The following is a 69000-nucleotide window of genomic DNA, read 5'->3' as shown; positions in this document are numbered from 1 at the left end:
TCCCACTGAACACGAGTATTCTCCTTTCAAAAAACACCAAACAAACAAAGAGACAAAGAAATGAAACCAAAGATCCCTCTATGTTTTCTTGTTATGGCTGTAGGGACGAAACAGGCACTGTTCTTCGCTCCAAACGGGCACCTGACAAGTGCTGAGCGCTGCCTAGATGGTTTACGCGGCAAGTGTTTGGAACTCAGAATTCAGGTTGCCAAATTGAAACTAGAACCCACAAAGTTAGGGCACATGTCCTCACCGCCTGAACGTTGCCCTCACTTCTCAAACCAGCTACCAGAAATAAGCTAGAAGAGCTCCAGCAGCAACACGCGTTGCTTGCTTTTTGGAGCCCTCTGCTGCTGCTCCACATTTATTTGGCAGGCAACCATTGCCTGAGCTGCTCCATTGCCATGGCCATGTGGCAAAACTCTGGAGGGGGAAAAAGAGACAGAAAAGAGCCAACCAGCCAAGGGATGTTTCTGTTCCACTGAGGAGGTCAAAGCCCGAAGTTAGGCGCTTGGAGTTCATCTGTAGACAGAAAGACCTTCTCTCTATCGCCTGTTCGAGAGTATGCATCTCTTCTGCAAACAGCCTACAGAATCAACACCCTGAAGCTGAAGGATTCTTCAGAGCCTGCAACGTTTCCTTCTAGTCAGGCAAAATAAAGCTTTGGACAACTGCTACGTGTGAGTTTACAGGAGACAAACGCTCATCACGCTTGTCAAGGAGGTACCACTGATGCCAAACCTCACAGTCCCCACCTTGAGTCTGTCGTTACTCAGTGTTACATATACAAACGGCAACGCCTGTGCACGGTAATAGAAATACAACCACATTCTTTGACAAAGTTGTGTCCTAAGAGTCCAAAAGGCCTGTGCAAATACAGAAGCTGAACGCTCTGGGGAGAGCCAGTACCCCCCAGCACACCTCCTGCTCCTGCAGGATACCCACTGCACTGTGCTGTTTCTTCTTGGCAATGCGCTGTCTGTGTGTATGGCATGAAGGCTGCTCAGACGGTCTTGTGAAACCCCTTTGGCTAGCAATGCCTTTGTCTAACACTCGAACCACAATTCCTGGGTGTAAAAACTAGGAGGAGGAAGGAGGACTGTAGTTCATTACCTTCGCCAGCCAGAACCCACATTTCATGAGCGATGAGCTAAACCCCTCCATTCCTGGGCACATTTACCTCCCTTTAGCCCTTACCTGCTCTCCACCGAACAGTCCTTCCAGAACAAAGAGTTCAGGCAGTTGAGCTGGGCACTGATCCACCCGTTCTCTCCCTTCTTCGGGGGCTTCCTGTGTGGCCACAGGTTCTAGTGCCATTTCAGCAGCAGCGGCACGTTCTACGGATGCAGTGTCGTAGGGAACAAAAAGAAGTTCTCCGTCACAGCCTTCTGCAGCAGCTAATGCTTGAGCTGCTTCCATCAGAAACGATGCGTCCGGCGCTGCAGGAGTCAGAGGTGCCAGCTCACTGTCCTCAGCGGCAGAAGGGGTGTCGCTGTTCCCGCTATTAACCAGGAGAGGCTGACTTCTGACAGACTGAGGGGCTGACATCTCGCTCCCCACAGGTTCCACTGTCACTAATTCAGCGTCGGGTGGTGAAAGCATCTTATCCAGAGCCTCAAGTGTGGCTTCAAAACTTAATTCCTCCATCACCTTCTCTTCACCAGATGCCCCGCCAGAGGGCAGGCATTCAGCTGCAGAAGGTGGCTGCGCTGGTGGACTCTGGGAGGAACAAAAGACAGGGAACGTTTATACCGAAACCGCAGCGATGGATCAGTCAGGGCTGATGGTATTGCTGTTTCTAAGGACTGTGCAGGTGGTTTCTGATGATCAACACACAAGCAGGGCAGGATGAGCAATGCTGGAGCTGCCTGCATCCCTCGACAGAACCCTGGGGAAGTGCCAGCCCCAGAGCGCACACAAGGTAACCTGACTATTGGCCAGAGCTCAGTGAGATCCACAGGCAAAGCTCCGTCTTCTATACCAACTGCTGCAAGCTGTTTGGGACTGAAAAGTGGAGCTGGTTCCGTGATTTCTATAACACTAAAGAATCACCTTTAGAGCAGGCAAAGCCATTCTTCAGATAAATGGAGACTCATGAAATAAAGCAAATTCTGGTGCAGCCACACATAACCCTTTGACAGGAAAAGCCTCTCCAGCGATGAGGACACCCACGATGCTGCTTGCCCTGACACCTCACCCGTGTGACAGCACTGCCCCTACCACGTTCAGTGCTGCTTTGAGATGGGCATTGGGAAACCCCGTGACTTGCCCTTTCTCCAGGAGATCCATCCCCAAACTTCTCTGCTTCCTGCCACAAGCCCACAACCCTGCGGTCCAGGGGCTCCTCTGCTTCCCCCTGCTCTTCCTGCCCTGCACTCACCTGCACAAAGCCGCAGTCGGTGCACGCCGCAGCCGCAGCCCTGGCGCTGACAGCGAGAGGCTCTTCCTGGGCAGGGGGTGAAGGACGCTGCAGCGCCGCTGGAGAATTCAAACACAGAGATCAGACTGCCAGAACCGGTGTCCGGTGTGCACAGTTCTATTGCTTACTTGGACTAAACACTGCACCGACCACAGAGTAAACTCAGGGCCCGAAATGGGTCATGACCTCCCCAGTGGTTGGAAGACTGATTTTTTTTCACCCTAAAACACATGGATTCTGACACCTGTGCATGCGGATTACAAATATATATTGTGAAATTGATCTACACACTCAGAGAAACTTCATGGTCACGGTCTTCCAGATCTTAAGAACACCTTTTTGATTTGGCCGCTTGACTCTGTCATCACAACATACCACGGGAAGTGGATCCACACAGGAAGGGCCTGCATGTTCACACTCACGATTAAACATTGGTCTTATTCCAAAGAGCAGCTTTGTAGCTGAAGCTGAATTCTACAGGTATTATTTTTTGGTGACTGGCAAAGATATCCTCAGAGTAAAGGCATTCTTTGCAGGGCAGATAATCTTTACTGATGTTAGCTGATGTTGGCCAAGGCAAAGGTGTCAGTTTATTTGGAGCACTTCAAGCCTACCAATTGAATCAAGATTCCACAAACATACCTGCTGCACTCACACACTTCTCTGCTACCCTGTGAAGTGCAGAGAAGACATTTCTAAGCTCTTCTGTCTCTGCTATAGTTAATCTCGCCAGAGCCAGAAGAAATGAGCAGCTAAAGCACATTCTGTCCCCAGCTGTTGTCAGGTAGCGCACAGGGAACAGCGATCTCATCTGAACACTAACGAGAGGGGGGCGAATGGCAGCTTATGAAATAAATCATCATTTACTGAACAAATGGAGGGAAAGATACAGCCCCTCCCATCAAACAAGATGGCTTGGCCTCAATGGAGACTTGGGGTTTGCCAAAAAGAGACACGCTTCTGCCCATACGAGCTACGGATGGAAAACTTCACCCCCTCTGTAGAACACAGCACGGGAGAAGTGAAAAACCCCACGCAAGTTAGCCTAACACTGACTGCCTGTGGCCAATTGGCCTTCTCCTCGCCCTGGAGCTTCCAAAGAGAGGATCGCTGGAAAATCACCAGCGGGCCCTCAAAAGCTGGGCCAAGGACAGGAAGACAAACCAGAACATCTTTGCCCTTTCGCGGTCTCTCTTCTTTTCTAGACTTTACGCTTGCTGTCTCATTTTCCCCTCAGATACACACATGGGGACAGGCACTGCAGAAAAGCATTTCCAGCATCACTTGTCAGTAACTCCTTTAGCAGCAAGTGCGGAACTTTGGCCGTACCCGTTGGATCGGGGGCTTGCGAGCACTGCCCTGGAGACGCGCAGCCGCTGTCTTGCGGGAGGGAAGCGGCCCCAGCTGGAGCCCCTCGCTGCAGCGGCAGGAGCGAGAACACGGTCTGCAGAGTGTACGTGACCTCTGTGGGACACTTGTGCAGGACGGGAAAGGGAGCCCCTGGGCCTGGAAAAGCTGGGGAAGCCCAGTGCCCTGGCACCAGCCCAAAGGAACCCGGCCATGTTCTCAGAGGGATTGGAGTCTGCTGGAAAGGCTCTGTCACGAAAGTGCCTGGGTTCTGGCCCAAGGCCGCTTTGTCCGAGTAACCAAAGAAGCTCTCTGGACCACCAGGTTGAGGAACCTCTCCTCCAGTCACCAGTCCTGCAAAACAGAGGGAAACAAGGGCTAAGGAAAGCAGTTTTCACTGGCACTGCAAGGCAGGACGAGGAGCCAAGGCTCCACGATGTTCTTTGGGAAGACCACCTTTGCTCCAGTGGTCTTCATCCACAAACAGACTTTATTCTTACACCTGAACGTACAGTTTCTTAACAGGCACGTCAGTGCTGTGCCAACGCATGGTCACCTGTGACCATTCAGTCTCCTGAAACCTCCAGTAACAAGTGATCAGGAGTTAGAAATGTGCTATAAATCAAAATGGGTGGCACCTGACTGAACCAAGCATGGGGAATTCGGAAAGGGCTGTGAGCTACAGCAGACAGTACGGTGCAACAAAAGGGCAATCATGAAGCACCGCTTTACCGAACTGCAGCTTTGCCACCACTAACAGTAATGTTTGATTACGGTAATAACCCTGACACTTGAAGGTTAGGGATAGCATTAGGGTTATGAGCCATTAGGGATAGCATTTGAGGCCATCAGAGTTAGGTTTAGGGGTAAGGTTTGTGTCGGGTGTTAGTGATAGAGTTAGGGTTTAGGGTTAGGATTAGGGCACATTAGGGTAAGGGTTAGGTTTAGGAGTTAGGGTTGGGATTCAGGTTAGATTTAGTATTAGGGTCAAGACTGGGGTTAGTGTTATGGTTTAGGTTTCAGGTAAGGGTTACTGTAGGCCTAGGAGTTAGGGGTTACCATTACGGTCTGGGTTATAATCAGAACCCATTAGCTCATGGAGACACCTGACAGAAATCTCGGTGCCGCATCTTTTCTCTTTTGCACAGAGCTGACGGGATGCCCTGGTTGTCACTGCACAGCGGCCGTAGCCTCACGCCCTTTTAAGGGCAGCTGAGGCAGCACCCATCCCTCCTGCCGTGCAGGGAGGAGCAACGTTCTTCGGGTTCCCCTCGCACCCCCCGGCACCCAGCGCTTCTCCCCACCGCGCCGGGGCCCACCCCAGCTCACCGGGCCTGGCAGCCCCGCCGAGCGCCGAGGGCGGCAGCAGCGGGTCCCAGTGCAGCGCCGTGCCGGGCAGGCGCTGGGAGCACTGGGGCGGGCGGTTGGGCACCTGCAGGCCGGCCGCCAGCTTGGCCTTGTTGGCGCTCGTCAGGCGCTTCAGGTGGACGAGGAGGTCGGGGCGGTCGCGGCGGAAATGGGGGTTGTGGAAGTGGAGCAAGGGCTCGCCCGAGCCGCCGGCATCGGCCCCCGGCCGGCGCTGCAGGGGCCCCGGCCGCAGCTTGCGGAACCCGTACAGGTTGAGCTGCCGGACGAAGCTGGCGAAGTTCCCGGTCTTGAAGAAGCCGGCGCCCAGCGCCGCGCCCCCGCCGGCCGGCCCCGCGCCCAGCAGCTCCCGCTCGAAGAGCCGCCGGTCGATGAGCAGCCCCTCGCCGCGGGCGTCCCAGCGCACGGAGCCGCAGCTCGGGCTGCTCGCCAGCTGCCACAGCCGGCCCGGGAAGCGGCTGGGGTCGGCAGCGCCGGGCAGCCGCTGCCCCTCCATGGCTCTCCCCGCCAACGGGCGCTCGGGCCGCTCGCCCCGCACCGGCCGCCCCGCGAGGGCCGGCCCCGACGGGGTCCCGCGAGCCGCCGGGCACGGGAGCGGCTTCAGCCGGCGCTGCCCGCCGGGGCCAGTCCCGGCCGCTCCCCGCGTCCCTCAGCTCCGCCGGTGCCTTCAGCGGCCCCAGGTCCCGACCGCCCCTGGGCGCTGCCGTCCCTTCAGCCGCTTCCCGTGCCCGCAGCCCCGACGTCGCCTCAAGCCCCTTTGTTGCATAGGCACCAGCGTCACGCTGATCGCGCCCCGTGAGCTCCATCCCTCTGCCCCGGGAAACCGGGAAGGCCAGACCCTGCTGCTGCTGCTGCCACCGGCACAAACCACGGCAGGACCGCAGAGCGGCCACCGCCTGCAGCGCCTCACGCCACGGAAACGAACTGCGGCGGCAACGTGAATCCTCCCTGCTCCTCTCTCCAGCGCTTTGCTCAGCGCAAGGTTCTAAACCAGCAAATAGCTGCTCGTGACAGATACCGTCAGACTGAAAGGGAATTATTCCAGCTCCGCACTGATGTAAAAGATGTGCGGCTGTCCCGTGCCACGGGAGCGGCTGCCGAGGCGGGAGCTGGTGTAGGCAGGCGTCCTCTGGGCTGTCTGGGACAGAGAAGGGGAAAAGAAATGCCGGGTTGGCCATTCCGCCGGCACCGACCTGGTTCATAGGTCGGTGCCCACCCGGCGGAGCAGGCGGCCCGAGCCCCAAGGGCGGCTCCTGGGGTTTCAACCCCTCCGGTTCCTCCCGACGAGGTGCCAAAGGGGCGGCCGCCTTCGCGTCTGTCTGGGCTCGTCAGGGTTTCCCCACCCGTTCCCGGCTGTGCTCGGTGGGTCTGTCCCTAGCAAAGCTGCGGCCTCGGCTTTTCGTCACCCGCACTCCATCGGAAGGGGCCGCGGCGCCGTCGGCGTTTTCAGCGGCCAGACAGGGCAACTGTCGGGAGAAGGGGCGCGGGTGATCGCCACCAGCCCGTCAGTTCCCCGCTGTGCGGCAGCCGGCGAGGGGAATTGCCCCGCGTTAGTGACCTGCGAGGCTGGCACAAGGATGGACACTTCTGATAATGGAACCGGGTTTGGTCCCGGTTCCCGAGTCCCCTCTACAGTTGCAGTCAGCATCGATAAGGGCCATTCTGCATCCCCTGTCGTGGTTTAAACCCAACCACAAAAGCTCGTTCACTCACTCCCCCCCTTCTTGCCCTCCCTCTACACCCAGGGGTCGGAGAGGAGAATCGAAAAGAATGCAACTCCCACGGGTTGAGATAAGAACAGTTCAGTAACTAAGGTATAACACAAATCACTGCTGCTACCACCAATGATAATAATGATAAAGGAAATAACAAGGGAAGAGAATACAACTGCTCACCACCAGCCGACCAATAACTTGCCCCACTCCCCCCAGCCGAGCACCCACCGATCCCTCGTCCAACCGTGCAGTCCTTGCCCTTCTGGGGTAACTCCCCGTTACCTCCTGGCCATGCCGTGCTGTGCTATGGATACCTCTTTGGTCAGTTGGGGTCAGGTGTCCTGTCTCTGCTTCCTCCCGGCCTCCCCTCCTCCCTGGCAGAGCATGAGGCTCACAAAGTCCTCGGCCAGACCAAACATTCGAGCAGCAACTGAAAACATCGGCGTTATCAGCGCTGCTCCCAGGCCAAAAATCAGAACACAGCACTGCACCAGCCACTAAGAAGGAGAAAACAACCCTGCTACTCCTGAACCCGGGCCACCCCTCGTCCAGCAAAACTCCAAAGTGTTCCACCGGGGACTTCCCACGCCCCTGCGTCATTCAGGAAGTTTGCAGGTGATCTCCTGGGTCCTGTCTTCCGCGCGGAAGAGAAGCAAGTCCCAGCACTCACAAGCTATTCCTTTACCTTTCCCCTTTTACCTTTTCGCTGACTCTGAAATCGCTGTATCCGCTTCGCCGCTTTATCGCCATCTCTCCAACATTTTGGGGCCCCTCCTATCCCCGTGCCAGCAGCCTGGGGAACACCGTGAGAAGCACTCAGGGCAAACAAAAGAATGGGTCCCAAACACAGCAGCACTAACAGAGAGATTTTATTTTGACTGTGTTGAGTTGTACAGCACAGTTTGTTTGTCACAATGCTACGGAACTGATTTTAGAGGGTTTTGGCCAGCACATTGTGACGCTGAACTCACGAGAGATAAAAGCAGTTTGGACTAACGGCCTGAACGGAAGGTTGAGTGAAGAGCAGTCCAGTAACTAAGCTATAACACAGATCACTACTGCTACTGATGCAGAGCGTTAACCAACATACAAGGGGGGTTTGAGGAATTCACTTGCTTAAACAAAAGTATTGTCTGTTGTAAACACCTATCGTGCCTACTAAGCAGAACAAAGGCACAGACTACTGATAAGGGGAGAAGCAGAGGCCTGGCTCTATTGATAAGCAACTATTGATAAGGAAAAGCAGATGCCTGAGTCTATTGATAAGGGGGAAAAGCAGATGGTTTAGGGCTGGGATACCGACCAAACCCTAAGGCCATGCATGAAGATCAAAAGGTGAAAAGTTTAAGAAGAGGAAGACTCATTTACTTCATCTTGAGACCCTTGCCCATGACCAGAGGGGGCACTGCACAGGCGCAAAGGACCTTCTAGCTCACTAGAACACGAAGCGGGGATAGATACTGAATATGTATAGCTGTATCAGTAATCTAATGCATATGTATGCCTTAAGGGAATAAATGTAAAGGGAAAAATGAACCTGGGTGTGCATGCTTTGGAGGAACGATCCCCATGCACCTCAGCGCTGAATAAAGCATACCTACTTTACAACTTTAACGAGTTGTGGAGTCAATCCACGTATCACTACCACCAATAATAATAGCGATAAGGGAAATAACAAGGGAAGAGAATACAACCGCTCACCACCCGCCACCTGATACCCAGCCCGACCCTAGCAGTGATCCCCCCCTTCCGGGTAACTGCCCCCACTTCATACACTGGGCATGCCGTGCTGTGGTATGGATACCTCTTTGGCTAGTCTGGGTCAGGTGTCCTGTCTCTGCTTCCTCCCGGCTTCCCCTCCTCCCTGGCAGAGCATGAGGCTCACAAAGGCCTTGGTCAGACTAAACACAGCTTAGCAACAACTGAAAACATCGGTGTTAGCACTGCACCAGCTACGGAGGAGGAGAAAAATCACTGCTACTGCTGAGCCCAGGACACTGACACATCAAAGTGCAGGAAAGGGTCGTTATTGCACTCCCTCCCACAGAGATGACAAACCATTAGCAAAGAACTGGGGAGATCACAACAGCATAAAGTACTTTGCCTTGTTAGTAGAACCAAACCTCCTCACAGCTCCTCCACACACACACAAAGTCTCAGCTCTTGAGGTGCAGGATTTATCGGACATTTTCACTTAGCTGGAAAACCCCGCTGCGTTTCTGCAGAGAAATCCCCACTTTGAAACTCTTCTTCCTCATCAACACCACAGATCCCTTAGAAAGGAGGTGGGACGGGTGCTGCCCGAGGGATCGAGGGATTAAAAGCCCACCCAAAGCCCACCTTCTTCCTAAACCTTTTTTCTTTCTGAACCCAGTTCCTTTTCCTCAGAGTGAGCTGGGGTTCCTGCTCTCTGGTTTAAAGAAGCAGAGAGGCAGTCACAAGTTGGCAACTCCGAACATTGACCACTGTACAGGAAACAAGTCAAATTCAAGAGGCATTCTAGGTAGCACTGGGGTAAGTCGGAGAGAGAGTTTCCACCACTGAACAGATGCACGGGTCCTGTTGGTCACTGCAGCTTGGCTGTACCTGCTGAAGGGAAAAGCACAGAGCACGGTGTCTGTGTGAGCCAGTGTCTGTGGGCACTGGGAGAGACAAAGTGGATTTATCAGCGCTCCGGTGTCACTGGAACGTGGTGGGGTTGTGCTGGATGAGGGCAAACAGGAATCCCCAGGGCCACGGTTCCAGAGAAGGGCAATTGTGGCGTTTCCCCACAGGGACTCGAGTTGATGCAGGCTCAAATCCTCCTTTATTACCACCAAGCCCTTTTTATCCCCTTGCTCAGTGCTTTCCCGACCAGCACATCCATACAACGCTCAACCTCATCGGCCGCTGTGAAACTCTCCAGGTAAACAGTCCCATCACAGTGCTGCAGCCCCCCGCACAGCCCCCACATCCTCCGGCCTTCAGGGCCCCAGTTCCTTGCCCTGGGGCTTGTCCAAGCCCCAAGGCCTCAGAGCTCATTCCCAAACTCTTTTTCTTGCAGGTCTGATCGCTTTCACTCCCCACAGGCAATGGAGCTGGTGCAGGGCTGGAAGCACAGGCATGATGGGGAATGGCTGAGGGACCTGGAGGGGGTTTAGTCTGGAGAAGAGAAGGCTCCGGGGGGACCTTATCGCTCCCTACAGGACCTCACAGGAGGGGTTGATCTCTGCCCCCAAGAAACAAGTGCTAGGACAAGAGGAAATGCCTTCAAGCAGGAGGTTTAGATGGAGCTGAGGAACAATTCCTGCCCCAGAGGGTGCTCAGGCATTGGAACAGGCTGCCCAGGGCAGGGCTGCAGGCACCGGCCCTGCAAGGGTTCACACAGTGTGGAGACGAGGCCTCAGTGCCATGGGGCAGGGGTGGCCTTGGCAGGGCTTGGGTAAGGTTGGACCGGATGAGCTTAAAGGGCTTTCCCGACCGGGTTGATTCCAGGGCTCTATGGTTCTATGTGGCACTGACACCATTCAGCTCCTGTCATCCCCAGAGGTGCTGCATCTGCCGCCAGCCGGGCGCCTCGGTCACCTGCAGAGCCCGGCGCTGTCCCCGCACCTTCCACTACCCCTGCGGCAGCGAGTTCTTTGGGGAGTTCAAGTGAGTGTCCCCGCCCCGGGGTACCAGAGCCAGGGCCGCGATGGAAGAGAGCTGGCGCTGAAGCATCACCTCCGTCCGCAAGTCCTTCTGCTGGAAGCACCGGCCGGTGCAGCGGGTGCGGGCGGTGCAGCAGGACCAGACCCTGTGCCTCATCTGCCAGGAGGCGGTGGCGGAGCGGCCGTGCTTTGACACCCTGGTCTGTCCCACCTGCACCAGCGCCTGGTTCCACCGCCGCTGTATTCAGGTAGGCGGCAGCCCCCGCGGTCCCCGACATCATCACCCCTGCGCTCACCCCGGCACCAAGCTGCGGGGGGTGAACGGGACCCCAGCACCCCCTGGTGCTGACGCTGTGTCTGCCCCAGGGCCAGGCGCTGCGCTCTGCCCTGCACCACTTCCGCTGCCCGCTCTGCCAGGACACGGTCACCTTCCGAGAAGAGATGTTCCGCCTGGGCATCAAAATCCCGGACAGGTGGGTGCCCTCCCGCTGCCTCCTTCCCCTCCGGGATGCTCCAGCCGATCCCCTGCTGCCTCCCCACATCCCCAGGGCTGAGCCCTCCTCTGCTCCCACAGGGATGCTGCCTGGGAGGAGGATGGAGCCTTTGCCGACCATTATCGGCGGCACAGCTCCTGTGACAGCAGCCGGTGCCTGTGCCCCCTGGGACGGGAAGCGGCAGAGGAGAACGGGTGAGTGCGGGTGGTCCCCGAGGTCACCCCCTTTGGCTGGGGATGGAGGTACCAGGCTGGCACCCCCCATCCATCTCAGGGGCCTTTGGTGGCAATGTGTCCCATTGCCCCCCCAGGCCCTGGCGACTGCTGCTCTGCCAGTCCTGTGGCTCCCGCGGGACCCACCAGCGCTGCTCCAACCTGGGAGGAGAGGTGCATTCCTGGGAATGCTGTGACTGCAGCGGCACGGGCACTGGTGAGGGCTGCAGCTGGGGGTGGGACACAAGGTCCCAAGAGCCATGTGGCCACCACTGCTGCTTGGGACGCGGGGACAGGCTCGGGGCCGTGATCCAGGGCTGGAGGGAGGGAGCGTGGCACGGGCTGGCTGTGCTCATCATCCCCCTGCCCCTCGCAGCGCCCGCCTTGCAGCCAGCCCAGGCGCTGGACCCAGCGGCACAGGGACCCTCGCACAGTGGCCCAGCTCCGGACACCTCCCCTGAGGACGAAGAGGCCGGCATCCCTGCAGGACACCCCGACACCAACCTGCCCTCGCAGGCCCTGCCCTAGGCATGGGCAGGTTCCCTCTAATAAAACTTGGACCCTCACCAACGCGGCTTTGCTGCTTGTGCCTGAGCGCTGCGCGGCAAGAGGCGCTGCCGCGGCCCCAGCCTCCTCCTGGCATCACAGGGGATGCCGGGCTGCTTCCCAAAGAGGAGCTGGCGCTGGCATCGAAGCTCCAGACTGTTCATTAACAAGCAAATTGATACGGTTTAAATTATTTTCAGTTTAAATTATGACTGATATAATTTATTTTTGGGTTTTTTTCCCTTTTTTTAGCAAAACATACTTTGTTTAAATAAGTTAAATAGAATAAGCTTTCCCATTGAAGAAGGCTGCCATCCAAGTGCTCTCTTGCGTACCCGGGTCGGGGGAAGCACCAGGGGCATCAGGGGTGGCAGTGGGGAAGGATCAGTTCTTCAGGCTCTGGAAGTGCTGCAGATGTGCCTGCACCCAGGCCGCCCGGGGGTCTGTGCACAGCTCCTTCTTCTTAGTGACCATGCTGCCAGGACAAGTCCCACGTTAGAGTGCTCGGCCGGGGCAGCGGGCTGCCTGCAATAGGTCCCCAGGCATGTCCCCATCCCTCTGCCCCAGCCATCGCCCCCTTAGCCCCCAGTGGTACTCACATCACTCCCGGCTGGCTGCAGCTGCTGCTGGTGATATAGGCAGAGGTGATGAGGCGCCGCGGGATGGGGCGCTGGTGGTAGGTGAAGCAGCACGTGGTGGGGACAGCATCTGTGAGGGCAGAGACGGAGAGCCCTGGTGAGACCCCAGGCACAGGGGTTCCCGGGGGATTTGCTGTCTCCCCTCTTGTGTCCTGTTCCCCTGGTGCCAGCATTGGCCTCCTGGTCCCAGGCCTCCCCCTGCTGATGGGGATGGAGCTCTCAGTCTGCCCCGGCAGCTCCTATGGAGCAATGGCACAGTGAGCCCCAGGGAGGATGCAGTGCTGCCGGACTCACCGAGATGGGCCTCAGATGGGGAGCAGGCGGCCACGAGGAGGAGAGCGACCAGAGCGGCTGCGGAGACCTTCATGGTGCTGTGGAGCCGAGGGATCTGCGTGCAGGGCTGGAGCTGGGCTCTGCAGGGCTCTGCACAATGCTCGGCCCTGTGGCCATGCCCTGCTTTTATCCCCAGCCGCGGGGCGGGCACAGGGTTTCAAGGAAAGAAAATGAGTGCATGCTACCAGGGAAATCCTGTCAGAGCACGCGGATTTGCTGAGCTGCAGAAGGAAGCCACAGAGAGGGAAGCGCTGGCCATGGGGCTGCAACTTTCAGATTCTCTTTGGGTGCCCCAAACCCCCCAGCACCAACGCTGCCACTGCCGCAAGGATCCCCCAGCAGCCATGAGCCAGGCTGGGGCACAAAGCTCCATGGCCAGAGCCCCAGGGGCAGTCCCAAGCAGGCAGCGAGCTCCAGGCAGGGATTTGCTTTGCAGCATCGCTGTGCTGGGGTCTGAGGAGCTGCTCTGTGGATGGACACCGCCAGGCTCTGCTGCTATTGCTGGCAGAAAACCACTGCCAGGAGAAAGCTCCCAGCTTAGCCCATTTTGGCAGAAACAGCCCTTCTCACCCTGCTCCCCTGCTCACAGCAGGGATACAGTTAGCTCCATAGTGATGCATTGCACATACAGTTACTTCCCCTGAAAGCCCTCATTCTTGGTTGGACACATTTGCAAGGGAAGATCATGTTGGACTGAGGTTGTGTTGAGCTGGAAGTCATTGGAGGCAGGGGGTGTCTCACTTTTATCCCCCTTTTGCTGGTAATATGGTCAAAAGCTTTATCGTCAGGCTGCAGAGGTTGCAGAGACACAGAGGATGAGATGACCTGCAGGCACTGGACTCTTGCCCCACTCCAGGGCTGGAGCAGTGGGCTCAGGCCACAGCCCAGCCTGCCACCCTCTGTCCCCAGAGTGAACAGAGGATTTACTCCTCCCTAAGAATCTCAGTTTTGGGCTGCAGTCTGCAACTGCCTGACAGTCAAGTTACTGCAGTTACTGCTTGCCCACTTCCTCCCATGCAGGAGAATTTCCTCCAATTTAAGCTCTCTCTACTGGCTTAGCCCCCCAAAAAGTAGAAACGTGTGTGTCAGGAGACAGAGAGTTAAAACCAGGAGCTGGAGGAGGGGATTCTGGTGGTGCCCCCTGAGATCAGCTCATTGCAGCCTTGCAGATAAAACCTCCAGGAGATCGCAGCATGACTGAAAAGGGGCAGCATTTGCAATCCCAGAGGATAATTCCCAAGCATCCCACTGGTGCACATCCAGAAAGAGCTGTTCAACTTGTTCCTTCCTCCCTTTTTTTCCCCCCTTCTACTGGCTTTGCCCTGATGCTGCTCTGTGGTGCCACAAAGGGTTTGCTGCCCAGCTCCCAGGCAAACCTCTGCCTCCTGACCCTTGCTCTGGCATGATTAATTCTTGATGCCCTGACTCAGTGGAAAAGTCTAACTCATGGAGATGCTGAGCAATAGTTGTACCCATCCTCTCATCCTCACCCCATGGCAGGGGCAATGCTCCCTGTTCATGCACAGCGATAAACCTCCTGCTGTCAGAGGGTCTCTGTCTGAAGGGTGCATCCCTCTGAGCATCTCTTGCATGAGAGGAGGTGTAGGATTAGGTTTTCTCCTAATCATGATTGTTTCTTTCAGGCAAGATGAGACAGAGATGAGAACGGGTATAAATCATCTCACTGGAGACCTTCAGGAGGAGGTGGGCAGTGGAAGGAACAAAAACAAGCCCTCCAGCTCCCTTCTCCAACTGGCCATGTTTCAACTCTTCCTGCTTAAGCCACCCTGTACCTAGGGCTAGAAATAAATAAATCCTTTGGTGACCTGTGTCTTCACCTGAGGCATTTGGGAAGGGCATGCAGGAGAGGTAGTATCTGCTGCAAATGCGTCTGCTTGTCAAATGCCGCTGGATACACAAGAGCAGAAGGAAAAGGCTCAGTTTCTCAGAGGGCTGAAGATTTGCATGAGTTTTTCTGGTTTATTGCCACTGCATTAAATTAAGGCCCTTGTGTCTCCCACAGAGACCTGCCCCAGACCTCTACCCTCCAGCCACCCCATTCCAGCAGCAATCCTGCACTCACCAGAGCCAGCCTTGCTTTGTTTAACAAGGAGAAGAGTGAGGGAGAACAGCAGCACACAGTAGGCTGTTATAATGAAGGCAACCAGCAATTGCTCTCTGGGTCCACTGTAGGAGCAAGGTGCTGAGCTACCAGAACCCCAGGGTGGGATACTACTGGGGATAGTGGCCCTGAGGCAGGGGTGAGCTGGGCATGGGCAGGAGAACAGAGTGACACGGTCACAGGCAGGGATGAGCTATGACAGTGGGTAATGCTTGGTGGGAGCCCCTTTGCCTGCCCAAGCAGAGAGAAAGGGCTGGGATGGGATAGGCAAGAGAGTAGCAACGGGAAACAACAAATGCCAGGATGTAAGGAATATCTCACACCCTGAGATCACCGCAATGACAAGGAGAAGCGTGATGACCTGTGGGCATCGGCTTTAGCAGTTACCAGAGGAAAGTTTGTCATCCGGTAGGAATCACATACGAAACCTCACAACTGCAGATTATTTCTGCTGGAAATGACGGAAATATTTCCTTTTTGGTGCAGAAGTGGTTGGTCAAGCTTTCAGTTCTCCATTTAGATGAGAGCCGGATAGGACTTCTTCCTAGATGCTGATGAAATACTTTTCATTCTAACTGGAATCCAGGATATTTCAACAAAATCTTCAAAATTGCAGTTCAGCAAAAGCAGACGGTTTGCATTTAAGCGTGTTTAAGGAATTAAATATAAGGAACTGATGTAAAGGGAGAGTGAAGAAACGACTTACGGTTTTTATTTCTCCTGCCATGGAAGATCTCTGTAAGGAGGTGACTTTCTAATCCAGCAGAGAACCACAAGAGAGGAGGAAATACAGGAGACCAGAAACCCCAGCTTTGAAAACCAGAAGAAAGTAAAAGCCCAGTAGCTAGGAAGGGGAGCAAGCAGTCAAAGATGCTAACTCTTTTTGGCTTGTCTTTGAATAAACAAAACAACAGATTATGGTCAAGTACTCAACACAATAAAGTGTGCACACAGGTGAGAAAAGGGAAAAGAACAAATAAGTAAGGAAGGGGTAGGTGAGGCAGGGGTAGTCAAGCATGCAGACCTCAAAGATTCCCCTAACTTCCTCCCAAGCCAGGCTGGGGCCATCTCTGAATCACTGGTGATTAGCAGGGCAAACTCATATGGAGTGGGAGAGGTACCAGACAGCTGGTGATAATCGAACATGGCACTAGACTTCCATTATCAGATGCTTTTGGCACTGCCTTACATGGGTCTCCTTAAGATGAGGGAATTAAAGTCTAAAAACCACATCACGTCAGGGGCTGTGAGCATGATTAAAAGAGCAGAGTGATCACTGACCTGCTGGCAAGGCAGAGGGGGACAAGTCGAGGCATGGTAACATGTGAAGGGCCGCACTGAGAGCACAGCCGGGAGCAGCATGGACAGTGTGTGGTCAGACACCCAGATTTGCTCAGTCCTGGGGTGGGGAACTTGCCTCTTAGGGCCTCTCATTTCAAGAAGTAAGTGATACAAGAGTGAGAAGAGAGCAGCAAGAAAGCCTCGTGTCCAGACAGGGCAGCCAGCCAAAGTCACAAGATTCATTTAGACCAGAGGAGAAGATGAAGGCCAATCTCTGCCATTGGAAGAGGGCAGCATTGCTTCTGGCCCCCAAGCCTAAGGAAAGCTGAGACAACTGCCTCAGTCTGCAGCCTCCCTTCGGAAAGCCTCCCCAGCTCTGCAGAGGGTTTACCCTCAGGACAAACCCCTGTTAGCTGGCAGAAGCAGGCTGATTTCTGCCCTTGGGTCAGGGCAGAGGGATGTTGTCTGCACCTCTTCAGGAGAGGCTGCCAGACACGTGGGGCCCTGCGCTCTGCAGCACTAAAAGGATCATAGCAGCCCTTCTGCCTTCACCATGCACCAGCAGGAAGGAAACCACAGGCAGAAAGAAGCTGCCAACACCACAGTCCTAAGCAAGGGTAGAGAAAACCACAGGGCATTATGCAACCTCAGTCTGGGAAGTGACACTCACCATTGATAAAAATTATGCAAAGGGATCCCGTGGCTAAAGGTTACAGGGAAAGCACAGATGAGCCACCAGCCTCACCTTGCAGTGCGCTGGCACTGACCCTTGTTTTATGAGAGTAACTCCGCACTCAAAGTGGAATTCCTAAATCAGCCCCTGCTGATAGTTTTTAATTCAAATTCCTGAACGTCCCTTGCCCTTCAGAGGATCCTGCACAAAGACCCACAACCTGGGACAGGGATGTTTCTATGGCACTGGATCAAAGACAGAGCTCTTCTTCCCCCAGCTTGATTGGCTTCTACCCTAGGAAAGAGAGTGGCAGGTGCAAAACTAGATGATCTTTAAGGTCCCTTCCAACTCAAACCATCGTGTGGAAAAGAATCTCTCCCCAAGAAAGAGGTTGCAGAAAAACATCAGGGAATTAGTGAGGTCCAACAAAGGGAGGGCAACTTGACACCGCAGGTCCTGCAGCCACCCAGCACAGCTCTACCAAACCTCAGGGACCCTCAGCTCTTAGAGACCAGCCCAGGGGATGTATTTCACCCAGCAATGGCTGCAGCCTCTGCTTCTCTCACCTTCTCCACACTCCCCATATTAACTCCAAGTCCTCTAGCACCCCTTGCTCCTTAAGGCAAGATTTTCCGGATTTCTGTGAAGAAAACCAGGGAAGAGAAATGCTGTATGAGCTGAGCAGGATTCAGGGCTCAAGGTTAATTCTCACTAGGGCTGGGTTTGGTTTTGCAAGAGCACATGGACTCATCTCCAGATGTACTGACCTACAGCGCAGCTGTGCAATCTGGTAGAGCCAGTGGTTCTACCTCTGCGGAGATCTACGCCTGCCCGCATGAACACATTGATGGGGCTTTAAAAAGATGTTGTGTGACTGCAAGAAGTGATTTCAGTTTTGAGTCTGCAGACATCAGCTCTCATTACCTCCTGCACCCAGACAGCAGATTGCATAAGACCTATTTCCATGAAAACAGGCTAAAAATAAAAGAATTATCTAAACTCACGTATCTAGGGTTATCTCATAGCAATTGCTTCTTTCTTCTCCACTTTTTGCCCTTGATGAGACCTTCTGGCAGAGAGTTTCACATGTTGATTATGCCTCTTGTCAAAACATTGCTCTCTATTAATATTTCTCTTTAAATGGAGATGTGCCTTTCTTCTTCTGCATGAAAGGGTAAACAATCAACATTGAGTGCTTATTTTTAAGTTCCCTTCATCTATTTGCCCCATTCTTATCAATCTTTCACCTCCACATCACTTAATGCTTTCATCATCTTGCTCGAAGCCTTCTGTGTCAGTTCTATCCACTTCTGACTCAGAATTAGCAGAGCTGACTGTGGCATTTCAGATCATCCTGATGGTTTCTACAGCATTTAGGCATTTAGAGAATTAACTTCCATTCCATCCTTCATGCACTCCAATACTCTGCTTAATCCCTGGACTTGCAGCACCAAAGATCAGCTCTAGAACATAAGATGTTAAGTCTCATTTTCTGAAGAAAATGACACTGGGGGACCTGAATGTGATTGAAAAGGAATAGAACAGAGACTTCTCATCACATAGGCAAAATACTCGGGACCCAAGTACCTTTAAAATCTGGCCATAAACTCAGAAACATTAGCACAGGTCTTCTTCTATCCCAAGTAGCTGCAGTTTCTTTGATCTTAGAAACAGAAATGGGTATTTCACATTACTCCTGAAGGAATATCATCCGCTAGCATGTTGCTCCATCAACCCACGCTGTTAAACCCGTCTCCTCCAACCCCATTAATGTAAATAACCTCGTGTTTCGCAGAGACATGCCTCCCACTGATGTCCCCTCTCCTCATCCTCAGGTATCACACAAGATACAACATCACATAATGGTCCTGACACACACCAACACAAACCTAATAGCTTCCTTTCATAAGTACACAGATATTTGCAGTGAAGGAAATGTAGTAGTTCTCACTCATCTGGGCTTCAGTAAGACATTTGAAATGGTGCCACATAGTAAATTATTAGCTAAGATAGAGAAGATGTGAAGATGTGCCTCCATATGAAATGTAAAGTGGGTGAAGAGCTGCCTGAAAGGGGCAGGGTAATTGCTTCAGCTGAAGGGGAGTGTGTTAGACTGAAGGGGTTTTACCAGTCCAGTTCTTGAGTTTCTGCCTCAAAAACTATCCTGCTTAACATTTGCATTAATGATCTTGGCACCAGAAGCAGGAGAATGCGAAGGGAATTTGCTGATGAGGAAAAACGAGATGCTATCATCAATCTAGAAGAGGCCAGGATATCCCACAGAAGAATTACAATGACCTTGAGGAGTGGAGTAATGAAGAAGGGATTTGATTCAGCAGTGCAGACTGTGCTATCATGCTGCTGGGGACAAGTGAAAACAGGAGCAGCCATTCCAGTTTGGGAGGCTGTCAGCTGGAAACGGCTGGGGCAGGGAAAGACCCATGCAACAGAACACAAGACTGTGACAAGACCTTGATGTTATACAACATGAGAAGAGTCAAAAGCAAAAAGTTTAGGTTGAAGGGTTAGGAAAATGAAGGACTGATGTGTGCGAATGTATCAGAGCCAACACCAAGGGTGGAAAAGAGTGGACTCTGCTGGTATAACGGCTAGAAACCAGCTGGGAATACAAGTAAAATGGGAAATTACATTTCTGCATGAAAGGAAAGATTCTTGTGCAGGTTTCTGACCCAAGCAGGGTAGATAAAACACAACCACCACTCAGATGGGTCTCAGTCCTCTTGTGCAAACAGCATATTTAAGAAGTCAAATGAGAGGTGTGAGCTTCCTTCTGAATTTGAACTGGTTTGTCTTTACAGGAGCCAATTCACAGAGGCATTTCAGTCCAGTTTAAAAGGTGCCACTAACCACAATGTTGTTTTGGAATCTAATGCTCTACAAGGCTGGACAAACACCTTCAGCCCGGGTGGGTGGCAGCTGTCTGCTCTCTTATTCCCAGGACAAATCCTGGATTCACTTGGTCCCCTCTAGGACTGAAGGTGATCTCAGCAGTTGTGGGGTTTGGTACATGATTAACTGCTTCACTCTGAACCCTTCAGCCTACTCAGCTCAAACATTCAGTCTGCAATCACTGAGTAATAGCACTGCTTACCAATTTCCTTGAGCATCCTTTTTGGATGTGTCCTTGCTGCCACAACCCAGGAACATGGTCACCTTAAGCACAATATTTAAGCACATAGAATCATAGAATAGTTCGGGTTGGAAAGGACCTCAAGATCATCCAGTTCCAACCCCCCTGCCATGGGCAGGGACACCTCACACTAAACCATCCCACCCAAGGCTTCATCCAACCTGGCCTTGAACACCGCCAGGCTGGAAAAGAGCTTTAAGCTCATCCAGTCTAACCATTCCCCAGCACTGCCAAGGCTGGGCATCCTGACTAACCCATGTCAAGAACAGTTTCTCTTGCCCTGTATTCACTCCCTGGCTGTTGTTCAGTGCTTTGAGAGGTAGCAGCAAAAGCAACCCCAGACCAGAGCCATCCGTTAGCAATTTGTTACTCAAATCCTAACATGGTCACCTTAAGCACAGTATTTAAGCACATCCAATCTCCTTTGGGATTATCATGAGTTTCCATTTCTTTTTTCAGTTTCCTCCGTGTCCTGGGCTCTGATCACCGCTTCCTGGGCTGCCTCTGCTGAGTCAAAAGATCTTTATAATGCTATTTTAAGTTTCCAGGCTTTTTCTATTAACTTCCTCTTTCTCTGGAATCTCCCTTTCGAATTTACTGGCACCAGCCTATTTCTGGGATAAGCTTGTACCCCCTTCCCCTTGCTCCTTTCAGCTACAGGACATAGGACTGAATCATAGAATAGTTAAGAGTTTGAAAGGACCTTAAAATCATTTGGTTCCAACCCCCCTGCCATGGGCAGGGATGCCTCAGGTCTTGAACAGTGCCAGGGATGCAGCATTTACCACTTCTCTGGGCAATCTGTTCCAGGGCCTCAGCACCCTCACAGTAAAGAACTTATATCCAACCTGAACTTCCCCTGTTTAAGTTTAAACCCATTACCCTTTATCCTGGCACTACAGTCCCTGATGAAGAGGAATCACACTCTAGGCAGGATTTTGAAGGGTCCCTCCAGGCCTATCACTTCTATTGTGTTGTATTGTATCTTGGCTTTGCTTTTAGGACCAAGCCTGAAGTAATGGCAACCATTAATTAGCCCTTTACTATCCTTCTAAAAGATGGGTCCTTCCTGCAGACTCCACACATGACAAAGCCGCCTCCCCCCAGGAGAGGTATCACTCCTGATTCAAAGAGCTCTTTGGTGTGAAAGCTACTTTCTACCCCATTCTAAACGCCTCAGTGCAATCCCAAGGGTGGGCTCCCTTGTGTGCCCAGAGCCTCTCCACAAAACTGACCCTGCTAGCCCTGAAAATGCCTTGCAGGAAGGTGGAAAGAAGTTCAAAGAGTGCAGAGAACCAGAAATAACAACCCAGAGCCAAGTCTTGCATCTGGGTCTGTCTTTTGCTTATAATGCTGTGTAAAACAGTTTGACCTGTGATGTTTGCCACCAAGGATTTACCAAAGCTATCCCTATACTAGGACTCTGTCCCATCACCATGAGCAGCAGGCTGGGAGCACATGTGACAGTTCCTCGCCCCCCCCAAGGTTTGAGCACAAGTGCCAGGGATGCTCTGGGAAGGACACAGGAAGCTGGCAGCTGCCTTCAGCAGCACAGAACAAGTATCTTGGCACAAGAGACAACAGCAGACCTTGCTGGTTCAGAGTACATGAGGCTACAGAGAAGTGAGGCAGTGACACAGTGAGATGCAGGGATGACACCCTGCTTCCAAAGAAGAAGCAGCTTGCTTGTGGGTAATTCTGCAACAGCAGTCCATGAAGGCGAGATGTGAACCCATCATGCTGCTGGTGACTGGACTTCTTAACAGCAGCAGTGCAGGGAGGAACAGGTCAAGAGCAGTTGTCTTGGGGATTAACCACATGCACTGTGGTGCCTACCTTCCAGGGCCAGGTTAACCCTAGACCCAGGCTGGGTGAATATCAACTGGCTGGTCTTTAAGAGACAGGTCCCTGGAGAGGACATGCTGCCCCCAAGGCCTCAACAGCATCTGCCCTCTCCCACGGCTCAGCTCAGGAGCACCTTGCTGAGCAAGGTTTGTATGAGGACAAAAAGAGCCCCTTGCGGCAAGTAGGTTTTCAGAGAAACAGAAAATAGGGCTGGGGAGAGTCACCAACTTCCACATGGAAGATCAGCACTCACTGTGTCACTCCAGGAACTTATTTCCTTGCTCTCCAGGTGATCTATTAGCACTTCTTCACTCCTGAAGTATTCTTCTTTCCATTCCTTGCTGTAGTTTGAGACCAGAAGAGCGTGTCTTACCCAGCATTAAAACAAAGGATTAATTTGTTCTTTCCTCCTTGCAATGACCCTTGCAGACTGTTTCAGGCCTCTCCCACCCTCTTTACACTTACACACCACAATTCTTCCACGCTCTGCAAATTTAACAAGCCTATGCTTGTTTCAAATAGCATTAAGTAAAATATCCCATAGCACTGGACCTGTGGGGTCCCACATGCTTTTGGCAGTCATGGATGAAACCCACTCAAGCAGCCATTGGCCATTTTCACAGTCTGATGGTGACAATGACGTGTCAGAACTATTACAGGATTGTTGTAATATGGGGAGCTAGTTCATTCCCATGGGATTAAGCTGTTCATGCAGTAATCACTTCCCAAAGCATAATGCTTGCGCATTTTGAATCCCCCATCAAAATCTTGTCAGTTTAAACTCCAGGAAGAGAATACAAGCTAGTGTGGGAACATACAAATTGGCAGAGATTCCCAAGGAGTGATGCAGGGTTTCCAAGCCAGGTCTTTCCGAGCTGTGGTAGAGCCAGTTCAAACTGCGGCAGAACGGCATTGCAGCACCATCTGCTGACTGCTGGTCCACAGCTCTTCACCGCAGTCAGCTCTCTGTTTGGCTTCAAAAGTTCTATGTGCTAACAGCATCATCAGGTAAATAAATCGTTCTTTAGGGTGACAAATCTTGCAGTTACTGATTAGAACAAGGTACCTGTGTTCTCTTCCCTGCTTGGGGGCAACCAGGGTTCATGCTTCTCATACTTGGTTCAAGTGAAAGACAATCTCACATCCTTCTCAGCACATCTGTAGCTGCCTGTTGTAAGTGGTCAACTCTGCAACTGAGTACAAGCATCAGAAGCACTAAGATATAAAGTTTAATTGTGGCAAATATTTCTTTAGGTTTCAAGCAAACTAATGCCCAGGTGGCACTTCTCTTTGCCTCCCAGCAACAGCCCAGTACATCTGACTTCACCTGTGGCTGTAACAAGCATTCTTCCAGCAGGTACTAGCTCTTCTTTCAAACATGCATACAAGTGTGCAGGAACATGGTGCTGCACATGAGCAATGCGCAGCAAGAAGAGCTGGGAGTCAGCAGGCTGAGAACAGCTTGTGCACATAGACTTTATTTTTAAGCTTACAGTGTGACCTTGTGCTTTCTTTCATTGTGGTATACTGGACCAAGTCCACAGAAATAAATCATCCTGCTTGTGGAGCAGTTCTCTTTCTCTATGCCCGATACCATGACGCAGCTCAGATACAATAGCAAAAGAAAGCCCCAGCCTACACAGCTGAAGTTTAGTTTACGTACAAGTTCAGTTACCTGTGGCAAGACACACACACACACAAAAAGGAAACAGGAAAATAAGAACCAGGGAAATTCCAGCACTCCTCCCCAACCGCAAATCTAAGAATGCCACATTCAGAGTTGGTTTGTACTGGTTTTCTCTAGGACCATTTCCTATCTCATCACTTTCCAGATTCTGGCTAATGTTACCTACCCAACCATGGGACCTCGACCAGATCTGCCTCTTCAGCCTGACACCACTGGCAACTTCTCCACCTCACACACGAGGCTTTTCCCAGACGGATCTGAAGATGTATATGTAATAGCCAATAGTCTGCAAACATCCCACATCAGACAGAGCTGTAAAGAGAATGAACACACTCCACACCCCACCAGCCAAAGGCAGCAACTACTCTCAGGGCTGAGAAAATTGACAACAGGACACCACTGCAGTTGGCTGTTATGTGCATCCTGCTATTTAACTGTCACAACTGGCAGAGGTCTGAGAACAGAGCAGGCTACAGGTACTATCCTCCACTGTGCTCTCAGTCTGTTGCAGATGTGTACATGGGAGATATGTGTGTTTGTTCTTGGAACTTGCCTTGTTAATTCTGTTGCAATAGTGACACAACATTCAGCTCAAAGCTCTTACTAGCAAGTGGAAATGAGAGCTTTTTATTGGATGTATTTTTTTAATCTTAGCTTTTAGAACAAATATTTAACAACATCACCATTCATTTTTATAACACATGCTCAACAGTGCTACTACTTCAGCTACAGCTGTTTACTGTCTGCTTCCCCAGGCTGAAGATTTATGGTGAAACAGACAAACACACACAAAACCAGAAAATGCATGTAGGTTTTACTAATGAGGCAGACATTTTGCTGCATGCACCTCTCCATCAGAGACAAGTCCAACTTTAGCAGACACCAAGAGCATCTTTTGTCTTTGTCTAATTTGCAAGCTGCATTACACAGAACTGGGAAACAAGTTAATGTATGCAAAGTTTGCTGGAGCAGCAAAAGCAACAGCAAGTGCTTGATGGAGTCAGAAACCGTAGAGAGAAGAGAAACTTTGCATTTCAACCAAAGGATTCCCCCAGGAATGAGAGGTATTTGAAGATGTCCACCTCTACATCTGGAACTGAAAGCTGAGATTTCTCACAAAGAAATGCAAATGAATTAAGCGAACCAAGAAGTGTTTGGGGAGGAAAAGAAAGGATTTGGCAGGCAGACACTAACATGCTGAGCAGCTCTGTGGGACTCCTGACCCATGGACCTGACTGAAAACATAATTAGTCTATTGTGTAGGTAAACACCAAGCTCATGGACAATTTTCTTCTCATCCCAAACATCTCCTGGCCACTTGCTGCCTAGCATCCTTTCTACATAAGTACAGTACCATACTGGTAAGTCAGGGTGTAAAAACACCTGGGGGAGGGTGGGTTAGTGAAGTATAAAGTGTTTCTTCAAAGTGCATAAGTAGTAAACAACACTCCTCTGGGTTTGTATGTTTACCATTGTACCCAAAGACACCATGTTACACTGGCAGTTTCAGTGCTCCCAGCTTACATTACCTGCTTGGAAGCTGAATGGCACCTCTCTAGCTATAGTACCATGTCTCTTAAGCTGCTGCCTGTCAGCAGGCAGAGCTGTACAAGTGTCCTCATATAGGTGCAATTTGCAGCAGCCAAAAAAGGTGGCCACAACGTCCTACCAGTCTGGTAAAGAAATGAGAGGCTTCAAATGTAGATCACATCCGAGTCATGCTGCTGAACCTACAGACGAATCAAATAGGAAGCATTAGTTCCATCTTGAACTCCTGCTTAAAACAAAGTAATTCCCTTCAGTCCTGTTCTTCCTTTACCTCCAACTGAAGCCTTTTGCAAGATGCCCTGCAATACCTTTTTCTTCTTTCTTAAAACAAACACCCCTCCTATTTGGATAGGTTAGTCTTAAAATGTTGCTTGTTACTTGCATTAGAAAGAGCTGCTTCCTTATCTGTTGCTACGCTCAGCTACTCCTAGTTCCAAGCACACAACCCTGAAGATTCAGGTCTTGAATGTTATACACTAGAGCCTCTAAATAATCCTAAAACCCTTCAGTTTTGTTAATATAAAACAGCAACAAAATACATCAAGCTTTCTTTAGTGCCAACACCTTGCACAATTAGCATTGCCAAGAGAAAGGTGACTTCCTTCCCACTGTTCAAGACTGCATGTCCTTACAGTTCTTTTCACTCATTAGTGCTTCAGGACTTTTTGACAGGGAACACATTGGAAGAGAACTGAACTTTCAGAAGTCAAGGCACTTACTGGTATCTTATTCCCTGTGCTTAAAAGAGGGATTACCTGGTTTAAGATACCAATAAACCTGAGATACAGGCACAGTTATGTTTTAAGCTCTCTGTACCTGGGAGTATATTCTCATTTCCAAGCCCGGATGATACAAATAAAATTTAACACAGATCTTCGTACTATGGAGTAGGGCATTTCTGGTTCATTTACCAACACCTACAGCTTTGCATTCCAGCTTAGATCATGCAAAAAACAAGATGGCCTTAAGTTATGAACAGTCCCAAATGGTGCACACCAGTGCAGGGTCTCCAAACTCACGCAACAGCCATGCCTTGTCATCATTCAGAGGCTGTGACAAAACAGGTCCCTAAAGGCAGGCATTATTGACCTCTCAGAACAATACACTTTCAGTGAGCATTTGGGAATTTACTTACAAATCTGATTACCTTTATAATCTGTTTCCTAGTTCCTGTGCCCACACTGCTGGCAACCAAGGAATTGGCTTGAAAAGAGGACTTTTCCACTGGCACCGTGTGCTGAATTTTGTTGGTACAAGGCCAGCTGCTTGTAGTATTTAACAAGTAAGCAGGGAAAGGTCTTCGAAGATTTATATCCAATGAATCTCCAGTTTCAAAGGTTTTCATCCACGATGGGGTCTTTAAAAGAGCACACGGAAATTTAATACCCTATCTCAACTCTTATGAAGCCCAAAAGAACATCAGATAGAGAGACAGAAAAGCCATCTTCCCTCATCAGTTTTCCAAGCCTCCATTCTCTCTCTAAAAGCATTGACTTGGAGCCATTTTTGCTACATGTGGAACAACCTGGAAAGACAAATCCAGCCCTATTCTTGCACTGGCTCAGGAAGAGGCCAGAATGTTCATATAAATAACAAGAAACTTCCAACAGAAATCTGGGTTTAGTTCCTCACTGCCTTGAGAAAAAAAACCCACACCAAGACTCATGACTTTCAGCAACCACAAAGCACGTGAATGAGAATGTGATGCAAACAATGAGGAACCATATCGAAATGTGTTATTAAGTTACAACAATTTAGGTTGCTCCAAGACCTTAAGCCCTTACTGTGATTCCATAATCTGTAAAATAAGGTATTTTTTGCTTATGGTACTGGTATCCCGCCCAGGAAAAAATTCTTGGATATTCTGACATGAAATTTTCCTTGTCTGTGTTCACCCTTTTAGTATTTTACTATCAAGGGTACTACAGCCTGTGCCTTGAACTGAAACATGGCAATCATATTTGGCACACACATACTATTCTCTTTAATGGCTCATGCTGAAAAGGTGGCAGGTATTTGGGGTACCTACATTTCCTAAGGAGCGATCCAAGGATCCCAGGACTTCCTTCCAGTGAGAGTAAAGCCCAGACTGTTTTTCTTCTAGTTTCAAAGCATGAATTTCAGATTTCAGTTCTTTCAGTCGATCTTCAAACTTTCTGCTCTTTTCTAAGTAGTCTAGCCTGCAGTCCACATGTTAGAGACAAAAAGCTTATTGGCATGACATAGCTCAAGAACTGGTGTGTGTGGAAGGAGGACAGAGGAAGATCTTAGTTACATTTTGGGGCTTTGACAGGCAGCCCCCTGACCCAGTGAGAAGGGGATTCACTTCCACCCTTCAGCATTCACACACTAACTTTTTATCATGCATGTCCTTCCAGCCAAAGGAGGGAAAACCTCTCCATTAGATCAACGCAATACCATATTTTAACACTAGAGGGAAACTTCTGTCCTCTAACGTGCTGTTAAACGAACAAAGTTTGCCCCTGACATAAAGCTCTCCAAGACGGAAGGGTTCCGGACTTATGGCTTGATGCCACCAGAACACTCTTTGTCTGTGTAAATAGCTAGTCTTACACAGACATAATCCACACTAGCCCAGTAAAAGGCTCCAGACTTATATGCAAGTAGGAGGCCATCCTGAAATGTCAAAAAGATGAAGTGTGATTCCCAGATACTACTTTTTTTTCCTTTCTGTACTTTTCATGGTGAACATACTTCCTTTATTTACACCATAAGCATAATGATACCTCTCTCTCTCTATCTCAAAGGATAGTCTCTTGAGGTCAATGTCCTTCAAATCCAGCTTTATGGATCCTTTGTCAAAGTTGGCATCTCTGGTGTCAGCTGGCGAGTATTGTGGGTACTTGACCATGTGCTGAAAGAGGTGACACAAGCACTGTCAATGAAATCTGATTGTTCAATTTGTGGTTTATCTCCCCAGTTTCTGCAAGAATGCCATGCTGAACCATTCCATAAGCTACCTATGGATTCTGAGACACACGGATGCTCCTGCAGCCCTTCCCCTCTACCTGAGTAGCCTCAGATGAACTCCTGAAGTCCATAACACACAGATAGAAGGGATGAGAAGTACCCTGGCTGCAATGTTCTTATGTACTTCAGCAGACAATGGAAACCCATTTTCAGCAACACTGGAGCAGAGGAGGGAGTTGGGGCACACAGCTGCCTTCTTGCTGGTGACAGCTTCATCTGCTTTGCCTAAAGACACTCATGGGCTATGTACGTATCAGGTCCACACAGCTGGCTCACAACAACAACCTCCACATGGTATTGCCCAACTGAGATGGCACAAAGCCATCTGGGTATGAATGAAGGCAAGACAATCTCTGCTCCCTGAGTCCCAACAGCAGTCCTGCATCTAACTTTTGTCTTGCCTTTCTTATCATCCTGACTCACTGCCCTGAAGAAATACAATTTCCATCCTAGCTACACTGTATTTAAGCACCACTTGGTCCCTAGGTCTTTGTCTCCCAGCCGGATGCAGACATGCCACTACTCAGCTTGATGGAGGCTATAAAAATGCAATCAACTACTGACTATCTCTGAAGATGAAGTGGTGCCCAATAGAGCAGGAACTTACAGGATAATTAAGCCTGGTTATGTCTAAGAGTTTCTGCTTTGCTTTCCGTTCAGCCTCTCTGGCTTCATGCAGATCTTGTTTCAGATGCTCTGCTTCCTTGGCTCTGTAAGACAAATATCCTGTCATGAATGGTTGATGATTTCCAGTATAAAGCAAGACATGGATTTCAGAGCTACGCATCTCACTAGCTTCCAGAGAACAAGATCCATTACTGTGAGTTATTCCTTTGCCCAAAGATACTTGCAGTGGGTTGCTCAGATGGAGAACTAAGCAGACACAGCAGGACTGCTTTCAAAGACAATCCTGCTCAAACTGGCTGAAAGAACATGTTTTTCCTACTCCTAATTTCCATGGGCTCAGTTATGACCTGCTGATACAGATGCTCCAGGCTGTCAGAGATCCTTCCCAAGGTGGGGAGAGGTGCAACATAATCTGCTCTTTATTTTGGCAAGCTTTTTGGCAGTATCCTAAAAACAAGCAGAAGGCCCTTAATAGCAAGTTAAACATCCTCTGTCAACAGTAGTCTGCTCTGAATCGTCAGGCATTATATGGAACATGCAAACTTCAAGTGGTTTATGTTCCACAGGAGTTTACCTGATTTACAGTTCTCAGAGATCTTAAAGGGATGTAAGAGACCACCAGTTGGTACTAATAAATGAGAACAGCCTCCTAACTCACAGGGTATACAAACTGGTAAAAGTAGATAGCTAGGTAGCCAGTGCTCTTTTGTTAACACTCCACAGCAAATGCATCTGAATTCTGGATCTGTAATACTAAACATCTCTGAAGCTTTGTATCTGATCCTCTGGAAACTTCTTGACCTGCATCACAACCACCCTGTACCAGGTGAAACAAGTAAGATGCAGGAAGGCTTAGTCACTCTTCCTCCCAGGCTTAGCTGAGAAAAGCAGCACATTCTCCACCCAGGCATCCCTGTAGAGCCACACAACCTTGCTCAAGCAAACCTAACCTCCGGTCAGACTCCTTCACCAGCTTCACTGCTATCAGCTCTGCCTCCCGCATCTTTTGCTCCATCAGGCGTTTCTCCTCCTTGGTTTTCAGAGCTGTGATCTCCAGCCTCTGTCGTTCTTGCTCAGCTTCTGCAGCATTCTGGGCCAGCAATTTTGCCTCTTCTTCTGCAATCTGAGCTTTCTCAGCCAGCAACTCTGCTGCCTCCTGGGATCGGAGCTAAGAAGAAACCATTTTTCTTAGTCATCCTGTCTAGCTGCTACAAAACCACCCCTGCAAACAGTCAGAAGAGGACATCTTTTCCCAAAAGATCAAGTGATAAAAATATTATTCCTTAAAATAAAAAGTATAGTAAACGTAACTATAGGGTCTGGTGTTCCTCCTCTCATCCAGAATTGCCTAACTTTCTTCCTGCTGCTCACCTCTACAAAGCAAGGAGCTGGACAAAGACATCAACCAAAAACTGAAGTTAGCCCCCTCAGTTGCCAGTGCACCATGCCCCTTTCTCCCAACTTCAGCTCCAAGGTTGCTTCCTTTCTTCCCTCTTTACATGCAGCAAGCACTCTGAACCAAATACAGGGAGCAAATGGCTCCCAGCAAACAGACATTATGGCAGATCAAGATCTCCCAGGAATTCCAGCATGCCTTCTCCACCAGCGGTCAGAAACTCTCCAGCCTTGTCTGAGCCATAATTCCTGGTGTCTCACAGGAACTGTAAGAAAAAAAAGCTCCTAAACCAAGAAAGGCTGTCAAGCATGAGAATATTCAGACTAATGTGCTACTCACCAGGGCCTCATTGGCCTGCCTGGCTTCATCTTCCAGCTGGAAAAGACGCCTTTCCAGCTCTTCTTTGGCTCGCTCAGCTTCTTCTCGGAGCTGCTTCTCCCTGGCCAGCCTTTGATTCTCCATCTGGAAACAGAATGAGCAATACCACGTTTGTGGGTTCACAGCAGAATCTCATCTTGGCCTGAGGCAGCACAGCAAATGAATCTAACGAAGAAAGGGCTGCTCTCTAGCTGGTGGACTGATACTCACCGGAGATACAGTGCTGAAGCTGCTTTCACTTCGCAGCACTGAACGCCTCTAACAGGTAATACTGGTTATTTCAGACCTCTGGAAGAGCACTTGGATCAATCTGTTACATACCCCAAATCTTTGTGATCACTGATTTGGTTTCATAAACATCACTTACAGCCTTAGATGCTGTATACACACCAGAGCTGTTCCCACATCCAATCCTGCTGCACTTTCTCACCTCCCACACATATTGATGCAGTGCATGGACAGCAAGGGCACCAGCTGGAATAATAATCAGTATTTTCAACAACAGAGGAGGAGAAAGAACCTACCTTTTTCCTAGCTTTTTCTTCCCTGGCTTGTGCTTTCATTTGCTGGATCTCTATTGAGTCCACTTTTCTTCTCCTCATAAATAGGTCATGGTTTCCAATGCACAACTGCAAAATCTGAATAGGAAAAGCAAAGCAAATGTGATTTTGATGTATTTGTGCCCAAGCCAGAGATATGAAGAGCCCCACACTGGCCTCACAGGACAGCAGCTCACTATTCTGACTTCAGCATTAGTACTGGCAGTTGCTTCCCTTCCAAGCAAATGAGCACCCAGGGCAGGCATACCCAGGTACATAACAGCTCAGAAAAGTTCATAACAGCAGGAAGGGTTCCTTCTGTCCTTCTTCCATTTCCCGAATAAGAACAGGCAATAGATCTAGGCCATGAGTGAAAAAGATGTAGCTGTGGGAACAGTCACCTGCAATGGCCCCTCCACAAGCTCACTTAGAAGTGCCCCAGCCCCTGTGGTTGTGCTAGGAAGCAATCAGAGCTGATGCAATTAGCCAGCTGATTAGGTCCCTTCCTTGGTGCAGCAAAGAAGCAGTAGCAGATTAAGAACCCACAGCAGCCAGATAGGCAGATGCTGCAGTGGCTTTGCACCTTTCCATATCCTACACCCTCTGCTTCCAGTATCTGGATTTCCTTTTGCAATTTGGGCCTTCTTCCGCATCTTGCTTTCCACCCACCATGCCCCCTTCCCAGAGGAGAGGAATGTATGCACCCTGACTTCCTGGACAAAACAATCCTCAGGAAAACACATGCTGAAGCTCAATATATTTTACAAACACTATTTCTTGCTCAGTATTGCTATCAGTCAGTATTACCAGAGTCAGTTTTAAAGAAGGAAAGCAGGACACTTACCAATTTGTTTACTTTGAGTTGAGAGGAAAAGAACTTGAAGACTTCTGCTTTTTTATCAAGCGGTTTAATAGTTAACTATACAGGCAAAAGAGAAAAAGAAAACACAGTGAGAAGGAAGAAAAACAAAGCTGAAACTATTAATACTAAAGCAAACTTTAGCCCATCTCCACTTCTCTCCAGGGAAGCAGTGATTTATGGCACAAGTGTGGAGAGAGTGATGCAGAAATGTTTTTGCTCAAAAGAATCAGAACCTGGGCTGCTGTTACCCAGGTTCCTTATCTGCTCCCGCAGCTGGCTATGTTAGAAGATAAAGCCTCCCACGGACCCACCCTGGTGCCAGTCTGGATGGTGGTTTTCATAATAAACCCACCTGCGCACTTGCACACTATACTGAGAACATTGGAACAACCTCAGGTTATCAGGAAAACAGAATACATTAATCTGCAGAAGCAGTCACATACTTAAAAGTCAGGGAGAAATCAAACATCTCTGAATAGCAATCACTGCAGGTGTAAACAAATATATCAAGGCCTGAAGGATGACTTCTTCTGACCATAACAGTCCTGGAGTTCCTGCTTCCTCACATTTCAGTCCTATCTCCCTAGCTGTTTCCAGAGGACATGAAGAGCTTTCATGCTGCCAGGTCAGCACACACTGTTTCACTTCTTACAGATGTGCAAAGTTTGGCTGCATAACAAATACAGCTCCATTCTTTAAGATCCTGTTTGCTGTGACTCATGGGTTAGCTAGCACTCGATTCCTACAATTCATTTACAATGCAATGTATAATTTCAGGCCAGCTGAGTCACCAAGATCATAATGTCCTACAGCTTGTTTCACCTTGTAGGTAACAACTGATTAAATATGTTGCCTGGTGATGAACAGGCTGTGAATGTGTCACTGAATATAGTGGAGCTTTGATATAGGGCTGCCCAACTTCCCAGCACTAGGGAGCTAAAGCAGTTCATTTAAAGACCAGAGGGGAAGTTTAATGTCATGCATGGATCAAACCTTTTGGAGGCAGAACTCCTGCCTGATCTAACGTGTGCACACCTAACTCCAGACAGCAAACCTCATCCTCACTGTTTTTCAAAAGGCGTGCAGAAAATGGAACAGGCTGTGCTGTCCTTTGGCTGATGAATTCCAGTACCAGTGTAGTTTTCCTGGCTTTGTTTTTCTGATTATAGCCTTCCATGTAGCCACATGATTTATAATGAGACTAAATTTCACCCACTCCCCACAGTACTTCCTACAAGTAAAAGATCAGCTCTGAAATTACAGTGGAACTGCAATGGTAGGGTTGTGCTGACGACTGAAATCATTCACTGACAATCTGACAGAATTCAGGCAGGAAATCATGTGGATCTCCCTGCACGTCTCCTCTTGCCACTGTGCTTCAAAAACCTCATGTACAAGGACAGCTTCTGCATGGGAAAACAGCATTAAGTTTTATCAGATCATCTCATTCCTGCTGAGATAACTGAAGAAGGTGGCATTCATAACATCTATCTTTCTTTTAGACAGCAACATACTTGTTTTCAAAGGACAAGCAGCAGGGAGGGAACCACAACAGAGTGCTCTGAAAGTTTGGAGAGCTCAGAGCAGCCTCTGTCTCCTGGGGGAACAGAGGATACACAGCACATCTGAAAGGCAGGTCTGTTATTTCTAGTGTTGTAACAAAGCTCCCCAGGATTTCCCCCTTCTCTCCCAGTTTCTTTAAACAGAGACAGCTTTCAGCCTGTTCCAAGAATCCCAATCCACACCCATGCCCATATAAAAAGAATAATATACGAAAGCCATCATACCTCTTTCTCACTATAGGAAATATTTCTGATAGCGCTCCACTCAAACGACTTATTTGGAGAGAACCTGTTATTAATGCTGTAGATATGAATACCTTTGGCGTCAACACCAAGTAGGAGATCTGTGTGGTTTTTATTTTGCTAAAAAAAGCAACAGATACCAGTAAATACCATTTACAGTGACATTAAACAACCACAGACAAGAACCACACTCTAATACACTGATATTTATCTGGATTTTTAGGAAATTGATGTTTGCACAGAATATTGTGAATAATGTCACTGCTAACTAATAAACCCCATCTTCCGGGTAGCCTAAAGCAGCTCAAACTTTTAGACTGCTTCTCCTTCTTCCCATTTACATACCCAGAGCTACTCAAGACATTTGTCAGATTGAAAAACATTAACTGGTTTATTCACCTCCTCACTTAGCAGGCAAGTCAACCAAGTCAGGACAATCAGTAGAAAACCCACTATCACCACAGAAAACCAGAAGTCAGAATCCCAGATCCAAACTCACTGGAGGGTTTTCACAGGACAGTACCATCATCTACAGCAATTGAAAACTGCAAAAATAAAGCACTTACAGCAATTGGGAAATAATTGACCCCATACATTTCCAAGTCCTGGGCAATTTTCAGGTAGTTCATCTCAGCTTCATCCCTAGCGAATAAGGTCATGGTTATACTTGGAGATTCCTTTCCAACCTTCCTCTTCTAGCTGACTCTACATTTCCCATTTAGAAAAGGCAATCTGCTCCTTCGTACTTTCTTTAGTTTTCCCATTTTATTTTCAATAATACAAAAAGGATAATAAAACCAGCATTGTTAAGGAATACAGTCAAGCTGTACCTATTTTGAATATATATATATATAGTGTAATCTTTATTAAAATGCAAGTCCAGTTTTATGTTAATGTTGCCACTCCATCATTATTATATCTTGGAAACCTACCCTACCATTGTTTTCCATGATGTGAGGGTTTTTCTTTCAGGAAATAGAGTTCATTGAGAAATGAGTCTTGAACAAACTCTAAACAGAGCTTTGGCCAGAGGCCAAAGAAGGGTGAGAACCTCTCTACCCACCATTCTTCTCCCTTCGAGGTGAGGCATCAATAAGTCTTGAGAAAAATATTCAGTGAAAACAGTGCTAAGACGTACCTAGAGCAGCCAAAAAGAAATTGAACCAAAATACTAGGAAAGGCTGCCTCTAGGAGCCAGCAGCTCCTACTTGTTTAATTGAATTTCCAGACATGCTGAATGTCTCAAAGTAGTTGTATGTCCACATGGACTAGCACTAAAACTCAGTCCTGGAACTATGATGCTGTGTCTTTACTGTTTTGATTCCCTGCTAAGTACAATTTTCACAAGGTATAAAATATATCAGGTTCATTCTTTTTATTCTAGGGGAAGACTGGTGTGAGAAGGCTCCAGAAAGGCAGCTGCTGCATAGGAGAGACACACCAGCAGCTCCAGGTAGCTAATGGCCTTAAATGAAACTCTTAGGGCTAATTGCAGATTCAACACAACTCAGACCTTCTGCAGGAACTTCCCTCTGCTGGCATACATGGACTTTGATGAGACAGGACTCCCGGTTTAGGCATGTTAGGTTATGAAGCTCTGCAAGAGCCCCCAGCTTCTTTGTTCACTTCAAAGCAAACCCAGTTTACAAGCATTTGGAGACCTATACAAGACACTTTTTACACCACATGATGTAAAGATGCTTTTTACCCCAGAATGGTGAGTGTTTTCACCCATAGTTACAAGTTAACCTGTTAACAGCATAGCTTTGAAACCAAAATGCTTTAGCTCATTCTGCAAAAGCCAAACTTCACTGAAGATAGCAAGTAACCAGTTACTGAAATGCATGGGATTTACAAAGAGTGCAATAATTTCAGTACCTGGCAATACCCCTGTGCTCAGCATACCAAGCAGTAATCTTTTCTTCCCACATCTCTGCCGTCAGCTGATACTGCCTGAGGACCTACAGAGAAAAGGAGGAGTTTGGTTTCCTTTGAAGATATATATACATGTGGTGCCTCTCCGAAGTGACAGGAATGCAGCAATGCAGTTCACAGCTTGGTCATTTTGCCAAGCTCAGGGCAGATGCAAACAGTTTCTAATTCTCTGGTTAATTCCACAACAATATCTGTTTTACAAAGAGTAGACTTAAAGATTTGGCTTTAAAGAATAAAGACTTACCCTTTTGGGTAAAAGCTCATCATGGGCTAGAAAGCCTGGCTCATGAAAATTTGGGTCGTAGTCACCATACTGTCCCAAGAAAAGAAAAGATACTTTAGTTTGTTAGATTCAGGATGGTGCAGAACTTGACACTTGCACAGTTTAATGCGATTGCTTGAGACAAATTTTGATTTCACTCTTTTGTAGACAGGGTAACACCTAATAAACAGGTCCATAGAAGTTCCTTCCAGTCTTTGCGTTGTGCATGTGGCTCCATGCATAGGTGGTCTGTAACCTTAGACTTCACCCTTAGCCTGCTGCTCTTGGTAACTGCAGATATGAAGGAATCTTCCATGACTTCATACCCTCCTCTGAACTGCAGGCTGCTTTCAGGAGCGTAAGCTCCCCTACTCACCCTTGCAGCTACTCTACATAGACTGGGCTGCTGCAGGGGGCCAGCCCTGCTAAGAACTTGTGTTCATCTCCTGCCACTGTGCAAGTTTGGCTCCTGGTGGCACAAAGTGAACTATGCACTGAGAGATGCTAAATCCTTCTATTTTAAGCTCTCATGTCAGCACCTGCTGTATCCATGGACAGTTTTTAAACCAACAGGAAATAATTCTAGCTGGGAGAAAGATTATTTCACATCATTAGGTCCAAAGAAATCCCTTAAGTTGCAAAAGCATAGTATATAATACCAAAATCCTTGTAGTGGCATCTAATGCTTATTTTTCTAGCTGTGCCTGTACCTCCCAGGATGACCAACTTCTTTAACAGCAGATTTTAGCACTGTTGTGTTTTACACACCACCATGTAAATGTGCTGATTAAAAAAGGACAAAAAAATCTATTTAAAAAAAGAGCACTTTTATGCACAAACCTTGGCCTGAACAGCATAAGAAGCCAGTAAAACTGTTGCTTCTGGAGAACAATAGATTTCCTCATCCAGTATTTGTTTCTTAACCTGAATAAAGAGTAAAAGGGAGCAAGTTAAAGAAGCTCAAAGTTGAAACTTAATGTCAGGCTTGAAATGAAACTAGACATGCCCAGACTATAACTTGGCAAGCATCACCATTATGAATTCATAACAGTAACAAAATGGCATTCAGAAACACAGGAAGCTTTTACTTAGCATTGCATTTAACAGGGGGGGAAAAGAAAAGCCAACTTTTGAAAAGAATGTATTATAAAATTGTTAATTATTAATTCCTTTCAACAATTCTTCCTGCTTTGAAAAAGTTACCTGTACAACATATAAAACATCAACTTTTAGATTGGAAGGGACCGCCTAGTCAAAGCAGGTCCAAATAGACCAGATTATCCAGGGCTGTCCACCTGACTAATGCTGCCAAGGCCAGAGATGTACTGAAAACCATAATCATAGAATGGTTTGGGCTGGAAAGGGCCTTAAGATCATCAGCTCCAACCTGCCTGCCATGGACAGGGATACCTCACCCTAGATCATGTCACCCAAGCTCTGTCCAGCCTGGTCTTGAAGACTGCCAGGGATGGAGCATCTACCACCTCTTTGGGCAAGCTGTTGCAGCACCTCAGCACCCTCACAGTAAAAAACTTCTCCCTTATCTCCAATCTGAACTTCCCCTGTTTAAGTTTAAACCCATTCCCCCTTGTCGTATCACTACAGTTTTCAATATGGCCTGTGTTCTCAAGCTTTTCAGAATGAGAGAATAAAGGAGACCCCACAACAGACCACCTAATTTCTTCAGTTACAGTAGCCTAAGCACAACAAAAACATAGGGGCTTAAAACCAAAAGCCCAGTATAAACAGTAGAGTCTATTAACATTCATTTTAATACTCCATGGTGCTATCAAGATCAGAGGTGTAATAGTTTGGAAGATCCTGCTTGATTTTAAATCAGCTGTGTAATTTTTACTTGAAAACCTAGAGGGAAGGGGAAATTAATCTTCACAAGTCCTCCTCTCAGGTGTGATGTATTCAGCCTACTAACAAGCACAAGACAAGGAAATTCTACATAATGCACAGTCTTAAACATTTCCAAGAAGAAAAAAATCACTTGCAACAGCACGGAGCTCTCTTTATAAATACACTTTGGTGCTGTAGGTATTGTGAACCGAAATGAACCATCAAGAAAGCTTTTCTTTTAAATGCAATCTCTTGTGAGCACAGTATATGAACCTGAGTAATAGTACAGGGAAAATTCTTTGTAAGCTGTTAAAATGGAAAGAATGAAAAGATTGAAACGACTTTTCTTCCAAATTGGAAAGCTCCAACTTTCATACTCCATGGTGCAGATCATACATTTGTGAATTCAGAACAACTTCAGGTAAATCAGTTCTTACAAGGGCATTTTGTTACGCTTCTTTATGAAGAAGCAAATTACCTGATGTAGAGACAATGTTTAGCTTTAGTCATTTACATTTATTCACACCTTTCTGCAAAAAGCTGTTATGCCACATTAATTTGTAAAGGTCTGAATAGTCAGGAAGAGCTGAAATGTGGAGGCATCCAGATGTCTGTACATGTTTTTCCTATTAGCATCCAGGTGTGATCTGAAGTTCTTATAGTCAGGAAACTCTGCAAGTTCAAATTTGTTTCGGTCTTGTTTTTCTCCTTTGGAATGACAAGAATTTGCTAATTGCATATCTGCTAGTCAAGGCAGGTTTGAGGAGAAGAAAGTGAACAAAATCAGGATTAAAAGACTAGGAAAAGAGTTCTGCCCCTTATTCTTTTCCAAAATTAGCTTCAGAAGCAAACTGCCAAGTGGTTAAGGGCTCTGGACGAAGTTCTAGTTAGTATATTAACCCTCAGAACAACGGCATTTTCCCATTACTTCATTAACACATCTTCCTCAGGGAAGAAGCGTGTTTACTGTGTTTATTTACAGATGCAGACTGACTTTAAACGTAACCTACTTGCACAAGCACATACTGCTGAAAGCTACCAGAATAAAGCAACACACCAGGAGGCTGTGACTAGCAGAGGGACTCCACAGCAACTCAGCGGAGAAACTGGATGTCACAGACATGGGAACAAACAGCTAACCAACCAAAACTCAGTGCCTGATTATCTATTGCTACAGCCTCTTTCTGCAGCTACAGAGCCACAGGATGGCTTTTCTTCATTGATGCATCTTAATTTTGATGACAGCACTGCACACCAAGAATTTGCTTCTTCATCTGGTTTTTAAATGAAGACCCCTAACAATTTCTGGGACAAAAGAAAACAAGTGGCAAATAAAAAAGCTGCCTCTGCAAAGCTACTACCATCAATGCATGTGTGGGATTAATTACTGGCTTTACTGGGTTTCATCTTGTGGGAATTTGTAAGAACCACCACAATCTACAGACCAAGCTGTGTTCACACAGCAACAGCTCTGCTCTTGAGAACAGTACTGTTGTCCTGCAGCTCCTCAGTAGATAACCCTATGGCAGAGCTGAAATGGGTTTTGTTATCTGTAATGAGGATTTCTCAGAGCTAGGCATTTATCTTGCTAGCATGAGTAGCATGCATACAGCTCAATGGGGCAGGGAGGACAACTCAAACTGGCTAACGCCACTGACACAACTCGGTGTGTGCAAGTCTGGTTGCTCAGAATACCAAGCCTATACCAAGGGAAGAGTATTTCTCATCCAGGGGCTATCAGACAATATGACGATGCCTCCAGACTTTGTCTTTCAAAGGATCACACACTGTGGTCAGTCTTCTGTTTGAGTCCTAGCTGTCTGTGCTGCTCCACTCCTTTTGAAACTTGCTACATGAACAAACCTGCATTTCAGAATGGCTATCAAATTCTATGAACCTTTTTCCCCACAGTCCTAAAGGAAAGTTGGAGGGCAGGTGAGGAGTTCTTGTTTTCTAGTGATTGTGTCTTCTACAATCATACACAAGATCTCCCAGTAATCCCCTGCACTATTTTTAGGAACTGGCAAGTTTTATTTTCAGGGATAGGCTGTAGTCACAGGTCTTGTTCTATCTGCAGCTGTTATGGGAGAAAGAGTTTCTCCCTCCCAACAGCTTACCACTATTCCTTCCCCCTTCTCCACCTTCACATCTGCCACCATGAATGCTAGTGTAGTCACTCCCACACACTGCGTACATCTAATAACAGGTCTCTTCTAATCCTGCTCATTTTGAAAGAACTAGGTTAGGGAATGGTTTCATGAGAGGTTACACCAGCAGGGCTAAGGCAACAATGACAAGGAGCTGTTGAGACTCTCTTCATCCAATTTAGCTGGAGCCAGAGCAGACCAGATGACACAGTCTTCAAGATAATTTCTGGAGCTGATAAAAATGATGGTTTCATCCTTTTCCAGCACTGACCAGTTAGTGCAGAAGCCACATAGTTCTTCAAGCAGAGCCAACCTTGCATGGATTTTCTTTTTAAATACATACTACAGGAGCAAAGCAAGTCTGGAATGTCCATATGGGGAATTATCACCCAAAAAGTGATGTGTAAAAGTCATTTTACATGAAGCCACAGGTCTCAGCAATTTACCTCCCATTCCTAGTACAAACAGTAAGAGAAGCCATTAAGAGAACAAAAACCTGAAGAAGGCAAACAACATTCAGCTTTACCAGGACACAAAAGCACAGCAGTCAGGAGAGATGTTTGTATTCATAAAAATAAGATCTTTACAGAGACACTGATACAGCTGAAGCCAGCAAAATCATTGAGATTAACAGCTGCCAACAAGATCAACGACAATACAAAAGCATTGGGGTAAATACAGAAGGAATTAGTGGTTAAAGATTGTTTCTGACCTGAAGGAAGAACAAATGCTGGGTAATTTCCTGTAATAGTTCCTCTTCTACCTTCTCTGGGTAGAATTTAGCCAAAAAATGAAAGCTAACGGGATCTTCTTTGGGGATTTCTTGGTCTAAAACCTGTTTACAGATAAAATCAGCAGCAAAAATAGTACATAAGTGTCTCAAAATAATATTCGAGGGGAAAATCAGAAAGCAGACAATAACCCGCTCAATGCAGCCTTTACATATTTTAGAAGAGAGGGCAATGCTGAGCTTTAATCAACTAGCAATCAGTACATCTAATGGTGATTGCTGTGTGATCCTTCAGGTCACATATAACAGACGCAATCAGACCAGAACAAAGTTCAGTATTAAAAGAATGATACCATCTAAAATGAAGCTTTAATGTAACATATTCCCCTTTAGCTCCTGTGCTTAAACAAGTAAATCTTTTCATAAGAAGAAAACTGCCACTTTGATGTTTTGTTTCCTATACCTTTTTGTCCATCTTTAACCAGGTGCACATTCCTTTTATTGTGTACTGCAAGCCAAAGAACCAAGTCTCCCTTAAACCAAGTGCTCGGCACACCAGGTCAAACAAGTCCTTTCCCTTCCACTTCATCTAAAAGAGAAAGAAAATTCAGAAAAACAGGTATGTCTTGAATGAATTCGCTTCATCTTAGTCAGGCCAACTAGGCTACCATTTGCCTTTCTCCTATGAACTTATTTCACCTTTAGCTTTTCAGTGAAATATGCCTACCGCTGTCTACAAAGGTGCAATAGCTACCATACTCCACCTCCTCTTCCTCTCCTGCACAGAAACATTCACAGAGCAGCTATAGTCCTTTAACCACAGCATCAAGGACTTTCCAAGCATGGGGAATTAACAACTGTATTATCAATGTCCTAGGACATGGCAAGGCTTTATTAGTATTTGTAAAAATCTCATTCAATAGTTTATACAAATTGGAGAGACAGAGAGGGCCAGGGGAAATCAAAGGAGTGTCAGGGCACAGGGAAGAAATGCCAAACAGTGAAAGCAAATCCACGTTTCACATACCTTAGTTATTTCTGTGGCACCAAGCCAAGCCTTTATGCTACTCTGATTTAAATGAACAGAAGCCTGTCTTCTACAGTAATTTAGTAGCCAGGCTCCACCGACAGAAAACTTTGCTTAAAGGCTCCAGAATTGACACAGGTATGAGGCCTCATTTTTGCACTGAGGAGGCTGCACATCTGTTTCTTCTATTTGGCTAAATGTTAAAAAGATGATTTTGTCTCTTTGCTTTGGTCCACCATGAAAAACTTAATGGGGGAGGGGGAAGAACTTTTAGGTAATATCTGGATGGAAAGCAGGAAATCATCCCAGAAGAACAATACTTGGGGAGAAGGGACAGTTAGCAAAGGAAGGAAAACATTAAAGCTGGATTTGTTAACAAGAACTTTGATCTCTAAATCAATTTTTCCAAATCCTTTATTTTCACTGATCTAGAATACTTGCAGGCAGAGCCGGAGGTCACAGCAGTGAGCTGCTTGTGAATCATCTATTCTGTCTCTGAGGGACATAGTAAATGAAAATACTAAATGCCCCACAAGACACTCAAGCGTCTTACTAGAATCGCCAGTCCCATTGGACCTCAGTTTTCTAACTCCTCTTCTCCCAGTAACTGTATGTCTTCTTGCTTTTGCTGGATGATTAGGAATTAATCAGGCACAGTTCTGTCTCCTCAATAGTGCAGCCCAATTCATTTAGCAATTCATCACTTGCCACATTTATTTTCTTCCATATTTTCCTGCAGTCATGATTTGTCTATCCAATTTACTAGACTGCCATAACTACCAGAAGAAAAGCTAGCTTTTTCATTCGATCGCTTTTGCCTTCTGCCCAGAGATACAAAACAGCCATAGTAGTTAAAAGAAATAAACTGGAGTTTACAAACAGGAAATTTGAAGAGAACATCTTATATCAGCTGAGCACAAAAGTACCATTTTATAAATTACTTTACAAGCAACACCTTAGGATCACCTCTGACCAGAGTTCTCTGTCAAAGCTGCTCAAGGATGTTGTGAATGCTCCATCCCTGGCAGTGCTCAAGGCCAGCTTGGACAGAGCCTTGGGTGACATGGTTTAGTGTGAGGTGTCCCTGTCCATGGCAGGGGGGTTGGAACTGGGTGATCTTAAGGTCCTTTCCAACCCAAACCATTCTGTGATTCTATGATTCATAGTAGGTATACACACAAACAAGTCCTGCATCATGTGCTGGAATGCTTATGAAGAAAGCAGGCTTATTGTTAACTTAGCAGCGTCACAGTCAAATGAATTTCACGGAACAGCTTTAAATCCTGACCAGTGCTGTTTAAAAGAATGCATCTCAGCCTGAGTAATCCATTGCTTCTAAAAATAACAGATCCATATTAAGACCATCCACGAACTGATAACCTGAACATTTCAAATGTATGTCTTGCTCATACAAAGGTCAGTTTCCATCTTTCTGGCATTCTGCTGAGGACTCTTACCTCACAGCTGAACTCCATTTCAGCATCCACTGTTACAATTTTTACTTTAAAAGTCTTTGGTTGTTTCTTCTTCAGGCCTCGGATGGACATATTTTTCAGTTTATGAGGGCAGCCACACCTGAAATCAAACATGCATTACCTTTAGGGCTGGAAATCCAGTAATCTTTTCTTGGCTAGATTCCACAGCAGGACAAATCCAAACTTGCAGAATAAAGTCACCTCTAAATATGCATTTAAAATTCAGTTTGATCTTTAAGTTTAGTTTGCACCTGAAAATAAACTGCTCCAAAATGTCATTCCAGTCTTTCCTCAGACCTTGGCAAACACTGGGTTCCTACAGTACTAGAAAGAACATCATTCAGACCTCATATTGCAAGATCCAGGGGCCTGCCTCTCATTACAGCTGCGGAGATCTAGAGAACCTTCAGTCCAGTCCTCATGCTCCATACAAGCACCAACATCCATGCAATTCAGCAGTCTCTTACAACAAGACTCTGCAATGGATACAATATTTGGCTTTTGAATAATGCCAACAGAAATACGATATTCCTCATCCCTTTTATATACCTGAGCACAATTTCTTTTCTCAAAGGTCTCTGTGGCATGTACCAGCTCTACATACAGCACTGGAAGCTCCACTTGTAAAACAGTAAAGTGCTACATCACACAGCAAAACCTTATGATGCCAAATCCAACTCAGCCCTTTTCCATTAGTTATGGCACCTTGAGCCACTAACCTACTGAGTTTCTTTACAACATGAGATCTTCACTCCCCGACATGATACAAATGCCAAGAATAACTGCAGTGAAATTAAGCTGAATTTACCATGTTCTCTTGGGCTTACTAACTCATAATGATAAAAGTTAATTTTCCCAGTGGGGTTCTAGTGAAATGAATTTAATTTTGCAGAAGCCTACAGAAAATGCCTTCACAAATCTAATATTCTAAGTGCAACTGACTGCATGCCATCAAGAAAACTGATGAGATGTGTGCTATTTCCACAGCCACAAGGGTTTTGTGGATACCATTCAAATCAAATGTTAAAAGCTGGAGTTAAATGATAGTGAGAATCTGCACTATGCAGGGCTCAGGTGTTTATTTCTGAGCACACGAAATCAGCCTGTAAAGTTTTCTTCTTTTTACTTTATAAAAATAACAGCTCAGACTTGCACAACCCAGTTAATATCTGTGAACTATATAGGTCAAGAAGACGCTGAGGCATTTTTGGTTTCCTACAATGTAAGACTATGGCAGACTTCCAGTCTCTCCTTAAGGAATTCCAAAATAAAGTTCTAGCTTAAACTGAAAGGTTCCATTTGTCTGAACCTTCCAGGATTTCACACATTATCTTGTCCCATTCTTTGCTTCTGCTGATCTCAACACTGTATTGCAAATGTACTATTTTCAGCTTACTCTGTATGTGTCCCTCCACCAGGAATTTAAAGTAGCTAAAAAGGAGGTAAAAGGTATATGAAACTTTTCTTTTCAAATTGTAGGGAAGCTGAGGCAGAGAACAGATGAGTCAGTTACCAAATCATATGTACATCAGCAGCAGAGTTGAGAACAAGTACTTGAGACAACTCAGAGTAGGGAAGAAAGGATCAGGAGGAAATTCATCTTTCTGACACCACTGAGACCAGTTGAGGAGTCCTCTCCCTCCAGTCAGCTCTGGTAAAGCTTCTGCTGAAGTCTTGTCCCGGCTGGGGCAACACACTTGGGGAAGACAATGGGCGAACTGGAAAAAAATCCAAAGGAGAGGTCCAAGGGCTAGAAAATAATCTGTGGTAAAATGAAAGTCATGGTTATTAGAGAGAAGGGATAAGTGTGGTAAAACATTGTAACATCTGCTCTTCCTGACCACAATGCTTAGAACAAGCAATAATAGGCTTAATTAAATTGCAGACAGGTTGAGAGAAATTCACTAATAACAATATGATGATGCTGGGAAGGCATAGGATGGAATTTCTATCTTTCTGAACTTCTATCCAAACAGTGTGACAGTATCTCCTCCCCACCTCAGGATGCAGGCAACCACATGCCCCTAAAGCACTTTCCCCAACTTCAAGTGTTTTCAATTAAGAGAAAAGGAATATTTAAAACCCAGAAAATTACCACAGTAGAATGGTGTAATGTGGCCACAGTAATATTAACAAGGGGAGCATCATGTGAAGGCACCCAAAAAGCAGTAATTATCGCAGTAATGTTATTTGATCTCTAATCTACAAGCTGCAGCACAGCTACCAGGAAAAATTCACATTAACCTGTGACATTCCAAAGGTCTTTCCTGGCCAGTTTTCCTCAAAATCAGGGATTTACTGTAAATAATTGTACCACTGGATACAGCAGTTAAAGCATGAGAACTACAAACTACAGCACTGGAAACACTCCTTCTGTTAGTTCTAGAAGAAACACCAACGGATAAAGACAAAGAAGAAAACAGATTCACAATTCATTATTAAGATGTAATTTGAAACAGCCAATTGATTTAAACAGGAACTTGGGTTTAGGGCCACTTCAGAACATTCTCAAAGAGTTTCATATGGAAAATGCTGAACCGATAAAATTGAACTGCAGAAGAATGTACTCATTTTCTCAAAATATGACAAAAATACTGGAGCCCTTCAGTTTGCCTTTGAAATTCTTCCTTTTTCTTCTATAACCTGGTTGAAATGACAATATAATTTGTTCAACATTTCCAATAGCATTTTTTTTCCTTTCCAGAATTTTTATTCCATGGAAAAGTACATTCTGACTCACAGTGAAAAGACATTTTTGAATATCAAATTTTCCTAAGAAATGTAAACTGCATTTTAATCAATAGCACTGGTAGAGACATAGAAAATGTTTTCACACTGAATAGCTGAAATGAATGTCAGATACTGTCAACATAAGCAAAAGCACTTAACAGTCAAGGTTTTTAGGAAAATAACTCTTTCCTAAATTATTTCCTAAGATTCCAAGTAACAGTAATCTTGCCGAGTAAGACAATCTGGGTTTGCAATCTTTTGTTAAAGTGCAAAAGCAATCTACCCTCTAGATCCCTGCTAATAACAACACTTAACTGTGAATCATGTGCAACGTGTTTTCAAGATAGAGTTTCTGTCACTGAGCTCCAAGTGATTTATTTCTGCAGTTGCCACAAGGACCTAAGCTCAAGACCCAGAAGCAGTGAAATGCGATAGATCAGAGTGTGCCATAACCTTACCAAGTAACACATTAATCCAAAATAGGGCAAAATGAAAAAAAGATTCCTGTTCAGCCAGAATCTGGGAACAGAGAGCTCAGAACCTGTGAACGTCCACAGCTTCTCCTGCACCTTATGAAAACCAGCAGGAAGATGATAAAAGCTTTGCTTGATGAGGGGAACAGAAGTGCAGTGCTGAGGAATATAATTTGCAGGAACTAAACAGTCCTGACTTTGCCTTTTAGGGTGCTCACACCAAGATGAAAGAGCTGCCATCCACCAGCTCTGACTCGATTACAGTCTTCTTCAGTATTGACGATGACAAACTAATGCCTGAGCGAAACATGAGGGTGCAAGGGAAACTGGGAACAGCAGGCAATACCTGGAAGAACTGGCAAGGTGACTCTTGCAACGACTGATGCTTATCTATCACAGCACTAGATGAGCAGTGGTGTTACGCCACTGCATTGCACACTCTATCAATATGGGAAATAACCCACACATCAGCTGCCACTTCCAGTATTAGCTTAAAATGTCAAATAAGAAAATAAAAAATAAAATCAGCACACGCACACACACACACCAAGCTCAATGAATTCACCAGAATTCAGTACATTAGAGACAGGTAAATATTCCAGTGAACAAGCTGCAATTAACCTTCCCAAGAGTAAAAGTACCATTTACTTTCAGTTTAACATTCCCCCAAGGATGCTTTGCAGGGCTCTCTACAGGGTATAAACATTTCCCTTCACTTGGCACTTGCTGTCAGTGACAACAGTGAGCTATTACCATCCAATCACACTTGGGTCAGCCACAGTTTCCACACAAACAGAAAAGCCAACCGCACTTCTTAAGGTGAGACCTCCTTAGCCTCACCTGCAGACAGGTTAGGAATCAGTAGCAACTGTGAAACCCCTCTCTCTTAACCCCCCAGAAACAGTCTGCCCTTAAAGACCAGTACTGCACGGGGGCAGCAACTGTACCATCTGCTAGCAAAGTCCTTACACAAACTAGAAATATAAAACCCTTTAGAGTGCAGCGTGGTTTGGAGAAACAAGGTTTGAGAAGTGTTTTAAGAGGCACCAAGAGATGATGCTTGAAACCTCAACTGCAAAAGTACATCAACACAGCTCCTACTACTTTGAATGTCTCCTGTCACTGCTGAGGTATTTACTGCTCCTCTTCATCCCAAATTCCCCTGACTCATTCTCCCAGCTCCTGAATTTTTATACTTAAGCTCAGAAATTAATGCAAGCCATTTGAATGCAGACAATACAGGAAAGCTCTGTGGGCTTTTTACCATTGTTGACTCACACTTCTGCCTGCACTCCCTGCCCTGCCCAAGTAGCGATTTAAGCAAAGAATTTGCTGCTTTAAAATGGGTCAGCGACATAAAGGTTTTTCCTTAGTTCCCGGTCTACAAAAGAAGTTATCTAAAGTCACCAGTTGGAATCAAAACTTACCTCACAGATCATTTTCGGAAAGAAGATAAGGAAAAATCAGTTCTTTTGAATCCAAATGTCCATCTTTTTCAGCAGGCATCAGTATCCAGCCCTCACAAGTTCTGCCACTGAAAATAAAGCCCAAGAACAACTTTTATACTTGATCCCCTTTCCTTTGTTTCCTATGAACTGCAGCATGTTAGCGCCCTCTGAAAAATCAAAGAATTGCTTTCCCAGGTGATATGAAAGGCTCTTAACCATTTCCTGCCTGGGCCGGCAAGACACCTCCCAACTTCTCACCACAGCAACTCACCCAGTAAGGCACTAAAACAAAAGAAACCCATGAATCTCGCCTTGGAGATCTGCAAGAACTGACAACGAGCTTCCAAATAACTCCTTTGAGCGTATCTGATCAAAGGATTTCGACAGTGTCTCCAGCCATACAAAGCACAGCCTGGCCGCACCATACCCAACCACCTTAAAAAGGGAAGCTGCACAGAGTCGTCCTGCTAAGTAAACACTATTCCCTACCTGCCCTCTTCTACGGTGAGTGCTGATGGGACAGTAACACCCAAGGAGCCTGGAAAGAGAGGAGCAAAGTACTTGTCCGAAGGGACGGTTGTAGTAGCCTGAAGTCACAGGAAGAGAACCCACCAGCTCCATGAGCTGCCAGGGCACATTACCTCAAATGTAACAGCAGAGTAAAGACCTTTTCCTTCCCATTATTTAGTTTGTAAGGTGGGGGGGTTGGCCCCCTATTTAGTGATTTTTTGGTAGTTCCCCCCCCCTTCCATTTTTAGATACAGACACTGAATTGGGTACATAGGAGGAAGGACAACAGGCCAGCTGTCCCTTCATAGATGATACAATCATTCTGTATTTACATGGCAAAACCTCAAGATTTGGCTCATCTACATAACAGCAGGGGAGGAGCACAAACCTGCCTCCTGAGGTGCCTGTGCGGCACCTCCGCACAGCGACTGTGCTGGGACCCAGCTTCACCCTGAGGGTGACCAACAGCACCTCAGGTCTCACAGCTCAGCCTCCTCCTCTCCATCCACCACCCCCAGTCCTGCTGCAGGCTGCATCCGGCCCTGCAGCACAGCCGCTGCTGAACGCACACCCACATCGGTCATTTATAGCAAAAATCAGGCTGGATGAAGCTGTGTGAACCCAGGGGCCAGATGCAGGGCAGGTCTCCCCACAGGCGGCAGCAGCTGCCCAAGGCAGCAGAGCCCGCAGCCAGCAGCCCTCCCTAGCTACAAGCTCAGGCAGGTTCCCCTCTGCCTGGGACATAATAAAACCCCGTTTCTATCGGCTTTACGCTCGCACTGATTGGTGAGACAGCCCCAAGCACACAAGAACCGCAGCACCCAGACCCCTGCCCCGCCACTGACGGAGCCCGCCGCCGCCTGCGCCTTTAAATGCTCCCAGGAGGCCCCGCCCCTTCCTGCTGCTGGCCCCGCCCCGCTGCCGCGCGGCTCTTCCGGCTCTGCCGCTTCCGGCTCCGGTTCCGTAGGGTCTGTGAGGCGCAGCGGCGGCGGCGCTGGCGGTGAGGGGTTGTGGGGTGCCGGGCTATGGGGTGCCGCGGTGTGGGGCGGTCCTCGGGCTGGAGCTGCGCTCTGGAGGGTGCTGAGGCACAGCCCGGCATCCGCAGGACAGCGCCTGGCCCTCAGCCTTTGTGGTAGGGGTGTAGCTGAGGCTGGACCTGGTGCGGAGCGCTGTGGAGAGCCGGAGGGCGGAAGGCTTCAGGCGTGTTTGAACTGCCTCTCCTGTTCCTCTGCTGTGGAGATGTTGTCTGCCTCTTGGCGTCCGGGCAGCTCCCTTGTGTTCCGAGAGTGTTGTATAGGGGTTTGCCTCTCCCAGGCCTGGCCGCTGTGACTGGCGGTGCTTAGCCCTGTTATACAGGAGGGCCTCTCACTCCCTGCTCCAGCCCTGTGGGTCATGCAGCTGAGTCAAGGATGATAAAAGTTACCTGCTTGGAGCATTTCATTCTATGCGAGTGTCTGAGTGTCCCTAAACTTTGCTTTTGATGTGTTGTGTCATCAAAGCATGTGTCGTATAATCTTAGAAATTGGATAGAAGGAGAATTGAACAGGTCAGGTGTGTTTAACAGGACATAGCTGGGTGGGAGAGAAGAAGGTCATTAGTCTCCATCAGTTTTAATATTTGTTCTAGTCTTATAATGTGTAGCAATCTATTTTGCCCATGTCTCTTGCAAAAGTGATACAGAAAGCTCACCCTAATTAAATCAAATAAGGTAATGGAGTGTAATTACTTAGAGGAGTGAACTAGCTCAAAAGTGATTACACTTACTGTAGGTCAGGCAACTCTTTGATATGTCATTTATGCCTTCAGAAGCTTATTAACTTCCTTAGGTTTCATCAGCTCAGATAATATGAGACACACAGGAGCACATCACTCGCTGAACCAAAGTTACAGGCTATTCCGTGTTTGGGTTAACTCTGGTTATACCCAGACCTGATATACAGGTGTCCAGCAAAAACAGCTGCTGGAGTGAGAGTTAAATTCCTAACTTCCCCAGCTGCACATTTCTGTATTGTGCATGTGGCAGTTGGCACGATTCAAAGGAATTCTGTGGAATTTGTAGGGTAAGATCACATCTTTATGTTATTATGTCCATTTTACTGTCATCCTGAAGTAATTTTCCCCAGTAATGAGCACATGTTGATACCCCTTCTTATAACGTAAACCAAGGCTGAGGTAGTGCACTATATGAAGTTTTGAGCTGCATGTATTTTTCCAACAAAGTGACCTAATTAAGCTGTTAGTCTGAAATGGAAATCATGATATTGACTAGAAACTGATTTTGGGGAGGATTTTGGTTAAAATAACATGTCTGTTTGCTTGTTGTCAGGCGCTGGATGACCATACCTAAACAATGTCTGTACCACGTGGAGCTGTCCATGCAAAATGGATAGTAGGGAAAGTAATAGGAACCAAAATGCAGAAAACTGCCAAAGTGAGAGTGACAAGGCTTGTGCTAGATCCATACTTGCTAAAGGTAAAAGCTGGTTAACAACTTGTCTTGCATGGTAACATTTGTTCTATCTGGAGGAATGTTTCATTGATTTGATTCAGGATTTTTGATAGCTCTTTACAAGGCAAACTCCTTAAGGAACATGCCTAATGATTGTCAATTGTGGGGGTGACTGCAAAGGGTGATGAGCAGTGTGTTGTTAGGGCACTTCCTTACAAATTACCTGCTAAACGTGTTTCTTTGAAGTGCTTTGTTAATACATTTCGTTTGATCTCAGTTGAGAAGGTAAGTTTTTGTTGTTTCATGCTTTGATTTAATTTTTCATACTGGAGTATGCTTTGATTTGGAAAGTTGACGTTAGTCACTTTGACGTTGAATTTTGTAGTTTTCCTTATATGCATCATTGTAGGCATAGCTAGTATTTGAATCTGTACTGTGATGTGCTATAAGAGCTTTGTGTTTATCACTTCTAGTTGATGCGTTTAAACAGGGAGGTTAAAATTACCATTTTCTCCATTTTTAGATACAGAAACCTTGCTACATGTGGGTGGAATAAGTTGCCTTTGCTGACCAGAAGGTTAAGGGTAGTGTCAGGATTAGATAATCAGCCCACTACTTTATGCAGCAGAAGAGTCTGTTAATTTCTTTCTTAAAAGAAAGGTTTTGAATTCTGCCACTCCAGTAAGAATAAATACTGAATTTTTATATGAAAGAAAACTAACTGAGCACGAAAACTCAAATGACAAACATCAGGATACTGATTTCAGGACTGGTGAACTTTAAACATAGTAGGATGAATAAAAATTAACATCAGTTCTTGAATTGTGGACTGCACAGGGAAGTCATTCAGCTTGGAAGAGCCAAGGCAACTCTCTTGCTGAAGCAGTGCTGATGTGAAGCATCCTAAGGAGAGGAAGAGTTAACACAGCAGAACAAGAGAGCATCTAATCTTAAAAACTATATAAAGCTTTACTTCTTAGTGAAATTTAGTTTATATTAGCTATATATTTGCCAATTGCTTAATTTTGAAGTCTAATGGCACTGTTTCTTTTTTTCCTTCTACAGTTCTTTAACAAACGAAAAACCTATTTTGCCCATGATCCGTTGCAGCAGTGTGTTGTTGGAGACATTGTTCTTCTGAAGGCTTTGCCTGAGCGAAGGAGCAAGCATGTGAAACATGAACTGGCTGAAATTATTTTCAAGGTTGGAAAAGTCATAGATCCAATAACAGGGAAACCCTGTGCAGGAACGAGATTCCTTGAAAATCCGTCAGATTCAGAAAATCTGACAGAGGCAGATACTACGTATCTCAGTGAAAAACTTCAGGAACTTAAAGTTTGCTCAACAGACAAATAGGGGGGAAATATTTAAACAGAGAGCCCTGCTGTTGTATGTTACATGTTTCAGCAAGATCTGTAGTCCAAATAAATAGTAAACATAGTTGCTTATAAGAAGAGATGTTACAGATTGATAGGCACCTCAAATCTTTAAATTAAAATAAGAGAAAACATGAGTTTAGTGTTAACACTTCATTCCCTTGCATGTAGTTTTGCCCCAAGCCTTGACAGTTCTAAAAGCCAACTGCTCACCTGGAATGACTCTTCTGTATGGAGAAAGACAAGAATATAAGTGTATAATGTTTAGGTTTGGTGGGAGGGTTATATTATTTGATTGTTCTGTATTTCAGACAGTCTTGTGGTTTCTGGGATTACTTAAGACAACGCTATTAAACCTTTTAAAAGGAAGTGTAGAATTTTAAAACCAGCTACCTGCATGTGTCCTCATTTCCTCTTACAGTTCCTCATACCACATTGCAGTATCTTCTGACTTCCAAAATCTCCAACTCTCAAAAACACCGTCACTTCCCTTTATAATGGCAGTGAGAATAAAACTTTGGGTAGCTTAGCATGCTTGCCTTTATAACCTGTCCAAAGGCAGTATTTAGTTCTGGGAGAGATGGGTCTCTTTGAGCTGCCAGCAGGAAATAGAAGCTGATGGGAATACAAAGCCAAAAAAGCAGATGTAAAGATGGTTAGATTTACGTCTTGCCAGAAAAGCTAATTAAAACAACACATTTTGGGAGAGGTACAGGTGCTGATTTGTTGCATACTTTAATATAAAACTAGAAGGCCTTAGCAGTTAATGATTAAAGATAACTTTATCCTGCTACAGTTCAGGGATTCTTGTGTCCTGTCTTCCAGGACGTAAAGCAAACCAAGAGTATGTGGCTGTTCCAGCAGCTTTGTGTTGCCAACTCTTTGTTCAGATCTAAAGGCGCATCTGCCTCAAAATGCAGCACTGTGGGGACAGCATTCCATGTCCCTCTATGAGGGGGAGAGTGGTATATCAAAGCTATGAGAAAGCCTTTTTGAAGCATCTGGCTGTGGAATTGGTCTTTGTTTAAGATCAGAAGCTAAACAAGGTTTATCTGAACAGACTTCCCCTGACCTAAAATACCTTTCTGTAAGAAACTGAGCCATGTTATGCTGGTAGTTGTGTTCTATTTTATTATTCGCCCTTCCATTTCCTTCACCTGTATGAAATCAGTTTCAGCTGCCTGTAGTTTGCTACCAAAGTTCACTTGCACTCAGCAAATTATCTGGGCCAGGAAGAAGGACAAACTTGCATTTCCTTCAGTGCTTCAAACCAAAAAGTCACTCTTTGAATGCCAGTCCTCAAATCCTGTCCTAGGATGACAAGACACTTCAAATTAAGTAAATCAGCAATGTGAACATGGTCTCTGACTTTGAAGAAGTGTCTTAAACATATGGCTGTAAGTTATTCTTGTTAGTATGTATGCTGAAGTGGTTTAGGTTGATGCAAATGACTTGGTAACTGTAGCTGGCTGATGAAGGTGCTTGTGGAAGTGGAAGGAAATCTGGGCTCTGACTTCAGCTCCAGTGAATGTAAAATGTGAAACTTCATCCCTAGCAGAGATTGAGAGAAATGTGACCCAGGCTGGAGCGCAGCCCTGGGCTGTGGGAAGTACACTGAAGTTGTATCTGAGCAGGCAGTAAAGGCACTTAACCCTCAGAACTTGGGATGTGACTGTTCTAATAGCTAGATGTATAATGCTTGTAAGAAATAGAAATAGTTTCCCATTTGGTTTATGAATTACATCTACATATAATTGGGGAAGTAAATCTTTCCCTGTATCTCCTGTGATATTTCTTGATTAGCTGTTGAAATATCACTCTTTGGTTTGAAGATTGCTCAATCACAGAAGGTTGCATGTGGTTTCCAGTTTACAGGTAGGCTCTCAGGGCTGCTCTAGAGTTCAATGTGTGGTTAAATGTACATAGCCTTAACTTGTTTTTTAAAAGAATGATGGCAACTGTAGGTTAAACTGGCTTTTAAATTCACCACAAGCATTGTATTTCACTGTTAAAGCACATCACAGGTCTTTCTGACTGCTCATAATGGAAACGGTGATGTGATTGATGTGGGTGCTCTGCAGGAAGGCAAGGTTTGCTCATTAACTTTTCGGTGTGTATTGGCTAGTTGCTTTTAGAACTAACCTTTAACTATTAGCCTAATTACAAGTTTATATTTAAAGCTATTTAAAGGTTTGATGCTAGTACCAATTTATGCACCACCAATTTAAGCAGATGAAACGCGGCTGTAGCTGAGCACAGGGCAAAGACAACACTTCAGCTGCACCCGCGTGAAAGACGCGTTTGGTGAATAGGAAACAGGCGTTTCCACGTGAGTCTGAACTCGGGTTTTGGCGTTTTATTGGGACACATCCAAACGCCGCCCAACGGTGGGTCCTGCGCTGGGGTGTCCGCGCATGCGCACACGAGGGTGGTGCGCCCCTCGCGTCCGGCGGCGGCGCTGCAGCGCGCAGACCCCCAACCCTCTCCCCCCTCCCCCGGTGCAGGAGGGAGGCGGCCGGAGCAAGATGGCGGCGCGAGTGCTGCTGCGGCGGAGCCTGGCGGGAGCCAGCGCCGTGCCGTGCGTCCCGCCCAGCGGCGGCCTGGCCCTCAGGTGAGCCTGAGGGGGTGAGGCGGGCGGGAGCGGACCGCCGAGGGCGGATGGAGACGAAGCTGACACCGCCCGCGCCTCCCTCACCCCGCCGCATAGGCTTCCCCCCACCCCCTTTCCTGACTGGAAATGGCGCCCCGCTCGCCGGGGCAGCTGACGGGACGGGCCCGCGGGCCTGCCGCGGGGCGGGGAGTGCGATCCGCTCGGGGTGTCCTTCAAGGTCATGGGCCCCAGGGCCAGCCCCTTCCCCTGCCTCCTCCCAAGTCCGCCCCTGTCCCGCCCCACCTGTGCCCCGCGTTCTGGTTGCACCCGCGCCGCGCCCCTCCAATGGACGGGGTGCACCCTGCGGCCGCGTATCGCCGGGTGTCGGGGTCCATAGCACCCTGCCCAGATGTGTTCCTGGCGCTCAGGTGCATGGGTGCTCTGCACCCAGACATCCCTCCAGGGTCAGGGTGTGCATCCCAGCTCCAGAAGGCAACAGGGAGTGTGGGCACCCTGCATCTCATGTCCTCTGGTGTTGGGGTGCATGGCCACACGCAACAACAAAACCCCTTGGTGTTGGCATGCACAGCTGCTCCACGTGGTGCCAGGCTGCACCCCTGCCCAGCAGCCGTGTTTCCCCAAGTGTCAGGGTGCGTGGCACCAGCATCTTGCCTTGACAATGCACAGCTATGTAAGGACTTCTGCATGCGTGTGTACCCCTTGGGTGTGAGGGAACATGTGTTCATACTGCCCATAGGAGCTGGGATGTGTGTGCAGGTGCATACACCCTGCAGATGCCAGGGCACACACACAGACACATCATCACGTTTGGGGTGCAGATACTTGCATGCCCACGTGCCTGCTGTGTGCAGGGTCAGACACGTGTACCTCTTGGGTGGCAAGGGTACACACACAGTGCTCTCAGGTCACAGATGTGCGCACGTGTTGGGTGTAGGATGCAGACACACACGCTCCCTGGGCAATGGAGGCAGAAGCGCCAAAGCTGGAGTGGATCTACGTGCATTTTCCCTCCCTGCTGTCTCAAACCTCAGTATGGGCAGCAGCCCCTGTGCAAGGCTAAAGGTGTCACTGCAAACAGCTGTTTATAACAAGAATGGGGACAGTTGTGGAGTGTGTATGTGGTGAGGTGTTATGTACATGTTTTAGTTTCACATAAACCTCGTTTAAACCACAGATCGAAACCTGCCAATTACAGGCAAGTTGTTTTTCTCTTCCAGGCAGACATGGGTTATTACAAAATCTAAGCATTTTTCCAGATACCTCCCACCCAGTTTGTGCTAAAGCAGAAGCTCAGTGGGATAGAATTGTTTTCACCATTGTTTTTAATCTAAGTAAGCTATTCAGCATTACCCTTTTGTGTTCACAGACCCAAGTCTTTGTACCAAGAAAGCTAAGCCCATAGTTAACGTTTGTAGGGTAAGAACATGTTATCAAGTCAAGCAGTGCCTTTAATCAGTATTGTTCCCAGAAAGTAAAACAACTGTGAAGTGTGATGGTAATTCCATATAGAGTTTCTACATGCATTCTATGTGTATATTCACATTTTCAGTAGTGGTATTTGGGTTTTGGGAAACAATTTGATTCTAATATCTGTTTATTTGGTACAGGTATTATAATATTGTATGGCATATTGTTATGTTGATTAAAAGTAGATCTTTTGGATGATGGATTAGTTTTGAACTCATTTGTGGTTGATGCTTACAACTGGCAGTCCAGTTGCTAATCTCGGGTACATGCTGCCCACACAAGTGAATCAGCAGTCAGTGCAGGACTTCTTGATTTGTGGGTGTCTAGAAGGAGGCCAGTAGTGTAGGACTTCTCTAAGGATATGCGTTAAAAATAGAGCCCCAGCATCTCAGGTTGGATGCAGTGAATATTTCATAAATATAATAAACTGAATAAATTTTTATGTATGCATAAAAATACCATTCTTTATTGTAAATAAAGTGTGTATTTAGGTGGATAGTCATGATTTGTTAGTCCTTGTTCATCAGGAACTTTACAGTTGCTAGGTGAAAGATTTTACATAAATGTAAAGTATTACTTCATTGTATTGAAAATTAAATATACCTCCAGATTTAGGTTCAGCTGGACATCCATGAGACTCTCCCAGTTTCAGTATTATCCCGATAACTCCAGCTTATTCTTGCTGCTGCTGAAGGTGGTTCACAAAAGAAATCATCATGATTATTTGTCTCTTTCATCCTCAAAGGTTGCTGCAAACAATAATCCTCATAGAAGAGCATTCTAAATCTTAGTTTGCTAATTCTGTTTAATAAAGGGGAGGAAATTGTGATGATTTACAGATCTGAGATGGAAAAAAACAAACACTGTGGGACTAGGACTGAGTTCTGTCTCCTGGAGCCCTATTTGCTGTCCAGTGAGCATTAATGCTTGCTGTAAGAGAGATTGCTAAACCAACCTGGATTTATTGGGTAGGGTTTTCCCCCCATCATCTGGGGCAGCTTGTGTTCCTGTGACACCTGTGACAACAGTACTGCAGGCAACAGCCTTATCATGGAATGGCCTTTTAAATGCTTGTACTCAGCTGCTCAGCTTTCAGCACGGTAACATGTTTGTGTGTTTGCCTAGGGCCAAAGAAGGCACCATTTTCAATAAATGCACCAATAAGGTACCTACCCATTATTTCTTAACGTTGAAGGTCAGCTCAGCTGCAGTTGTTTTTCTGGTTATTACTGTTTCTCTGCTATGAAATAGCTTGTTTCCTGCATCCTGCTCCCACAGGGTGAACCAGTTCTTCATGTTCTTTTCAGACATTGAGACTAAAAGGTTGATTGTTGAAAAACACTGCTAGTGTGAACTCCTGTGTAATACAGACAGGCAGGTTCATGAAGGTATTTTTCCTAAAGGAAGTTGAGATTTTCTTTCCCTATATTTTATACCCCCCTTGAATGATTGTCACAAGCTTTTGCTATCTGGAAGACAGCTTTATAGCTGAAGATTGAATTGATAGCTACCTTCTAGAGCTATTAGTAATTAACAGTGAAAAGTTGACTTCTGAGGTGGGAAAAAGTTTAAATTTCCAGCTGCGGTGCTATGTTTTTAGTATGTCAGAGAAATATTATAATATTTCAATAGAAACCCCATATCCGAAAGCACAAATTGAGGGAGGTGCTTCTTATGAAAAGCAGAGAAGACATTTGAGCTTGGGGTCCCCTGTCATACATTGTAGAGAAGCAGTTGAGTACATCAGCTTTCTTGTCCTCCTGCACACAAGTTTTGGTGAATGAGGGTTTTTCTGTCAGCTGGAAAAAAGCATAATTCCTTTAACACGTCATTTAAGAAAAGCACAGTTAATGGTAATGTTTTGTGTACTGTGGTTTGAAGACAAGTGGTGCTATTTTGGAAGTGAATAGAAACTGCATAAAGTGTACATAGAAAAAGAGTGAGATTTTGCTTCAAAGAACAGGAAATTGTGGATGTTGCACAAAGAATGGGATGTGTGCCCCTGCATAGTACACTTGCAAGGATTTGGAATTGGAATATTTGCAGGCTGTTTCCTGCCACTTGTAATTTTCCCCAAATTAAACTTGCATTATATTTTTTGTCTTGAAAGATGTGCTATTCAACTTTTCATTTTTGGAGCTATGTTTAAGGAACATATGGCAGTTACTTTCCTATTTACACTGTATGCATTCTCCCTTATGCACACTGTCTTTTTGCTCTTTTTCACTCTTGTCTGTGTACATCAGAACAGACCCAGCCTTCTTGAGTAAAGACATGGGATTAAAAAGAAGATGAATAAGCAGCAAAAGCAGCCATCCACCCATTCCATGCCATGCACACAAAGAATGAATGTGGATGGTGGATTGTTAACTATTTGGGTCTTCATCTACTAAAATGGTGTGTAAGAGGGTGAATCTCAGTGGGGAAAGACCTGCCCTTACCGTTATAAGAAGTGGCTCCATGGCAAGTTTTAGTAACAGATGTATGTAACTGTGTTATGATCCTGTTTGTATTAAACTGGATTGTGGGCATTTTCAGTGACAGTCTCATGTACTTGTTAACATGTAGGGGGCTGGCATCTTCAGCTAGCAGGCCTCGTGAAGACAGTTGGTTAAAGTCGCTATTTGTTCGCAAAGTCGATCCAAGGAAAGATGCTCACTCCAACCTTCTAGCCAAAAGAGAGACCAGCAGTCTGTATAAACTACAGAGTGAGTGATACCTTTATATTTCCCATTCCCATTTCTTCATTCTGTTCCTGCATTTCTCACGTAATGTTGTTGTTTCAGTTCACAATGTAAAACCAGAATATCTAGACGCCTACAACAAGCTTTGGTAAGTGTGTGTGTGTTATGTTTTCATGGTTTAGACATGTCGATTTGATCATAAAGTGTATTGGCAAATATAATTATTTAGAGGGGAGGTGGAAGAATTCTGCTTTTACTTTCAGGGTGTGGGGTTAAATAGATCATATTTTTCTTGGAGAGAAATGGCAATAGATACTTTACTCATTTCACCCCCTGCCTTCCCTCTTGGAGGTATAATTTTCCTAAGCTGCAATTTAAGATGATGCCTGTTGTGAACCCACTGGTGGCATTTGTTAGAACAGCTCTGCCCCTTCCCTTAGTTGTCTTACAGTTGCTGGTCTAGGCAGATAGATCCTGGTATGTTAGGATGTCCCACTGCAGCTGCCATGTAGGAATGTATTGAGAGTGGTTGTCTGCATACGGGAAGGGAGAGGTCAGTGGTAAGTAAAACTGCATGATAGTATGAGACTGAAGTATAACTTGGAGGAGATTTTAAAAACTCAGGGGTTGACTTTTTCTCAGCTCATCTATGTCCTTTTATAAAAGTAATGTTGCTGAGATCTGCTCCTAAAGAGCTATGCAAATCCTTGAATAGGATCTTGGCATTTGTTTTCAAAGGGAGCAGTAGTTAATGGCTTTTCCAGAAAGTTACAGCTTTATTTTAGTAAAATTTTAAAGTTACTATTTCAAGGATGAGGTTGCAGAAATCTTGGTCCTGTTCTGTCTATAATCACGGCTCTGGAGCCAGCACAACTGCCTGTTCAGGAGCTGTGTGTTTAGATTTGGAAATGCAGTGAGCCTCATGTTTCAAAACAGCAGTGCTGTCTCACTGACAGTGATCATCTTGTCAGTTAAACAAAACATTCATACCATAATGATACCCTACTGCAACCAATGTTTTAAAGTGTGCTAGATCAGTGAGAACACCATCTGGGCTGGAGGGTGGGGAAGTTCACAACTCCTAGTTTGTGTCCTTTAGTCTGTTACTGGTTGGCTGTACTAGCCTTTGGCTAGATAACTCAAAACTCTTTTCCTTCCTATACAAACATAGAAATCCACTAGAATAACACTCAGTCATAAGGTATATTTAGTTTTTTTGTTTGAAAACGAAATGCAGAGAGAAACAACATTAGCATTCAGCCAGCTTTCTGTTTAAAAGCTTAATATAAACATGTCCAGTTACACAAGATGGAACCATTTCTCTGCGTTATCTCATGAGCTACCTAAATATTGAGTGAAAGCAGAGGCATTTATTTTCAATGAAAGAGACAGTAGCAAAGAAGGAAATTACTGACAGCGATCGCATGAAGTGCATGTGGTTAGATTTATCCTAATCCAGAGCAAATTTAAGTATTCCAGGGAAGGAGAAAAGAATAGAGGAATAAAAAACCCGAAGCCTCTCTGAACTTCCCTCTCTCCTATCCCAAAAGGAAAGATGAACAGATTAATTTTTTATTCTATAGCAAATCAGAATACCGATTGGTCATTACATATTAATAAAGAAATAATGTAATGAAGACAGTTATGAGAGTACTTAATGAATGACTGTGGGTAAGGACCCCTCCAGAAAAATTAAGAAGAGTTATTTTTAAAAAGGAAAAAGATGGTATCTTTTTTTTTTTAAAGGGTTTAAGGTATTATGTGGTGGGTTTTTTCTGTGATTTGCAACAAAATATATTTTAGGGTTATTGTAATAATATAGCATTGCTGTTGAAAGCTGCCTTTCTAGGACCTCACTATGCTTTGCAAAAATGAACCTATGGTGAAACAGCCTTGGAGAGTTGTTCTATCTTATTTACACTGTGTAATGAAAAATGGTGAGGTACAAATTGATATGAGAGTTGCTCAAGGTTGTCTAGAAAGTCAGTGCCAGAATCAAGAGGAAAACTCCTATCTAATACTCTCAGCCCGAGGCCAGCCTTTTGTTTGCTATTGTGCAGAGACTCATTGCCTATAAACCAAACTGAGTAAGAGGGGTAATTATTCAGGGGAAAATAGGAAAAGGTGAAGTTCAACCAGGCTAATTGCCTTATTCATCAAAGTACAGTGCAAGGAAAGCTGTCTTCAGTGAGTCAGCAGTCAGTGAAACTTCTCCTGAAGCTAATGTAGGCCACTTTTAAAGTTTGAAAAAGCCGTTAGGAATACTGGCAATAGTCAAACAGAAATGTTGTGTTGGGGTTATTTTGAAGGCAGTTTCACTGGATGCTTCAATGGGTAAGTTGCCTCAAGTGAAAACCACTTTCTGAAATGGTAGAAAGGAATAAGGCGGTACACTATGAAGTACAGTAGTAATTTGATCTGTCAAAATACTTGGTTTTATTCATTCACCTCCACAGTTAATAGCATTGGAACTGATACGGAAGACTGTCCTTTGCTATTTTTGTGTGTTCTACCTCCCTTGATAAAGGAAAGCTTTTCCCAAAGCATATCATCCATGTGGTTAATCTGTGTTTTCTGTAAGTGAGACATCCTGATATTTATTTTCCTAATGTTGGATAACCTTTTAGGTGACAGACATAATGTATTGCATAGAAAGAATTCTACTATGCTGTGTATGTGTCATACAGTCTTAAGAAATGGTAACGTTTCCCTTAGTTTTCCATGGTGTTGTAGCTATCTTTCCCCTGTGTAGCAGATCTTTGTATTTCAGCTTTCTCTTCTGAAAAGTAGAGCTTATGAATTTTCATACCATAATGATAAACGTGTGGTGATTTGTTATACATATCAACTGTAGCCTCCCTGAAGGAAATGCAATATAGTGTCTGTATTCCTTGTTTTCAAGTCAAGAGGTGCTGCCAAAGATTCATGAAGAAAAACACTACCCATGTGCACTGGTGGGGACTTGGAACACGTGGTACGGAGAGCAAGATCAGGCTGGTAGGAGATAGAAGTACAACAGAATGTAAAACCATACAAGTGAAACGTGTGCTTGGCAGGTTTCTTCTCTTTAAATCATCTCTGTTGACAGTAAACCTTTAGCAATGTATACAGTGAGGGTGTGTGTGCATCAGTTATCAATAGTCATATTAACATTTACAGTGCTTGCTTTTTGTCTTGTTGAGTTTGACAGTAAAGCATTAATTCCTAAAATTTGTCCTATTGTTAATACACTTTCATGTTTTCCAGGTGGTAGATTAACAGATCTGAGAAATGCTTATGAAATGTAGTCCTCTAATATGTTGTGGGCACAGATCGTATTCCTGAATATTTAGGGTAAAGGCAAAGGCTTACAAAGACAGAGTTTATCATGCACTGGCCAGCATGAAAAGCTTTACTCAGACTTTCATACTGTAATTGCTGTATGATAACTAAGTACAAATCATTCATGTCATCTGAAAAAGAGATGATTGCATTGTAAACTCAGCAATAAGCTAGGCCTTTACTGGTGGAAAGTAAGAATATTTCTGTTCATGCTCATAGAAGGATACTGCCTAACTGTGCAGATTGAAAGTATGTTGGAACTAGAAATGACTGAAGAGCTGCCACAGAGGTAAATGCGAAGAGTCGAGTGTAAAGAGAAAACCTGAAAAATTCCCTAGGCTCTTGGAAATCGAAGGAATGGGAAGCCACAGAGTGGTGTACTGATATTTGTTACCTAGTCTGTTATGTAGCTCCATTGTTAGAGCTATGCTAATATCAGTGTAATTGCTTTATTAAAACTACACTCATGTACTCATGAATTCGTCCTGCATTCACAGCATGTTGCGATATTGACACTGAACAAATGCAAAGAAGTAGCAGTAGATAAACCAGCCAGTGTCTGAGAAGTCTAAAAGTTGAAGGGAAATTGGGGAATGAAGACAGTTGAAATGAGAATATTTTAGCCAAGTCTCATTCTTTGCTTTTGTAACATATTAACATTGACTGTATCTGTAATTGCATCCATAGCTTGCCTTGAAAATGTTATTGCAGCAGTTCTAGCGGTGTAATGAAGCAGAGTATTGGGTTTTGATTTGTTCAGTATTTGTGCCCAGGCTATGTTAATATTAGGAGGATAAATCAAACTTGCCCTGGGGATAAGACAGCAGAAGCAGACACACTGCATGAATTTGCTATCATAGTGAAGTGCCTTACATTAGTCTCCAGTTTGCTCTCCTGGAGAGAACAGGCACAGGACTGTTTTAGAGGAGAGAAAATAGCTTTTGTGACTCTTTGACGTGAAATATTGTTGCCTTGCTATATTAAGTGCTTGTAAATACATCTTGTTATAATTTATTAAAGACATCTATTATGATTTATTAAAGAGAGAATGCTTTGAAAAAACTTAAATGTGGATACCTGTGCTGAATATGTTTTTATGGGGAAGATCCTAGCAAATGTAACAATTCTGGCATGTTCAGATACCTTCTGCCTTTTTTAATGTAATGTTTACCTCAAAACCATCATCTGCATCATTTTTCATGTCCTACAGAAAGTGTGTTGCTTTTTGTGCTTGAGTAATTTACTGAATTAACAAGTCTACCCCTCTATTGCTCTGAGATAAAATTGGTATAAAGCACATTTTTGAACTTAAATTATCCTCTGAAATTGAGGATACTTGAAACTACAGTCATAAAGTTATCCCAAAGCATGGCAACAGAAAGCTCTTTCAGAAATTGCCTTGTTATCTTTGGAGCAGATGGCAAAATTTGCCAAGAGAACCTTTTTCCAAAAGCAGATGATTCCATTATTCTTAAAATGCTCCCATTTCACAAAGAAAGCATGTGTAGTGCTTTCTTTAATGCTGTTTACTTTGAAACATGTTACCTGATTTCTGGGTTTTGTGTAATTCTGTAGTATGAACAGCATTTTATACTGTGACATTCCATAAGATATAGCACAGCTCTGACATCCCTGAAAAAGCTTCCTTTTGTCTGTTTCAGTTCATCTGTGGAGATATGAGGGAGGGTATCCAGCTCTCAATGAGGTCATGAATAAACTCCGTCAAAATAAGGTAAAATGTGTTCATTTTTGTTACAATTGGTTATTTTACTCAGAAGAGAACAAATAATAGTCAAAGCAAGAAGCTGCACATTTGGGTACCTGCTTTTGCTTCAATATCTCATCATTTCCTGAAAGAAACCTCTTTGGAAAAAGGTCTGTTCTCATATTCAGGAATACTGAGGTTTAATGCCTGAATACTTTCTGAAACAAGTTCACTTAGTGCTATGGAAACATACCAGTTGAAATCTTCAAATATGCCAAGGGAATTTAGATGCCTTTGCAATTTAAAGGATTTCCATGTCCCAGAATCCCAAGACAGCATTAAAAACCCCTATGCCACCAGATGGTAGACTGCTTTTTGTTGTTGAAACAGAACACACACATTGACAGTGATCCCATTGGTTCTTAGGAATTCACAGAGTTCCGCAAAGAAAGAGGTAACATGCTTCTGTCCCGCAAGAACCAGTTGTTGCTGGAGTTTAGTTTCTGGAATGAACCTGTTCCCAGAGCGGGGCCTAATATTTATGAACTGAGATCCTATCAACTTAGAGTAAGTTTAATTGTTTTTTATTTCTTTTTTTAAGCTCTATGCTGTTGTAAAATGTTCAAAGCATGTTTATACAATAGAGATGGAATACAGACCTCATCTTAGAAATGTGCTTCTTATCAAAGCTGGTGTCTGAGTTGGTCTCAAAGTGGGGGGTCCAAAATGAAGGCAGGCTCCAACAAGATACTAGTTTCTGCAGGGCTGAAAGCCCTGTGTTTTCATTTGAAGGAAACTTCAGGCAGAAAGAAGTAATACAGTAAGTAAGCAGAATAATTACAGATGATTATACTATGTTTATCACTCAAAGGAAGTGATTTTGTTAATACATAGTATTTTCCATATGTAAATGTTGTGAAAACCATCCAAGTATTCTAACTTTCTTTCAACTACAGTTTTAACAGTTTGTTTTGGTTTTTGTAGCCTGGAACAATGATTGAGTGGGGAAATTACTGGTAAGTGTTGCTTTAGCACTTGTTTTCTCCTATTTGGGAGCCATACATTAAAAAGTCATGGAGTGGAGGTGGCATGATGCTACCAAAGCGTTTCAGTCACTCAGTTAATGGCCTGCTTCTGTACTTACGCAACTTGTAGGACAGTTCTTTGACCCTTAATTTATCCTTCAAGGAAAGAAAGGGGAATTCTGTGTACAAACAACACTGAGGGCTTTATAGATTAGCTTTCCTTCATATAACTCTTTTAGTTTGCTGTAATATAGCACAAACCATTTATTTTCATCAGAAAGCCTAGTGAAGGGTTGCAGTTAACTCCTTAAGACAGTGTTGATCTTTCACAAACTGCAAGAAGCTGACATGCTTTTGGTTTAAATGGGCTAAATCTTTGCTCTTTTAATCTTTAAAAGTCAAGTTGCTTCTTGAAAAGCTGTTGGGCAGCACGCTTCCATTTTAATATCTAGGTTAAAAGCATTTGAGACAGCCTTCTGTTGAGTATAATGCTTCTGATTTTGTCTTACTGAAAACCAGTGTAAGTGTTGTTCAATTTACATTCACTGTTCTTGCAATTCTAATGGTTGATAGAGACACCATTTGAAGTATTTTCAAGTAGTTTGACAAAGGTGAGGACTTGGATTTTCAGACATGTCATTGTAATTGATATAATTAATATCTGTAGTGGTAGCCAATCTGTTTCAGAAGTTGCAGCAGATTAATACTTAAGAGAAGCATTGATCTTATTTACACAACAAATCATGGAGTGTTACATAGGACAGCCGCATTCAAAGGTCTGTGTGAATTAAAGAGTTGTATTCCACTACCCCAAAATCTGTGGTAAATGAGGGTGGTATGACTGAAACTCAAGGATTTTGTTTTAGAAGAACCTGCAATAACAATGGCATGCCACTTTCCACGGGTCCAGCAGTTATCTTTATACTGAAGCTAACCTTGAAGAATGATTAATGCACAGTCTAGTAAAACCATGGGTCTGCAATTTTAACTCATTGTAACAAGATACTTAGGTGTACTTCAAATACTTAGTGTTGAGGAGCAGTGTATTGCAGAGGTTTTTCTTATTTTTAATTGTGGAAGCGTACTGCAGATGCTGTTTAACACTTCACCTGCTTTCAATGCTGTTTTCCTTTTAGCTATCACCTATTTCCTACCCAGATCTGCTGGTTTTAATGGCTGCTTTGCTCTTCTCTAGGGCTCGTGCAATTCGTTTCCGACAGGATAATAACGAAGCAGTTGGAGGCTTTTTCTCACAAATTGGACAGCTGTATATGGTTCATCACCTCTGGGGTAAATCTGTGTTCTTTGCTTTTATCTCACTGAATCAGCCCCCAACAGACTGTTGCCTTTGCCCAGGAGACAAGGCTTTTATAAAAGGCAAAGGAATATCTTTAAAGGTTGTTGGGATTTTTTTGTTTTACATTGACAGTGTTGATGGTTTTGTGTAGGTAACTTTATTCTTCAAGCAGGCAAGCAGAAGTGAACATTCCATGTTTCATTGTCTTTCCATCCACGGTTTCTCATGGCCCTTTCTTATTAGAGACTTGCTTGTTTGCTTTCAATAACATAAGCATGACAAGCAATATCCTGCCATCTCTTCTCCATCCCCATTCATGCTGAAGTCAGGTTTTTACAGTTTAGTTTCAAGCATCACATACACCACACCTACAAAAAGGAAAGTCAAGCATTTATTTACGTTACTACATCAAGGTGGTTTGGCTTTCTCTCTGTGTCAATCTCCACAAATGCTTTACCTGCTTCTACCATTGTTTGAACTTGAAGAAACTCATCATCTAATATTTAGTTTAGAAAATACACAGTATTACCTTCACATCTCAACAATTCAGAGTATTGCATTCCAACATTAGAAATCTGACAGCATTCGTGTAAACTCTTGCTTTATCTGTCTTACCTGTGTCTAAGGCATTCCCTCCTTTCCCCAGTTCCTTCTGTTTGCGTGACTTTGGGAGCTCTTCGTTTTGTGGAAAAGAACTTCTGGCTTTATTCCTTCCCAGTGTTTGCAGCCTCCTGCTTATGCACTAGAATACTTTTAAGGGAGCTAGTCATGTGTAGAAAGACAAAGAGTTACTTCTAAGCTTTGTGCTTGTTGTTTTCCCCCACCAGCTTACAAAGATCTCCAAACCAGAGAAGATATAAGGAATGCTGCATGGCATAAACCAGGCTGGGATGAGCTAGTCTATTACACAGGTAACCTATTAACTTCACTGGAATGCTGGAGGTAGACTTTTGTGCATGCCATCATTTTTCTTCTTTAGTACATTGCACAGTGCTAAGTTTTGCATCTCTGGTGCTTGTGTCTGTGTCCAAAATGCAGGGAGCCACTAGTAAAATTTGTATTGAATTATTCTTGATAGTATTTTATGCAGTACAGGAGCCTTGTTAAATACATTCCTTTGAAAAGGGAATTTTGACTTTGGAACTAGAAGCCAGGAGATCTTTGAGATCAAAGATAGCTTTCGTAACAAACCTCACCAAAGTATGCGCAGCAACACGCATTTGGGTACCACAGGGTGCATTTCAAAGGAAGTATACCAGAAAAATGTAAGATAACTTTCATTATGGTGGAAAGGACTAGAACTGAAATGCTTCAGTTATAGGAATGTCAGTGGCTGCTGATGACTTAGCATGCACTAGCTAGGAGAGTAACTTGAGGACAACAATAGCAGCTCAAACTCAGTGTGCAGAACTGCTCATGATCTCTGCTAGTGACATTAAACCCTGTCTCCCTTTTTTTTCAGTGCCCCTTATTCAGGAAATGGAGTCCAGAATCATGATACCATTGAAGATTTCTCCACTTCAGTAAAGTCACTGATTTACTTGTGCCTACATAGATAAAGTGACAAGTATTTGTCTTAAATTAATTTATGGTATACATTGTATATCATAGTCTGAAATATAAAAGTACTGTATTGAGCTTATAAAAGAGACCTCTTTTCTTCAGAATCTAATGACTTTTTGCTCTTAGGATTGTACAAGGAAAGCAAGAAATACAGGACTGGAATTAAATGTTGGTTAATTGAAAACAAGTACAAAGATATACATGAGTTCCTCTGTGAGACAGCTCTTCAGGTTAAGTATGGCATACAGTATTTAATATCTTCTGTTACATAGACAATGCCCAGTGTTCAATAACAGCAACAGAGTTAAGTGTTACAGTTGTTCTGGCCTTTGTCTAGCATTATGTGACTGCAAATTCTAAAAGCAAATGTGGAAGTTCTGAGACTTGAAGCTCTGAAGCCCTTGGGCAGCTCCGAATTACACCTTCACTGTTGTAGCAGGCCTGAGTCAGTAAGTAGCTCTAAATTTACCAATAGGCAGTCATGAATTGAGGGTAGTACTGTCTGCCAGGTGATAGCTTATGGACAGAGAACAGGGCATTCTCTTTTGCCAGGGCTTTGAAGCCTGTTGACAATAACCACATCTTTGTGTAGATCTCTACACCCGCAATGAATCTTGTGAAGTGTAATCGACGGTTTTCAAAGAGATACTGACCAGGTGTAGTTGTCTGAGTGTTCTGCAGGGAATCGAGTTCAGTTGAACGCATTTCTCTCTACAGCTAAGGTGGAAGTCTAGGAAAAGGGGTTTAATTTAATAAGCAATCATGACTTCAGACATTTGCTTGGTCGGGTGTTTCACTAAGTGTACAGTAGGTACTTAACAAATCGATGTGTGAAACTGCCGCATGTTGAGTCAATAGGATTGGCATATAGCGGTGTACCATTATGTCCAGTTCTATTTTGGTTTCACTTTTAGACTAGAATGTATCAACCCTTTTGGTGTCTGCAATGATGTGAACATCCTGTAAGTGAAAATAATACTCTCTCTTTCAAGTGGCTGCAAGAATCAGTGTAACTTACAGAATGTACAACTCAGTTACTCCATGTCCAGTTTGTACATTTCAATGAGTTTTCAGGAAGAACATATCAGTCAATAAAATCCTTTTACTTTTCACATTTTACTGGCACCTTGTATGTGTTGCACCACCCATGTCTCCTCTTATCTTGCAGTGTTAATTATGGAAAACATGAATAATTGTGGAGAATATTCCAGCTCAGTTAGCCGCTGTCACTTCTCTGGGTTAGGGACAGCATTTCCCAGTGTCCTGCTCTCTTCCCCAAAACAAGTGTGCAAGATCTCCATTACATGCTGTTTCACT

At 45.5% G+C, this 69000-nt stretch overlaps 5 protein-coding genes and 1 long non-coding RNA gene across 14 annotated transcripts in view; 2 read left to right on the top strand and 4 right to left on the bottom strand.

The window, feature by feature from the left end:
* HSF5 (heat shock transcription factor 5) overlaps positions 1 to 5642 on the bottom strand; it is a 7163-nt gene extending 1521 nt beyond the window's left edge. Inside the window, exons 1-5 of the mRNA XM_065694906.1 lie at positions 5096 to 5642; positions 3749 to 4120; positions 2381 to 2478; positions 1198 to 1719; positions 1 to 23 (exon numbers count right to left, since the gene is read on the bottom strand). The exon at positions 1 to 23 is cut by the window's left edge and continues 119 nt beyond it. Of these exons, the coding sequence (XP_065550978.1) occupies positions 1 to 23; positions 1198 to 1719; positions 2381 to 2478; positions 3749 to 4120; positions 5096 to 5627 (1547 nt within the window). The 5' untranslated portion in view covers positions 5628 to 5642. The remainder of the gene's footprint in view (positions 24 to 1197; positions 1720 to 2380; positions 2479 to 3748; positions 4121 to 5095) is intronic.
* A 6275-nt stretch (positions 5643 to 11917) lies between these two features.
* On the bottom strand, positions 11918 to 12898 carry LOC136022054 (C-C motif chemokine 3-like). Its single transcript, XM_065694923.1, has 3 exons — positions 12660 to 12898; positions 12327 to 12435; positions 11918 to 12202 (listed from the first exon to the last, which is right to left on the bottom strand). The coding sequence occupies exons 1-3, from the start codon at positions 12730 to 12732 to the stop codon at positions 12112 to 12114; spliced, it is 273 nt and encodes a 90-aa protein (XP_065550995.1). The 5' UTR covers positions 12733 to 12898; the 3' UTR covers positions 11918 to 12111.
* Positions 12899 to 23222: 10324 nt separating this feature from the next.
* Positions 23223 to 49013, bottom strand: LOC136021901 (merlin-like). 9 transcript variants are annotated; one of them, XM_065694595.1, is made up of 21 exons: positions 48574 to 49013; positions 48165 to 48213; positions 47655 to 47761; positions 44552 to 44742; positions 43007 to 43124; positions 40986 to 41111; positions 40505 to 40627; positions 36641 to 36724; positions 35783 to 35851; positions 35482 to 35564; positions 34170 to 34245; positions 33586 to 33723; positions 31781 to 31855; positions 30922 to 31035; positions 30359 to 30481; positions 29574 to 29791; positions 28604 to 28706; positions 27753 to 27880; positions 27035 to 27185; positions 26153 to 26362; positions 23223 to 25187 (listed from the first exon to the last, which is right to left on the bottom strand). In XM_065694595.1, exons 3-21 carry the CDS (start codon positions 47664 to 47666, stop codon positions 25152 to 25154), a joined length of 2178 nt encoding a protein of 725 aa, XP_065550667.1. In that variant the 5' UTR covers positions 47667 to 47761; positions 48165 to 48213; positions 48574 to 49013; the 3' UTR covers positions 23223 to 25151. The 9 variants fall into 9 exon arrangements, with proteins under 9 accessions (XP_065550667.1, XP_065550666.1, XP_065550665.1 ...); XM_065694594.1 differs by lacking the exon at positions 48165 to 48213; XM_065694593.1 differs by lacking the exon at positions 47655 to 47761 and having other exon boundaries at positions 48761 to 49013.
* Positions 49014 to 49103: 90 nt separating this feature from the next.
* Positions 49104 to 52395, top strand: MRPS17 (mitochondrial ribosomal protein S17). Its single transcript, XM_065694863.1, has 3 exons — positions 49104 to 49185; positions 50512 to 50658; positions 51700 to 52395. Exons 2-3 carry the CDS (start codon positions 50536 to 50538, stop codon positions 51988 to 51990), a joined length of 414 nt encoding a protein of 137 aa, XP_065550935.1. The 5' UTR covers positions 49104 to 49185; positions 50512 to 50535; the 3' UTR covers positions 51991 to 52395.
* A 2092-nt stretch (positions 52396 to 54487) lies between these two features.
* Positions 54488 to 68797, top strand: NIPSNAP2 (nipsnap homolog 2). The gene is made up of 10 exons (XM_065694861.1): positions 54488 to 54621; positions 58657 to 58796; positions 58875 to 58920; positions 61675 to 61769; positions 63755 to 63825; positions 64225 to 64365; positions 64783 to 64814; positions 66019 to 66113; positions 66948 to 67031; positions 67583 to 68797. The coding sequence occupies exons 1-10, from the start codon at positions 54536 to 54538 to the stop codon at positions 67645 to 67647; spliced, it is 855 nt and encodes a 284-aa protein (XP_065550933.1). The 5' UTR covers positions 54488 to 54535; the 3' UTR covers positions 67648 to 68797.
* On the bottom strand, positions 64367 to 67287 carry LOC136022039 (uncharacterized). The gene is made up of 2 exons (XR_010615987.1): positions 66736 to 67287; positions 64367 to 66488 (listed from the first exon to the last, which is right to left on the bottom strand). It is a non-coding gene; the product is annotated as an uncharacterized LOC136022039 (long non-coding RNA).
* Positions 68798 to 69000: the final 203 nt, after the last annotated feature.

The sequence above is a fragment of the Lathamus discolor genome, chromosome 14 (assembly GCF_037157495.1).
Source record: "Lathamus discolor isolate bLatDis1 chromosome 14, bLatDis1.hap1, whole genome shotgun sequence".
NCBI lineage: Eukaryota > Metazoa > Chordata > Aves > Psittaciformes > Psittacidae > Lathamus > Lathamus discolor.
Note: the sequence above shows the minus strand (reverse complement) of the source record. Positions and strands in the feature narration are given on the sequence as shown.

Bases quoted from the DNA above. Each gene is read 5' to 3' on its own strand.
- LOC136022054 (XM_065694923.1), bottom strand. From the start codon at position 12,732: ATGAAGGTCTCCGCAGCCGCTCTGGTCGCTCTCCTCCTCGTGGCCGCC. The intron at 12,436-12,659 runs GTGAGTCCGGCA...CTGCCCTCACAG, and splicing joins CCCATCTGAGGCCCATCTCG to ATGCTGTCCCCACCACGTGC. The intron at 12,203-12,326 runs GTGAGTACCACT...TTGTCCTGGCAG, and splicing joins TGCAGCCAGCCGGGAGTGAT to CATGGTCACTAAGAAGAAGG.
- LOC136021901 (XM_065694592.1), bottom strand. From the start codon at position 48,296: ATGGAGCTGGTGGGTTCTCTTCCTGTGACTTCAGGCTACTACAACCGT. The intron at 43,125-44,551 runs GTACATATGATT...GTTTGATTTCAG, and splicing joins TTCTCAACTCTGCTGCTGAT to GTGTGGCTGCCCTCATAAAC. The intron at 34,246-35,481 runs GTACTGAAATTA...CTTATTCGCTAG, and splicing joins GAGCACAGGGGTATTGCCAG to GGATGAAGCTGAGATGAACT.
- MRPS17 (XM_065694863.1), top strand. From the start codon at position 50,536: ATGTCTGTACCACGTGGAGCTGTCCATGCAAAATGGATAGTAGGGAAA. The intron at 50,659-51,699 runs GTAAAAGCTGGT...TTCCTTCTACAG, and splicing joins TAGATCCATACTTGCTAAAG to TTCTTTAACAAACGAAAAAC.
- NIPSNAP2 (XM_065694861.1), top strand. From the start codon at position 54,536: ATGGCGGCGCGAGTGCTGCTGCGGCGGAGCCTGGCGGGAGCCAGCGCC. The intron at 58,797-58,874 runs GTGAGTGATACC...TTGTTGTTTCAG, and splicing joins CAGTCTGTATAAACTACAGA to TTCACAATGTAAAACCAGAA. The intron at 66,114-66,947 runs GTAAATCTGTGT...TTCCCCCACCAG, and splicing joins TATGGTTCATCACCTCTGGG to CTTACAAAGATCTCCAAACC.